At 47.7% G+C, this 68,076-nt stretch overlaps 2 protein-coding genes across 3 annotated transcripts; one reads left to right on the top strand and one right to left on the bottom strand.

Moving 5' to 3' along the window:
- Window positions 1-16,562: 16,562 nt before the first annotated feature.
- ADCY6 (adenylate cyclase 6) lies at window positions 16,563-36,811 on the top strand. 2 transcript variants are annotated; one of them, XM_082665027.1, is made up of 22 exons: window positions 16,563-16,627; window positions 20,964-21,825; window positions 25,409-25,558; window positions 25,939-26,060; window positions 26,155-26,266; window positions 26,429-26,556; window positions 27,073-27,231; window positions 27,308-27,449; window positions 27,565-27,693; window positions 27,965-27,990; window positions 28,228-28,375; window positions 28,579-28,676; window positions 28,854-28,941; window positions 29,096-29,212; window positions 29,478-29,636; window positions 29,932-30,110; window positions 30,989-31,024; window positions 31,107-31,236; window positions 31,545-31,808; window positions 32,626-32,830; window positions 33,681-33,805; window positions 34,032-36,811. In XM_082665027.1, exons 2-22 carry the CDS (start codon window positions 20,968-20,970, stop codon window positions 34,155-34,157), a joined length of 3,501 nt encoding a protein of 1,166 aa, XP_082521153.1. In that variant the 5' UTR covers window positions 16,563-16,627; window positions 20,964-20,967; the 3' UTR covers window positions 34,158-36,811. The 2 variants fall into 2 exon arrangements, with proteins under 2 accessions (XP_082521153.1, XP_082521154.1); XM_082665028.1 differs by lacking the exons at window positions 32,626-32,830; window positions 33,681-33,805; window positions 34,032-36,811 and having other exon boundaries at window positions 31,112-31,236; window positions 31,545-31,740.
- A 547-nt stretch (window positions 36,812-37,358) lies between these two features.
- On the bottom strand, window positions 37,359-62,461 carry SPMIP11 (sperm microtubule inner protein 11; the record flags this gene model as incomplete). The annotated part of the gene is made up of 4 exons (XM_082665046.1): window positions 37,359-37,407; window positions 37,837-37,981; window positions 40,054-40,176; window positions 62,383-62,461. 4 exons carry the CDS (start codon window positions 62,459-62,461, stop codon window positions 37,359-37,361), a joined length of 396 nt encoding a protein of 131 aa, XP_082521172.1.
- Window positions 62,462-68,076: the final 5,615 nt, after the last annotated feature.

Below are 68,076 nucleotides of genomic sequence, written 5' to 3'. Positions count from 1 at the left end.
GGCTGAGTGTGGCTTCAACAAGGTTCAGAGCAATGGGGATAAGGCTGACCCTGATGTATAGCTGGAGTGAGTGGGATGAGGCCCTGAGTTTGTGTCCTTCCTCTCTGCCCCTCTGGCTCGCTGCAGTTTCTAGGCTCCTTTATCTATCACGGGATCCGTGACCTCTGTTTGGATCTGGCCCCTCTCTAACAAGAAGTAGGGCAAGAGGTGCCTGTGGTGGGGCTGGAGACTGGGTACCCTTCTACTTGCTTGCCCTGGCCTTCCAGCCCTCCTGATTCCCACCACTGTCATTTTAAGGATCTGAGCTGTGGTAGCCATCTCCAGCTCAGAATGAGGGCATGGTGCCCGCAGCCTCCCTGGGAATGAATTATTGAAGGGAACGTTGTGCTAGCTGCTTGGGGCGGCTGCCCCTTGGGCTCACCATTGCCTCTTATTCTGCTTCTCACTGCTCCTTCACCAGCTGTGCGGGGGATGAGGTCTGGGCACCTGGGAAGGGAGAGGCCTTAGGAACTGGAGGTATTAAGCAGAGGCTGGAACTGGATAGGGATGGGGAAGCGCTGACTCAGGCCTTGGGGACAAGCCTCCTAGGGAAGAGGGAAGAGGACTGGTGAAGAGTTGTGGCCCCTCATCATGGATCAGGAGGGCAGAGGGGGCTGGCGGCCACCCTGGAGCCAGGTTGGGAAATGAGCCTGGAAGACCCTTGACTGGAGGAGCTGCCCAGCGTTGCAGGTGTGAACTCCTACATGCCTCTGGAGTAACACAGAGCTGAAAGGAGTCTGGATCCTCCTTTGAGTCAGCACTAGGTCATTCAGGGGAGCTCTGTGTAGAGCCCTCTGTCCCTCCCTGGGAAATAAGGGCCTGCCAAGAATGCACGAGAACCACAGAGCTGCTGGAAGCGGGTGTCAGCAGATGGGAAGGGTGAGGGGTGGGTATAGTTAAGTGTCAGGGTCCTAGGTAAGCCATTGGTGGAAAGAATGCAGGATTTGGAGTCCAAAAACCGTCAGGCAAGTCCTAATTCTATCACTCACTAGTTCAGGCAAGTCACTTAAAAACAGTTTTCTTACCTTTAAAAAGGGGAAAGGGGCTTCCCTGGTGGTGCAGTGGTTGAGAGTCCGCCTGCCGATGCAGGGGACGCGGGTCCACATGCCGCAGAGCGGCTGGGCCCGTGAGCCATGGCCGCTGAGCCTGCGCGTCCGGAGCCTGTGCTCCGCAATGGGAGAGGCCACAACAGTGAGAGGCCCGCGTACCGCAAAAAAAAAAAAAAAAGGGGGGGGGGGAAGAACAGTGCTTGCTCAAGAGGTTCTGTGAGAATTCAACAGGAATATTTGTGTTTCATAAAACGTAAATTCCTATGTAAAAGTTAGTTGTTATTATAAACAGGGAAGCAGCACACAGTGGAGAGAACCTGTCGGGAGTCCGTGCCCTGTGGCTAACCCATAGTCCTTCCACTTCTGAAGTTAAATGACTTTTCAAAGGCCACAATCAGTGGCTGCATCTGGTTTCAGACTCAGATCTTCAGATTCTCTCTCCTGGGTTCTTTCCATTCTACCGTGTGGGCCGGATACTCTGGTCCACCCTGACCTTTCACCCCGTGCTCAGCACAGGGGACTTGCCCTGAAAAGTCCTCCACACCCGGATGCCACAGCGATTAGTACTTCATTCCTCTGTCTTATGCTTGGCCACACCCCTGTCTCCTTCAGGAATAACACAGCAAGTACATTTCTTGACTTTCCCCTGAAGCAGCATAAATGATATTATTGAGTATTTGGAATGTAGTTTAAAAATAACTTTTTATTATTGCAGAAGCAGTGGTCATGTATTGGAGAAAATTAGAAAATACAGACAAGCAACAAGACAAAACAAATCAAAACATATTAGTATTCTCACCACCCAGACATTACTGCCATTACCGCTTTTGGTGTAATTCTTCTGGATATCTTTTTTCTTAAAAAAATTTTTTTAAAAATTGAGATATAACTCCATTGTATAAAGTGCACATATGTTAAATGTACAGTTCCGTAACTTGGGGGCACATATATCTATATGTCGATATCTGTGTAATCACATCCAAGTTAAGGTCTATGACAACCCTCACTCAGAAGTTTTCCTTATGCCCCTTCACGGTCAGTATCCAGCCTCTTGTAGTGATGGCTGTTGAGGCTCTTATCACTGTAGATTACATTTGCCTGTTTTTGAACCTCATATAAAAAGGATCGTACAGTGTGTACTCTCTTGTATCTGGCAGCTTTCCCACAATATTACATTTTTAAGATTCATCTTTGTGGCATTTATCAGCATTTTGCTCTTTTATTTAAAAAAAAATTGCTGTGTGGTATTCCACTGTTAGAGTATACCATAATTTATTTATCCATTCTCCTGTTGATGAACACTTAGGATATTTCCAATTTTGTCTATAATGAATAAAATTACTATGAACATTCTTGAACATGTGTCTTTTGGTAGACATATGAACACATTTCTCTTGGATATATATACCAAGAGATGGAATTGCTGAGTTATTGGGTAGTCTGTGTCTTTTTTTTAATGCACACCCACACATACACACAAATGAGTGCTCCTTTTTTTTTTTTTTTTTTTAGCGGTACACGGGCCTCTCACTGTTGTGGCCTCTCCCATTGCGGAGCACAGGCTCCAGACGCGCAGGCTCAGCGGCCATGGCTCACGGGCCCAGCCGCTCCGCGGCATGTGGGATCCTCCAGGACTGGGGCACGAACCCACGTCCCCTGTATTGGCAGGCGGACTCTCAACCACTGCGCCACCAGGGAAGCCCAATGCTCTTTTTAAAAAATATTAATTAATTAATTTTTGGCTGCATTGGGTCTTTGTTGCTGCACGCGGGCTTTCTCTAGTTGCAGTGAGGGGGGCTGCTCTTCGTTGCAGTGCGCGGGCTTCTCATTGCGGTGGTTTCTCTTGTTGTGGAGCACGGGCTCTAGGCGCGTGGGCTTCAGTAGTTGTGGCTCGTGGGCTCTAGAGCACAGGCTCAGTAGTTGTGGCGCATGGGCTTAGTTGCTCTGGGGCATGTGGGATCTTCCTGGACCAGGGCTACGAACCCGTGTCCCCTGCATTGGCAGGCGATTCTTAACCACTGCTCCACCAGGGAAGCCCCCCTCATCAACTTTCTTTTTTTCTCATCCCAGTCAATGTTCAAATCTCCCCAGCTGGACCCGAAATGTCTTCTACAGCTGATGTGGTCTAATCAGTATCCAATCAAGGATCACACATTGCATCTGGTATTGTATCCTGTAAGACCTCACCTTACGTTCTTGCTGGCTGGTGGCTGGATACATCAGTTCCTTGTCACGTGGACCTCTACATAGGGCTACACACAACATGGCAGCTTCTGAGAGAGAAAGAGAGAGAGAGAGAGAGAGAATAGAAGCCACATTTTCTTTTGTAACCTAATTTTGGGAGTGACTTTTCATCATTCTTGCTGCATTTTATTCCTTAAAAGCAAGTCACTAGATCCAGCTCACACACAAGGACTTGAATACCAGAAAGTAGGGATCATTGGGAGCCGTTTCAGTGCTGCCTACCAATATGTTATAGATGGGAAGATATATAGTAATTTAAGGGGCACTTTCACATATATATACGAAGGCAAATACTTCTACCTCCATTTTATGGATGAGAAAACAGCCTCAGAGAGAGCTTCCTTTTTCATCCTATCTAAAGTATGTCCCTCCAGTTACCTTTGATTACATGTTAATTTCCTACAACACACTTTAAAAAACAGACTATTTTTAGAGCAGTTTTAAGTTCACAGCAAAACTGAGTGGAAGGTAGATTTCCCATATACATGCTGGCCCTACGCATGCACAGCCTCCCCCAGTAACATCCCCCACCAGAGTAGTACATTTGTTACAATCAATAGAGTCTGATTTTGACACATCATTGTTCCTGGAAGTCCATAGCTTACATTAGGGTTCACTCTGAGTGTTGTACATTCTATGTACAACAATTGAACTCATTCTATGTACAACAATTCTATGGGTTTTGACAAATGTATAATGGCATATACCCACCATTACAGCATCCTGCTAGAATAGTTTCACTGCCCTTAAAACCCTCTGTGCTCTGCCTATTATTCATTCTTCTCTCCCCTGCAGCCCTTGGCAACCACTGATCTTTTTACTGTCTCCATAGTTTTTTTTCCCAGAATGTCTTATGGTATATTCATACAATATGTAGCTAGATTCTGCAGTATACTTTTCATGATATATAATTTTCTTATTCATTTGCCTGTTTGTTTATTATCTGCCTCCCTGGACTCGAATGCAAGTTGCATGAGGGCAGGAACCTTGTCTGTCTTTTTTACTTACCATTGTATCCCAGTACCTAGAATTGTGCCTGCTACCTAGTAGGCATTAATGAATATTTGCTGAATATGTTTTGAGGTTTGTCCATGTCACATTCTGATTGGAATCCAGGCCCCCCTGACTTTGCAGCTGGATCTGTTCATTACACCGTACTGGGAAGGAAAAAAGATGATGGGACAGGGAAGGGGAAGAGCAGGAGGAGGAGTGAAGGCAAGAAAGGAAGAGGGTAGGGGGCAAATAGCTTTTCTTCAAACACACTTAGTTAAGGGGGCAGCTCTGGAAGGCTATCCTTTCCCCTGAGAGCCCTGCCCCAGCAAAAATCCTTGTTCCGGTTCTTCTCGACATGGTTGACAGAGGCTCACGTTTGTTTTTTGTTTTTTGCTTGTATTTTACTTTTATTTACATTTCTAGAACTGTTTAAAATACAGAAAAACACAAAGGATAAAACAATAAATACCTATATCCCTATCATCCAGAATTAAAACTTTTTTTTGAATTTTATTTTATTTATTTTTTATACAGCAGGTTCTTATTAGTTATCTATTTTATACATATTAGTGTATACATGTCAATGCCAATCACCCAGTTCATCCCACCACCACCCCTCCCCCCTCACCACTTTCTCCCGTTGGTGTCCATACGTTTGTTCTCTACGTCTGTGTCTCTATTTCTGCCCAGCAAACCTGTTCATCTGTACCATTTTTCTAGGTTCCACATATATGCATTAATATACTATATTTGTTTTTCTCTTTCTGACTTACTTCACTCTGTATGACAGTCTCTAGATCCATCCACGTCTCTACAAATGACCCAATTTTGTTCCTTTTTATGGCTGAGTAATATTCCATTGTATAAATGTACCACATCTTCCTTATCCATTCATCTGTCGATGGGCATTTAAGTTGCTTCCATGACCTGGCTATTGTAAATAGTGCTGCAGTGAACATTGGGGTGCATGTGTCTTTTTGAATTATGGTTTTCTCTGGGTATATGCCCAGTAGTGGGATTGCTGGGTCATATGGTAATTCCAGTTTTAGTTTTTTAAGGAACCTCCATACTGTTCTCCATAATGGCTGTATCAATGTACATTCCCACCAACAGTGCAAGAGGGTTCCCTTTTCTCCACACCCTCTCCAGCATTTGTTGTTTGTAGATTTTCTGATGATGCCCATTCTAACTGGTGTGAGGTGATACCTCATTGTAGTTTTGATTTGCATTTCTCTAATAATTAGTGATGTCGAACAGCTTTTCATGTGTCACGTTTGTTTTAAGCAAACAAAAAACTTTACCTAATATTAGGGAAGAACAAAAAGAAAACAAACATTGAAAATGCATGAACTGTAAAACACTCCAGGAGAGACTGAAGTAGAAAGTTCCCATTCTCACTACAGCTGGCTTTTTCTTTGGACTCTCAGCCTTGGGCCCTTTATGGATCTTGCTCCTCAGATAACTGCTACCCAATTTCAGAGGGTTTTTTTTTTTTTTTTTTTTTTTAATGATTTTGCAATCCCCTCTTATGCCTTCCGGGTTTCCCTGCCTCCCAGCGCCCAGCCTGTTTGCATTGGTGGGAGTGAGGACACAGTAGGATGCCCTAAGCATGAAAAAGATTATGATGATCCCTGTGCAGTGAAAAACAATTCAATCCAGAAACAATTCAACTGCAAAAAAATTTAAGAAGTTTAACAAAACTCTGAACATTTCCATGACAAATTTGATGTTTAGGGGAAAAATGTCAAATGTCAAATAAATAAATATTTTTCAGCGCCCTGTTTTGCTGGCACTCAGCATGCCTGCTGAGTAAACAGTCACTGTTAACCCCCGGGGGGAAATGTGAAACTTAGGGGAATCATGGTATATTGCCACTTTCCTCATTTGGAGTATTTTCCTGAATTGGCATTTCCCTAAATGTTTATCTTGAAAAATTTTAAACCTTTCTGTAGGTTTAAAATTGCAAGAATAGAGCTTCCCTGGTGGTGCAGTGGTTGAGGGTCTGCCTGCCAATGCAGGGGACACGGGTTCAAGCCCTGGTCTGGGAAGATCCCACATGCCATGGAGCAACTAGGCCCGTGAGCCACAACTGCTGAGCCTGCGCGTCTGGAGCCTGTGCTCCGCAACAAGAGAGGCCGCGACAGTGAGAGGCCTGCGCACCGCGATGAAGAGTGGCCCCCGCTCACCGCAACTAGAGAAAGCCCACGCACAGAAACGAAGACCCAACACAGCCAAAAATAAATAAATAAATAAAAACAAAAACAGTTAAAAAAAAATTGCAAGAATAATACGACTGTATATAGCTTTCACCTAGATTCAGTGGTTGTTATAGTTTCCCCACATTTGTTATGTAGCATGTGTTTTTGCTGAACCATTTGAGTTAGTTGCAGACAGCAACTTCATTCCTAAATAATTCATCACGTATTTACCAAGAACAGAGACATTTCTACATAACCGCAAAACGTTGTCACACTCAGGAAATTTAACATTGTTACAATATTATCTAATATATAGTCTGTTGAAAATTTCCCTAATTGTCCCAACAATGTCCTCATGACTAAAACAAACAAACAAACAGACTTCCCTGGTGGCGCAGTGGTTAAGAATCGCCTGCTACTGCAGGGAACACAGGTTTGATCCCTGATCCAGGAAGATCCCACATGCTGCGGAGCAACTAAGCCCGTGCGCCACGACTACTGAGCCTGTGCTCTAGAGCCGGCGGGCCACAACTACTGAGCCCGCGTGCCACAACTACTGAAGCCAGCGTGCCTAGAGCCTCTACTCCGCAACAAGAGAAGCCACCACGATGGGAAGCCTGTGCACCGCAACGAACAGTGGCCCCCTCTCGATGCAACCAGAGAAAGCCCGCTTGCAGCAACAAAGACCCAACACAACCAAAAATAAAATAAAGAAAATTTTAAAAACAAGCAAACAAAAAACCCCAAAACCCCTGGGATCCAATCAAGCATCATGCATTACATTTAGTTATGTCTCTCTAGTTTCCTTAAAACTGTAACATTTTCTCGGCTGCACTTTTTTTTTTCTGGCATAACATTGATATTTTTGAACAGTACAGGCCAATTGTTTTAGAAATATACCTCAATTTGTCTCCTTGGGATCAGATTCAGTTTAAACATTTTTGGTAGGAATACGACAGGTGACGTAGTGTCCTTAGTGCATCGCGTGGGGGACGAGTGATGTCAGTTTGTCCCATTTTTGGTGGTCACCTGGTTAAGGTGGCGTTCATGGCATTTTTCTTAATCAAGGAGGATGTTACCTTAGAGAGGAGGAGAGGAATGAGGAGAGCTGGAGGGAAGAGTGAGGAGACCAAAGAGAAGAGGCCCAGAAAGGAAGGGCCATGATTGGTCATCATTTTTCCTGGGGCCAAGACTGGGCAGAGACTCGGTGCTTCCTGCTCTCTGCTGCGGAGCCTTGGAGCCAGCCGGAGCCAAGCCAGCAGTGACTGAAGTGACTTTCTCCCGTCCCTTCCCTTAAGCCCAAGTCCGGAACTAAGGGCTGAGATTCACCTGGGTCAAAACCAAGTTAGAAGAGAATCCCTGTCTTGAGTATCTGCCCCCGCCATGTGTATGACGGTGCTGGCAATGAGCAGAGCAATAACTGATTCCTGGGAGTTGGTTCTCCGTCCTGGGCTTTCTCTGGGATCGTTTCTTTTGATCTTGATCTGATCTGAAGGATCAAGCACAATACAGAAGGGGAAATGCCGTATGATAAACACCACCTTTTTTTTTTTTTTATTGATGACAATATCTATAAGTCAATGACAACCACCTCTACCCCACATCCTTCTGTTCAGGGTTGATAGAAGAATTTGAATGAATTTGTATATATCTATGTACATATATTTACAGCCCGAAAATGGGAGCCCCCGGAGGCTTATGAGATGAGGAAGTTTGATATTTATTAAGCATTGTTCCTTTTAGTCCGTCTTACCTCTTATACACATATATTGTATTGGCCAAAAAGTTCATTCGGAGTTTTCCATATGATGTTACGGAAAAACCCGAATGAGATTTTTGACCAACCTAATATAAAGCTGACTTCCTGGACCGTTTTTGGCAAGAGCAAAGGCAACTTTTTCCATAGTAACTACTTAGACAGGGATTTTGGGAAAAAATGGGAGAATGGCCTATGACTCTCTCCTTACTACTCTAGATTATTTTAAAGAAAAGTGTGGGCATAATGATATTCTACCACTAAAAATTTCAGTAGTATTTGTCAAAAGAACATTTTCTTATTTTATAACACCAAAATAACATTATCTTCCCAAAACAACTAAAACAATTCCATGTAATACGCAGTATATCAAGCTTCCTCATTTGTAAGAAAGGTTGATTTTGAAGAGCTTGGGTTGAGGAGGGACTTGAAAAGCCCTCAAGAAGGAAGTGGGATTCTGGGACTTCCCTGGCGGTCCAGTGGTTAGGACTCTGCACTTTCACTGCCGTGGGCCTGGGTTCAATACCTGGTCAGGGAACTAAGATCCCACAAGTCGTGTAGTGCAACCCACTGCCCCCCCACCCCCCGAAAAAAAAATAAGGAAGTGGGATTCTGAAAAAGGACTGGAATTATACCTAACAGCTGTCTCATTATGGCAGGCCAACTCCAAGCAGACCCCAAATGATCTCCGTCTTCTGGTATTCATGCCCTTGGGTAATCCACTCCTATGGCTATGGGCTGACCTAATGACTTGCTTCTAGTTCATAGAACACAGTAAAAGTAATGAGATGGCCCTTCTGTGATTAGGCTACTGGAGCCTGTGACTTGCATCTTGCTAGCAGACTCTCTTCCTCAGGCTTTGATGAAGTAAGCTGCCATGTTGGAGAGATCCATGTGGTAAGGAGCTGAGACCTTCAGTCCAACAACCTGCAGGAACTGAGTTCTGTCAATAACCACCTGAACTTGGAATTAGAGTCTTCTTCATTCAAGCCTCAGATGAGACACAGCTAAGCCACGCCCAGAGTTCTGATCTACAGAAACTATGAAATAGTAAACATGTGCTGTTTAAGATGTTAAATGTGTAGTAGTTTGTTTTGCAGCAAGAGACTAATAAACTTATGTAGTAAAACAGCCTTGCATATGAAATTCATTATCATCCCTTTTTACCAAGGAGGAAACTAAGTCTGAGAGACGCTTGATCAATTGTCCAGTGTACCTGTCATCTTCTTGGTTGCAAAAGCAGAAACAGACTCCAACTACTGTGAACAGAAGAGACATTTATTGGGAGGGTAGGGAATTACTTGCTCATAGAATTGATGGAAAGGCCAGAGGACCAGGCTTAAAAAACAGGCGGGAACAAAGGGAAATTAGGCAGTAGGAGCCATGGAAGAGTCCGGTTCGGGGGGGGGGGGGTCCTGCCACTGTCACTGGCTGCACTGTCACTGACAGAAGAATGAATTCTCGAGTGCTCTCGCTTCTTCACATCACCAGCTCCAGACTCACAGCCCTTGGTGGGAGTGCCTGATCATCTGAGCTTGGGTCAACTCTGCACATCTTGGTGGCTGGATAAGCACACAGATGTTCAAAAATAGTGTGTTCAACTCATAAACAAAAGATGAATCTGGCAATAGATGGAGGACGCCTCATGTCTCTGAGTCTCAGAAACTGACGTGGCCCTTTGCCTTAATGCAATGACATTCCCAGCCCTTCCCAGAATTTTTAAATTTCCCATACTGGCCCCTGCCCCGCCCCCAGCTTGGGTTGTAGATTGTAAAGCGACAAGCCGGGGAGATTAACTATGGGCTGCAGTATCAGGAACATGACACCAGAGGGCACAAGAGACTCAGAAATCTAAGGGAGACTGAGGGTATTGGGGCAGCAGAACCGGGTGGTAGAGAAGACTGAGAAGTCTGGCTTGATGGCGGCTCTGGTAGGTTGGGCTCTGGGAACTCTGAGAATGATGAGCAGTGGTGTGGGCACCAACAGGTTTCTCTTGTCTTCATGGCCCTGGCTGCATCCTCTCCCCACTGTTGGAGCTTTGGGCTCTCCTAGTCTTTGCTCTGAGATCTTGGGAGGACTTTGGACTCTTTTTTTATGGCATCAATTGTCCAACTGTAAACACCCCCCCCCACCATCAACTCCAGCTTAGCATTGGAGTAGAGTGCAGGGGTGGGGTGAGGGATGTGCCTATGGCCCTGAAAATGGGGCAGGGTTAGGGATGGGCAGTAGCTTCCCCAACCCAGAGCTGGCTATGGCAGTAGGACAGGAGAAGGTGGGTTTGTCTTCTCTGGATGGTAACTTCCAGGCACAGTGCCTGGCATGTAGTAGCTGCTCAATACATATTTGTCAGTTTTGGATTATTATTTGTTGCAGATAAACCATGGAGAAGGAACCGAGGCAGGTCATTAGGGTACTCCAACTCCAAAACATTTTCTGAGTCCTTCCACTTCTCAGTAGCCCACTATGACCATCCTTGTCTAAGGCACGGATCTTTTCCACCTGAACCACTATAATAGCGTCCTAAGTGGTTTCCCTTGCATCCCTTGATCCCTTGATTTATTCTCCATCCGGCAGCCAACATGATCTCTTAAAAGCATAAATCAGATCATGCCGCTTCCAAGCATAACATCTTCCAAAGGTGCTCATTACACTTTGAATGAAATCCAAACTCCTCACCCTGGCTTACGAGCTTCTGCACCAGCTAGGGCATAGCTCCCTCCCTGATGTCATCTTTAGGCTCTTCCTCCAACACACTGGGCTTCAGCCTCCCTGACTTGCTTGCTGTTTCTTGAACACAGTGAGCTTACTTTTGCCCTAGGACTTTTGCATTAGTTGTCCCCTCTGCCTGGATGCTCTTTACTCATATATTTTGCATGGCTGATTTCTTGTCATTCAGGTCTCTATGTAAACATCACTTCCTCAGAGAGGAAGTTGCTTCCTATCTGTCCCCTTTTCTAATTGCCATCATCGCACCTATCACCATCAACTATCTTCTCATGTATTCATTTGTTTTTTGTCTCCTCCCACTAGAAGGAAAGCTCCATGAGAATAGGGATCCAGTCTGCTGCGACTGTATCCCCAGCACTTACGAAGAGAACAGTACCTGGCCTTAGTAGGCACTTGCTAAATATTTGTGGAAAGAAAGAACGAATGAATGAATGATGGGGAGCTAAGGGGCTTCCCTGGTGGCGCAGTAGTTAAGAATCCACCTCCCAGTGCAGGGGACACGGGTTCGAGCCCTGGTCCGGGAAGATCCCACATGCTGCGGAGCAACTAAACCCCTGTGCCACAACTACTGAGCCTGCTCTCCTGAGCCCTTGAGCCACAACTACTGAGCCCACATGCCACAACTACTGAATCCTGCGTGCCTAGAGCCCACGCACCGCAACGAAGAGTAGCCCCCGCTCGCTGAAACTAGAGAAAGCCTATGTGCAGCAACGAAGACCCAGTGCAACCAAAAATAAAATAATATAAAAAAAATTAAAAAAAATAAAATGGTTAATTAAAAAAAAAAAGATGGGGAGCTAAGGAATGAGGAAGTTTGTATCCATCTGGAGTTTAGAGTCAATCATTTCATTCCCATGGCTGATAGTGGTTCTGGGACTCGTGGTGGCCAAGGCCTCCTCCAACCTGGGACCTAGAGGAAGCCAAGAGTCTCGGGGTAGTGGTGGTGTCAGCAGCCATGTTAGGAGTGGTGAAGTGGACAGGGGATATACAAATGTGGGTTGTCTTTACACATTTTTCTTACTTTCCAAAAATGAAATGCACAGAAATCTGATCTTTAAGACAGAAAAGTCAGGGAATGATTATTTGCACCGTAAAAGGAATCTTTACCTTGTAAAAGGGAGTAAGAAAAGGGTTGCTTAACTGTTTCCCGAACAACCCAGGGAAGGCTCAGGGGACTCAAGCCCATCCATTAGTTATGTTCCAGGATGTTTCAAGCATTGTCCAGATACACTTATGGGTATATAGAAGTTGCACTTACATATAATGCATTCTTCTCCTAGGAATTTCCTCTTTCTGAAAAATGAGAGGTTGATAATACCTGTGACCGTTACTGTGGTCTGTATGAGAAAAACCACAGTCATTGAGATCAAGCTAGACTTGGAGCAATAGAAACAGCTCATGCCAGCTGCCTCCCTCTCTCTCTTTTTTTCTTCTCTTTGTCAGGGTTAAAACCTTCCAGCTGATCCCTGACTTGCTGTTTATTGTCCAGCCTGGGATAGGAGGTCCTTTCTGAATACTTCACTTATTGTAGTGGTTCTCAAACCAGGTTCAGCAGGGCTGGTGTTCCCCCAGCTGGATCAAGGTGTTCTGCCATGAAAATTGAGTAATAGCCATCTTATTGTGGTTCAAAGAAAAATAAAATAAAATAAAAATTTCTCAATTTTAAAGTTTTCCCAATATTTTTTTCTAAAACGTTGGTGCCTGTGATTCTAGAATCTGTTAGATCTGGTATAGTACAACACTATGGTTTTTTTCTTTTCGTTATTTATTTTTTTTTTTGGCGGTACACGGGTCTCTCACTGCTGTGGCCTCTCCCGTTGTGGAGCACAGGCTCCCGACGCGCAGGCTCAGCGGCCATGGCTCACGGGCCCAGCCGCTCCGCAGCATGTGGGATCTTCCCGGACCAGGGCACGAACCCGTGTCCCCTGCATCAGCAGGCGGACTCAACCACTGCGCCACCACGGAAGCCCCCAACACTATGTATTTTAATATATTAATATTTCACCATTAATATATTAATATTTCATCATATTCTGCTAAGAGTACCATTTCTTCTAGGAGCTCAGGGGAAGTGTGAGAACCACCGTCTCCGAGATTCCATGTTTCCTACCAAGCTGCTCACCCACAAGCTCTTTTAAACAGCCTTGGTGCATTTCAGAGGGACGTGATCTGACTGAAAAATGTACCGCACATGCAATCTTCTCTCACGAAGGTGCTGGTGGAAGGCCCATACTCTAACCCATGGTCTAACCTGGAGTCCCTGGCCCTCTACAGTTGGTCACTAGAGGCAGGTCTCACTCTTTTTGGGTCAGAAGCTACAGATTAAGGGCCCACTGTCCCTATCCTTTAATGTACTCCCCACAGCCAAAGGGGAGAAGAATGTTGCCACCTGTCAGCAGAAGAATGTCTGCTTCTGAGGGAACATCAGGGAAGGACAGGCACAACTCACATCTGTGATACATACAGACAGAACCATAGTGAAGCTGAGTGGAAAGAGAAACAAATTGGGTTTCTGATCCACCTTCCATCATCAATCTGCTGTGTGATCGTGGCCAAGTCAATTCCCATCTCAGGCGCTTGGTTTTCCATAGTCAGTAGAGCACAGTGGTGACACACACAGACTCTGAAGCCAGAGAGCATGTGTTCAGAATCTGGACCTACCACTTTCTGACGCTGGAATTATTGACCCTCTCTGTGTCTCATTTTTCATGGGAAAAGTGAGGTACATCCTCACTCCAAGGTGAGGACGATAACAATAGCATCATGAAGTTATGAGGATTAAATGAATTATTTTATGTCAAGGGCTTAGATGACTACTCAGCACCGAGTAAATGATATATAAGTGCTTGCTTTTTAAAAATTAATTAATTAATTAATTAATTTCTGGCTGCGTTGTCTTTGTTGCTGTGCGTGGGCTTTCTCTAGTTGCGGCGAGTGAGTGCTACTCTTCGTTGAGGTGTGCGGGCTTCTCATTGCGGTGGCTTCTCTTGTTGCAGAGCACGGGCTCTAGGCGCGTGGGCTTCAGTAATTGTGGCCCTCGGGCTCAGTAGTTGTGGAACGCGGGCTCTAGAGCGCAGGCTCAGTTGTTGTGGCATACTGCGCGGCATGTGGGATCTTTCCGGACCAGGGCTCGAACCCGTGTGCCCCACATTGGCAGGCAGATTCTTAACCACTGCGCCACCAGGGAAGTCCCAGTGCTTGCTATTTTGATTACTAAAAGTATAGCAGCTGAATTAGATAATCTTTATGACTTCTTCCTACTCTAATATCCTATAGATTAAAATTTTAATAACTGAATATTCCCCACGTGCCTAGCAGTAGGTCATGTTTCCTATCTGTAAAATAAAGGGCTGGAATCATTTTTAAGGCCCCAATAGTGCTAGAAACAGACCCTCAGTGTAAGGTGCTGATGGTGGGGATCAAAGAAAGGTGATGATGGCAGCCCTGCCCTCCAGGAACCAGAAATGGAATTCAGGAGGCCAGACTAACACACCAGCCATACACTAGGGTAGAGGAGGCCAGTATGACTTAAAGCACCCAGAGATGGATCCCTAGCGTATTTCTTCGGCTTACTTGGTTGGTGTCCAAATTTTTTTTTTATTCCAAAATAAAATGAAGGACAAAGACTTCCATTCCAGAATATAAAATTTCATAACACACCCATTTCTTTTCCTCAATTATCTTTTGTATTTTCCCCTTACAGCCCATAAACATATTATTCTAAGAGATAAATGGTACATAATGGTTTCAGACTGGAAAGGAAATTTTGCCTGGCTACCTGAAGGGAGAAATCAGGCAAAAAGGCCCCAAAGTTAAAATTACAGGCCACGCCTGCACAACTGAGACTCATACATGGCAGAATAAACTATCCATTTTTCATTTTCATTTCCCATTTTCAAACATTTTAACCAACATTTTTCTAGCTCATCCTGAAAATCCTGTAAGAAAGACAAGACAGATAGTTTTATCCCTATTTTATAGATGAGGCTCCAAGAGAGTGAGTGATGATTTAGCCAAGGTGGATAGTTTGCAATCATATATGCCTGATAAGGGATTGAAATGGATTTTCTTAATTCTTCCCCTCACTTCCCTGCCTCCAGCTCTGGCCTGGGCTTAGGAGTCCCAGTAGGGGCTTGGCGTGGACCAGAGCTGGGCCTTGAAGGACTAGAATACCGGCAAGGCTGGGTTTGAGGGAGCAGCCTCAGCTATCTAGGCTGTGGGACCTTGGGTGGGGAAGGGGCTGCCAAAGGAAGGAGGAGCTACAGGTCTGGATGAGGCGACAGGGAGCGCGCCTCCAAGGGAAGCCAGATAAGCTGCCCTCTTCCCAGCTCTGAAGGACTGGCATCCCCTCTAAAGTCAGAATCACTTGCATCCTGGGTGAGTTTATTAACCTTCTTCTCCTTTCTGGCTACACCATCTTTCTAACCCTCAAAGGGTTAAAGCAGCTTCCACGAGATTTTCCCATCACCCAGGTAACTGGGGCCGCAGCTCCGTGCTTGAAAACGTGGGAAGTAAAAGCCCCAAACAATTTCTCAGTACCCTAGCAATGCACCCTCTCTCCACCCTCCACACTCCGCAGGGAAGCACAACCCTTTGGGTAAAAGGTGCGGGGGGTGGGGTGGGGGGGAGGAGACAGGGAGGGACTCTACACGTGGGCAGGTGCTGGAGGAGTTCCCCAGAGAGAGAGGGGCCGGTGGGCAGCGTGGAGAGTGCCCCTTCCCTCAGGCCCCCTTCTGGGCTCAGGGTGTAGGAGGTTTGCTTGGGGCCAGCGCCCCGGAGGGTTGGGGGAGGAGGGAAAAAGCGGTGTGTGGGGAAGCAGGCCGCACACACCTGGCGCCTTGTGGAATGAAATCTTAATTAATTATTAAACTGAGTTCCCTCGTGGCGGGGGGGAGCAGGGCCGTGGCAGGCGGGGCGGGAATGGCAGGGTGGGGGCTGGGGGAGGGAGATGGGGAGATGGGGGTGAGGAGTGGGTGCTGGGCACCGGTTCAGCTTAGGGGACCCCGCCAGGAAGGAAGCCGACCCTCGGTGTGCTGGGCGGGAGGGGGGTGGTAATCGCTGCTAGAGGGTGGGTTTGCCCGGCGCCTTTGGGGACCCCTGGGGTGAGGGTGGGAAGAGAATGCTGGAGAACGCAGCCCGGGGGTGGAGAGAAGGGGGAGCGGGCTGGACGGCCCGCTCCTTCCCGGGGTCTTGATCCCAGAACAGTAGCCGCTTGTTTTCCCAAGACTGGGGGAGGGAGCGGCCGGAGGAGAGGAGGGGGCGCGCGGAGGGAGGGGTTCCATTCTTCGGTCTCCCCCACCCCTACCCCGTTCCTTCGAAGGGGAGCCGGCCACCCTGCCCGGCGTCCGGGGAGGGGGAGGGGGTGTCCAGACAAAAGGAGCTTGTGCCTTTAAGGCGGGGAGTCCGGGAGCCGGCGGGGAGGGGACTTCTGGATCCGGGGTAGAGGGCGGCTGCGCTGGACAACAAGGGAGGGGGCGAGGGCCGGGCGGACTGCGGACGGCGGGAGGGGCGGCCGGGACGCGCGGGCACGGAGCAGGACCGCGGGACGGCCGGCCGGCCGGCCGGAGCCCGCGGCTGCGGCGCGGCGGAGGCCCCGGGGAGGCGCCGACCCCAGCCGGCAGGTGAGACAGCGCGGAGGAGCGTCTGGGGAGGCGGCGGCGCCCGGCGCTCGGCGCTCGGGTCTCCGTGCGGCTGGCAGACTCCCGCGCGGCTCCCAGGAGTTTTGTGGTCCGGGCGGGGAAGCCGGCGCGGGGGGAGCCCGAGGCCGTCGAGGCTGGCGGGGGGAAGTCCGGGAGGTGATGGGGGATCGAGGAGTCCTGGGTCCGGGGCTCAAGGCTCCCACCCTCACTCCCTGCCCTGTGCTTCCCTTCCTCCACCCGGGGCGAGTTCCCGGCTTGCTGGGAAGAGGGGGAGAGGCATGTACTGGGGGAGGGGCTGTCCTGAGGTTTTTGCAGCGGGGCTGTGGGTGAGCCTCCGAGTTTGAGGTAGAGTGTGATTGTGTTTCGGGGAAGGGGAGGCAGCCTGGGCGGAGGGAGGGATGCCCTCTGTCTGCAGGAGTCCCCCTCCCCTCACCCCAGACCTTGGGAATGAAAGGGCTGGTGTCCAGGCCCGCTGCAGGGTGGGCAGGGTGGGCAGACTTTATTCAGAACAGGCTCTGGGGCCTGAGTGAAAAGCTAGAGGTGGAATCAGGCTGTGGACTCTTTTCCTATACCCTCTGCTTACCGGAGTACCCCTGTGACTGGAGGGCCCTGGTGGGGTTTGTATGGTTGGGGTGGAGGTGGGACCTCAGTGCAGTCTTTAGGGAGACCAAGGGCTGGGGAAGGGAGGAGAAGGGTTGATGGACCTCCAGATACAGGCCCTGGGGAGGTTTCTCTACATCTGGACAGGCCTGGAATTGAGGCCCACGTCCCAGCCTGGTGGGCGGTGCTGGCACTGAAGTGCCCTGCCTGGGCAGTGCCTTCTTCCATGAACTTTCTGAAGTCCTTTTAAATCCCCTGGAGCCTCCTTTTGCCACCTTTTGGAAACAGGAGGTGACTAGGAAGAGGGTTTGGGCAAAGCAGCGCGCAGAGCCATCCTTGCGGCTGGGCCCTGGCCTGCTTCAGACTCTGGGTCTCAGGCTGGAGGATCCAGGTTCAGGAGGGACCTGGGGTCTGAGAGACACTGGACCTCGGTCTGCCAGGCTGAATGGACATGGTTCCATCCTTGGGAGCCGGTGGTGCCTGGAGTAGCAGATCTGTGAGAGAGAGCAAAGAAACCAGGACCCAGGGAAGGAGGGGGTCGGAGGCACAAGCTCAGGAGCCTATCTCTGGGGAGGAAGGAGGTAGTCTGTGGTTCATAGTGATGGGTTCCTGGACAGGGAGGGTTGGGGCCCCATATAGGGAAGTTTTGTGGCTTTGAACAGTGCCCTGCCCTGTTCCCTGCCGTACCAGCCTGGCGTGGGGTGCCAGGAGTAAGTTCTCCAAGATGGGCAGTGCCTGGAATGGAGCCCAGGGTGGGATGGTTGCAGTTGGTTGGACAATTACAGATCTCTGAAGCTATCCACTTGTGGGGTCAGAGTGTTCTTGGGAGGGTCATGCATTCCCCTGGACAGTGTACGCGCCTTCCTCTGCGGGTACGAGCCACGTGCTAGGCTGTGCTTCCAGGGAGCTGGGAGCATGGCCAGAAACAGGTCCTTTGGGAACAGAGGTCTGGCCAGTGGGGTGGGGGCGTGGTGAGGACAGGTCAGGGGACTGGCGAGGGGGAGGAGGCTGAAGCAAAATGTCATGGGGGGCAGTGAAGAAGCCTGCTTACTCTGGGCTCTGTCTCACGCAGCTCTCGGGACTGACAGCCGAGGACACAGGGACTGATAGGGCCAGGCGTCTGACTGGCTGGGGAGGTGTGGGTTTTTGCTCACAATTTTCCTGTCTTTTCATCTCTTGGACGCTGGCAGGGTTTTGGGTTCAAAGTGGTGTAGAGTGAGGAGAAGAGCTAGTGTTTATTGAGTGCGTACTACACGCCTGACAGGGGCTGTTACCTTCTTTCCTCGCAACTCTTATTGTTCCCATTTTACAGGTGAAGAAAGTGACATAGAGAGGTGAAGTAACTTGTCCAAGGCTGCGAGGCTAGCAAAGAATCACAGTAAGGTTTGAAACGTGGTCTCGCTCCAAAGATCTTGTTTCTAATGAAGTGTTTTGAAGAGCCAGACTTTCTCTGGTGACTTTTGCCAAATGTCAGCCTGACCAAAAGTCTTGGATTTTTGATCTGGCCCTCCAGATGGTACCGTTGGTGACGTTAAGGGGTTGAAGGGCCTGCTGCTCCGTGGGATATAGGAGAAGGGATGCCAAGAGAACTTAGTGGAGGGTGTACCAGAGATGGGGGTTTCCCATGTGCAGAGAGGTCCCCAGTCCGCCTTCTGCTTGGTGGGCCCCTGGGTGTCTGCTTGGAGCACTGCTTCTGTGGCTTGAGCGTCTGGTCCTGTGGCCACCCGGGGCAAGCTCTGGATACTCTCCCCCTTGTCCCCTAGTGAGTACAAATGTCAGTGCTGCTAGCTCTGCAGGTTTAAGTACGAGGAGCCCCTCAGGGTGCCCCGTGGGCATGGAGGAGGGTGGCCCTGGTGGGGATGCAGGCATCCATGGGTGGCAGTGCTCTCACCCTCACCTCCTCCTGAGCTGGGCTCAGCTGGGAGACACATTGAGGGTGTTGTCATGGAGTCCTCCCCTTCCCCCAGGTCAAGACACTTCCCTCCTGGAGACGTGAGATTATGGGGCTGACTTGATTACTTGTGTTCTCTAGAACTTGGGCCAGCTGTATAAAATTACCGTGGACCTCAGTTCTTCTTCTTTTTTTTTTTTTTTTTTTGCTGTCAAATCTGTCCTGTGCCCCAGATGGCCACAGGACGAGCCTCACAGGGTTCTGGTGAAGATCAGATGGACTTAGGTATGTGAAAGGACCTCGAAAAGTTTCAAGCAGAGGGAAAGTGCATGGGAGTGTTATCCATCCATCCACCCACCTACCTGCCTATCTACTCAACGAACATTTATTTAGACCCTACCAGTTGTTGCAGATGTAGCAGTGAGCAAAGCACGCCAAAATCCTTGCCCTCATGAAGTTGACATTCCAGTTAGGAGAGACAGACAATGAACAAATAAGAAAAATATATAGAATGGTAGCTGCTGATAAGAGCTGTGGAGAAAAATAAAGCATAAAGCTCGGAAGAGAGATACGGAGCTCCAGGAAAGGGGGTTGCTATTTTAATAGAGTGGTCAGGGAAAGCGCACTGATAAGGGGACATAAGAGCTGTGACCTGGAGGAGCTCTTATTCTAGGCAGAGGGAACAGCAAGCCCCGAGGTCCCAGGCTGTCCCGTGCACGGTGTGTTGGGGAGCAGCAAAGAGGTTAAGAGGACTGGAGTGCAGTGAGAAAGATGAAGAGTCATATCGTTATTATTATTTCACGTTAGCTTCTTTATACCAGTGCTCTTGAGCTTGATTTCTTTCTCTCTTTTCAACTCATAAATTGGTTGAGTTCCTACTGTGAGCCAGGCTCAGTATTGGGGGTACCTGGGGTGGGGATAAAGCGCTGAGCAAAATAGATACCATCCCTTCCCTCCTAACATTTATAGTCCGAGGGGCAGAGTCACACATTAAACAAGGGATGATTTAATGATAATGGTGGTCAGTACCATGGAGGAAATGTATGGAGAGTGAACAGGGGACCAAACTTAGTCTGGGTGGGGGAGCTGGGACACCTTCCTGAGGAAGTTTTGTTGAAGCTGTAACCGGAGGGAGGAGTTGAATTGAACTCTGTGAAGTGTGCACAGTGTGTGAGTGTGATGGGGACGGATGTGGAAAGAGATTCCCTGTGGTACAGAGGTCACCGATTGGCAGCTCACAGGCTGAATTCATTCCGTAGATGTGATTTATTTGGCTTGCAGTGTTGAAAAATGTGAATTACTTGCCAACGTTTAAAAGTTAGGAGATGTCATGTTAAAGCCTCCATTTTTTAGAATTCAGCTTCTGTTGAAAACTCAGAGGATCAGGTTCCACTGGGACACCAGTGGCAACACTCTGCCGGTGCGGGGTGGTGCTTGCCCCTGCCTGGGCTGTGCTGTCTCTCTCCTGAGCTGGGCGGCTTTTCTCATTGACAGGCACTCGAGTGGGTCTGTAGCCACCAGGAAATCAGTGCCTGTTAGGGAAGAGGTGAATGTTTAACTGAATCGCTTTGGAGTCAGACACATCTGGGTTAGAATTTTGGTTCTCACACTTGTATGGCTGCTTGATCTCGGGCAAGTGACTTCACCTCCCTCTGCCTCAGTTTCCTCACCTGGTGGCTGGGGATACCCTGGTCTTTCTCAGAGTCATTTCAGGAGGAGGATGTGTCTGAGGTGCTCAGCTTGGTAGCGGGAAGTGCTCGGTTAATGAAAGCTGTTGGTGGCGGCAGTAACGGTGGTATTGACACCACCCCATTCCTTTCCTCCCAGCAGGATGTCATGGTTTAGTGGCCTCCTGGTCCCCAAAGTGGATGAACGGAAAACAGCCTGGGGCGAGCGCAATGGGCAGAAGCGTCCACGCCGCGGGACTCGCTCCAGCGGCTTCTGCACACCCCGTTATATGAGCTGCTTTCAGGGTGCACAGCCACCCAGTCCGACCCCCGCAGCCACGCCTCGGTGCCCCTGGCAGGATGAGGCCTTCATCCGGAGGGGTGGCCCAGGCAAGGGCCTGGAGCTGGGGCTGCGGGCCGTGGCCCTGGGCTTCGAGGACGCTGAGGCGACCGTGGCGGTCGGGGCCGCTGAGGGGGCCCCCAATGCAGCCGCCAGGAGCAGGCGAGCGTGCTGGCGCCGGCTGGTGCAGGTGTTCCAGTCGAAGCAGTTCCGCTCGGCCAAGCTGGAGCGCTTGTACCAGAGGTACTTTTTCCAGATGAACCAGAGCAGCCTGACCTTGCTGATGGCGGTGCTCGTGCTGCTCACGGCCGTGCTGCTGGCCTTCCACGCCGCGCCTGCCCACCCTCAGCCTGCCTACGTGGCCCTGCTGGCCTGCGCCGCCGTCCTCTTCGTGGCGCTCATGGTGGTGTGCAATCGACACAGCTTCCGCCAGGACTCCATGTGGCTGGTGAGCTACGTGGTGCTGGGCATCCTGGCAGCCGTGCAGGTCGGCGGCGCCCTGACAGCCAGCCCCCGCAGCCCTTCCGTAGGCCTCTGGTGCCCCGTGTTCTTTGTCTACATCACCTACACGCTTCTCCCCATCCGCATGCGGGCCGCTGTCTTCAGTGGCCTGGGCCTCTCCACCCTGCACTTGATCTTGGCCTGGCAACTCAACCGTGGTGACGCCTTCCTCTGGAAGCAGGTGGGTGGTCGGGGAGGTAGGCGTGGGGGCACCAGTGCGGGCATGAGAAGGGGTCTGCTAATCGAGGGTGGGAGAGTCACGGGTGGACACGGGAGAGGGACGTCTGGCTGTATCTGCGAGGAGGGGTGGGTCTCCATTTGGGATCTGAGGCAGAAGGCACTGCTAAGGGAAGGGAAGGCTCCAGAACCTAAAGCCTGTGCTCTGTCCCCGTGGGCCACAGTCTACAGCTCTTTAGCCTGAGGCCCTTGAAATAGCATAATCTGTAGAGACCCAACGTGAGGCTGGAGGTGGGCAGGTGACGTTCAGCCCCGGGGTTGGGGCAGGGCTGAGGGGGCTGGGTAGGCTACATCCAGACTTCGGCACCTCTGGCCCCAAGTTGACACTTGAGACTCAGGGCCTGGTGCCTTCCCTGCAGGGCAGCTCTAGGTGGCGATCTGGAGGGATCGAGTAGGTTTTGGATGCAGTTAGCAAGGGAGGAGTTGCCTCTCTCCTGGACTGAGGCCAGCTCCGGGAGGACAGGGAAGGCGATGAGTGGGTCAGTTCTGTCCTGGGCCGGGAGTAGTTTGGGGCTGGACTGTTGACGAGAGGGGCTTTAGGCTCCGACCGCATCCCGCCCTCTTCCCACTGGGCACCAGGGCTCTGGCAGCCTGCCTTGAGGCTCTCTGCCCCTGTGGGCTTCCACCTCTGGCTTCAGAGTGGTGTGTGAGGTGAGGCTGTCGCAGAGACTTGGCTGCAGGCAGCCCTGGTTGTCCAGTGGGCTGCATTCTTCTCTGTGAGATCCTAGACAGCTAACCTTGCCTCTCCCAGCCTTCGTTTTCCAGTCTGTAAAACTGGGATAAAAATAGTAGCTACCTCATGATGCTGCTCTCAGGGCCCCACCCTCTCTGAGTGGAGTAAAACCCGATAGGGTACCGCTCTCACCTGGAGGCAGGGAGCTGCGGGGATGCTGTGGGGATGGTTCCCAGTGAAGGGACTTCCGGATGTCCCTTGCAGAGAGATGTGAGCTGGCGGTGTTGGCTGTCTTGTGTCATCCCCCTGACCAGGGACAGGGGCTCTTGCCCAGCTGATCCTTTAGGGGCGGCTGTAGGCACAGCCGCCCGGCCAGCACACCTCGAGATCCCTCCATTGGCACCCTGGTTGAGATGGTGCTGTCCTCTGTCCCGTTCCAGGTTTGAGGGAGCCAGCCTCTGCCTTGCCCAGGCCTTATGGCCTATAGCCCACCCCAGCCCCACCTACAAAGAGGAAGTTGCCTGGGGCTCCCAGGGTTCGAAGCTGGGTGCTCTGGCGTGATGCCCTTCCCTGCCCAGCCTGTGGAACAGAATGTACCTTTTTAAGAGTAACCTTATAGCCAGTTTGTTTGTGGAGCACATACCCGCAGGGCACTGTCAGATCTCTTAAAGGGCCAGGGTCCTTCTGCCACTGCTAGCCCCCAATTTCTCTCCAGGGTAGCTGTCACACTGGGCTTTGGAGCTGGACTGCCCTCTTGGGGAAGGAGGAGCTTGGAGGTGGTGCCTCCCTTCCCCTATCCTCTCTGGCTGGCTGGGGTAGGTGGGTGTCTCTTCCCCGGTCTCAGCTGGCATGGTGCCCAGAGCCAAGCCCAGGGCCTGACTGGGGACGCGCAGTCCCATGGAGGCCAGGACGATACCAGTCTCCTGCCTCTCCGGGGCACCCTGCTGCAGCCTCACTCAGTGGGCGAGTGGAGAAAGCGGCCCCTGCCCTGTGCCAGTCCTTGGGGCCGGGGAGGCCCCGTACCACTTCTCTGAGCTGAGAACATGCCTCGATTCTACATCCAGTTGGCGTACAGGCTCTCTGCACCCAGCTGGCTTACAGGTTTCTGGGTAGGGTGGGGCTGTGGCCTCCTTTCTAGGCTCCTTGGTCAGCCCCTTCCCGGATCCAGCCCCTTCATCCTCCTATGACCTGCTCACTCAGACACACTGAGCAGTTTCACCCAGTGCCCCAGCCCAGCCTGGAGTCTCCTACAGTGCCCTGACATCCATTTTTTCTCACAGTCGGATAGGGGTCTGTGTACAGATCTATTTCAGTCTCTTGTCCCCCTTCCCCTTCCCTCCACCATGACTCACATTTTCCTCTTGGGCTCCTGGGGCCAGGAAGGGAAGTTGCCTGGTTTGCCCCCCTTTCCTTCTCCCCCACTGGGGGCTATTCTTAGAAACCCCCGGGGGAGATAGTGTGCCCCCCTCTTCACCCCTGCTGCTGGGAGGGGGGCCCCTTGTGAGCTGGACTGAGAAGGGAAGCTGGGAGGCCAATCCTAGAGGACGGGAGCTGGAGTTGGCTGGGGGTTCGCCGGACCCCTCCATCTTACCCAAGGAAAATGAAACCAAGGTCCCAGAGATTGAGTGACATGCCCAAGTTTGCAGGACTAGTTCTGGTTCCGGGAAGAGCCCAGAACTCCTGGCTTCCAGTTGGTGCTCTTGCCCTCCCTTCTCCCCAAACCAGAGCCCTGCCCCAGCCAACTCTGGGGTGGAGCCACAAGTTCCAGGTTAACCCCTGAATTTCCAGAAACACTGAGGTCGGCTTCCCTTAGACTTGCTCTCCAGCCAGTGCTGCTGCTGACGACTGAGGGCGGAACATCCTAGGATCGGGGTCCTAGGGCTTGGGGCCTGGCTGGGCCGAGTGTCGGGGCTGGCCAGGCACGGTGGCACCCCATCCCAGTTCCGAAGCGTTCTTTGTGTCAGTAGAATTGATGATTCCCGAGCCTGGGTTCTGAGGCTGGGCCTCAAGAGCTTAGGTGAGTGGAGTGAGTAGGAATCCTGGGAACCTGGAATGTAGTTTACCGTAGGGTTAGGACACAGCTTGGGAGTCGACTCTCCTGGACTCAAGCCCCACACTGGCTACTACCAGCTGTGTGATCTTGGGCAAGTTACATAGCTTCTCTGTGCCTGAGTCCCTCACCTTTCAAATGAGATAGTGCTACTGATTTCATAGAGTTGTAAGAAGTACATTCGTTAACATACGGAGGACACCTATAGAATCTAGGCACATTTGTAGGCAGCCAACAAATTAGCTCCAGTAATGATAATAATAACATTATTATTATATTAATTTATGTGAGGGCAGGGAGGGACCTTGGAGATCTTATTCTCCCTCTCCAGGTTCTAGATGAGCAAACAGGCCCCTAGAGACGAGGTGACGTGTCCTGGGCACTCACAGGAAGATGTAGAGCTCAGATCTCCTGGGTGTCGTCCTGTAAGGAGAACCACGTATGCAGAAGGAGCATCATTTGTCTTTTTTTATTTTTTCTCATCATTTGTCTTTTGTTTGGGGTGTTTGTGGGGCAGGGAATCATAGTGTGCTGGGCCCAGGCCCTGTGACCTACCTGGCCCTGGTGGGTGCTTCTGCTCCCAGGAGCTGTGAGAAGATCACATTTCTAGCCATAGAGTGATCCAGGCAGGGAGCTGGAGTCCTGTGGGGATGGGGAGGTATTGCAGGGGTGGGGACAGCTTGGGAAAGACAGGGCACAGGATCCTGGCTTCCTCCCCAAAGCAGTGCATCTGCAGAGAGCCTAGCTAGTTGCACCTGTGTGTGTTGGGGGTGGTCACCGTTTGCCTCTGCCACCCCTCTGCAGCTCGGTGCCAACATGCTGCTGTTCCTCTGCACCAATGTCATTGGCATCTGCACACACTACCCGGCTGAGGTGTCTCAGCGCCAGGCCTTTCAGGAGACCCGTGGTTACATCCAGGCCCGGCTGCACCTGCAGCATGAGAATCGGCAGCAGGTGGGGCTGCCCCCCCCCCGATCACGGCCTTCCCCCATCTCACCTGCGCATAGCTTGCAGATTGGATCTGCCCCCTCATGCAACTCCATGGAATAGCGTGAATGGTTCCCCCTGATTGTGTATCACAGAGGCCCTTTGACACTGGGGTTCCTGTCCTGTCTGAGGGTGGGAGGGAGTAGATGGAGTGCATCTGAGGGGTTGAGTGGGGTGTAGTCAGAGAAGGCTGAGGACTCTAATGGGGGAGAGTCAGGCCACGGTCCAGAAGGGAAGCTCAGGTCTTCAGAGAGGTCTGGGAGGGTTTGGGGGATGTGGAGGGACCAGGAGGGATTAAAATGTGAGGCCAAGAAGATAGGGGTCCTCTGTTGAAACCACTGGTCTAGGAGCGGCTGCTGCTGTCCGTGTTGCCCCAGCATGTTGCCATGGAGATGAAAGAAGACATCAACGCAAAGAAAGAAGACATGATGTTTCACAGGATCTACATCCAGAAGCATGACAATGTCAGGTAGGGTGGGGGTGGGGAGGATGCCGGGAGAGGTGCGGGATCTGGGAGTCTTTGAGGGCCACATCGCCCTTCCATCTTCTGCCGTCGTCCTCAGCATCCTGTTTGCGGACATTGAAGGCTTCACCAGCCTGGCATCCCAGTGCACGGCGCAGGAGCTGGTCATGACCCTGAACGAGCTCTTTGCCCGGTTTGACAAGCTGGCTGCGGTGAGGGTGCTAGGGCTTGGGGGTGGGGCCGACGGGGTCAGGGCAAGCCTCATTGGCAGCGGCCTTGGGGGATGGGGGCCGATGGAATCTGCAGTGAGGGTAGTGGGCCAGGCAGGCTGGGCCGGAGTAAAGGTGGCTCTCCCCCGACTCTTTCTCCTTTAGGAAAATCACTGCCTGAGGATCAAGATCTTAGGGGACTGTTACTATTGTGTGTCAGGGCTGCCGGAGGCCCGGGCAGACCATGCCCACTGCTGCGTGGAGATGGGGGTGGACATGATCGAGGCCATCTCGTGAGCACCGTCCCCTCCCAGGCTTCCTGGAACTGAGGGTGCCCCAACCTGCTCCTGCCCTTTGATGTGTCCTCGGGACTTTTTCTCAGTCTTGGCTGTCTCCCTGTCTTGGAGATCCATCACTGGGGAGGGGAAAGGGTCTTTCTTCAGCCTGTGTGAAGACCCATGTGCACCTTAGACTACAGCCAGCTGGGATGGGGTAGGGGGAGCCAGGATGAGGGGGATTTGGGCTGGAGAAGATGCCAGCTGAGTAGGCCCAAAGGGAGGGTAGTGATTCCTCCTCTCCTGGCTCAGTCCCATGAGATGCTGCTGGGCCCCTGCTGGTGAACAGGGCTCCCAAACATTTGTCCTTGGGCCCCAGGCAGCCTCTTGCCCGTGTCCTGCTGAGGGGGTGCCGTGTGCCCTGCGACTGGGTCTGTCCTTGCCCACTTGGCTCCAAGGCGAGCACAGGGCCGGGCTCTGGGCTGGGAGTGGGGAGGACCGTGCCGGGAGCTAAGCCAGGCCGCCTCCTCCCAGGCTGGTGCGCGAGGTGACAGGTGTGAACGTGAACATGCGCGTGGGCATCCACAGCGGGCGCGTGCACTGCGGCGTCCTTGGCCTGCGGAAATGGCAGTTCGACGTGTGGTCCAACGACGTGACTCTGGCCAATCACATGGAGGCCGGGGGCCGGGCCGGGTGAGCGTGCGTCCAGGGGGCGAGGGACGGGAGCGCCCCCGGCAGAGCAGGGGTCTCACCCTCCTGTCCCGCGCAGCCGCATCCACATCACTCGGGCCACGCTGCAGTACCTGAACGGGGACTACGAGGTGGAGCCGGGCCGTGGCGGGGAGCGCAACGCCTACCTCAAGGAGCAGCACATCGAGACCTTCCTCATCCTGGGAGCCAGCCAGAAGCGGGTCAGGGCCGGGGCGGGGCGGGGGTGGGCAGACGGGGGGAGGGGCCGATGGGGGGAGCTGGCAGAGGCCTTCTCCGGGCCACTCTTCCCAGCCTGTGCCCATGCTGCCCACACAGAAAGAGGAGAAGGCCATGCTGGCCAAGCTGCAGCGGGCGCGGGCCAACTCCGTGGAGGGGCTGATGCCACGCTGGGTGCCCGACCGCACCTTCTCCCGGACCAAGGACTCCAAGGCTTTCCGGCAGATGGTGAGGGGCCCACGGCGCTGGGACCTGGGGCCTCGCTTTCCTGTCTCCCTCAGCACTCTGTGTCCTCCTTGCCTCTTCTGCCTTCCTCGTCGTGGCTGCCGTCTCCGTAGTTTCTGGAATTGGGGATAGAGGGATGATTTCACCCCAGAGGTCCCAATCCCCCCAGAGTCTATGGGGAGAGCCGTCAGCGCAGTGCTGGGTGGGGAAGGGATTGTAGAGGTGAAGGTCGCCTGCCCTTCACCTCACTCGCACACTCTGTCCCTTTCTCCAGGGCATTGATGATTCCAGCAAAGACAAGTAAGTCAGGTTGTTGAGTAGGGAAGAAGGGCTGGGTGAAGGCATTTGCACCCTGGGGCGGGGTTGCGGGGAGCCAAGATCCCCCTCTTCCCTGGACCTTAGATGTGTCTTACGGGAGCGGGTGCCACCCACCCCGCTCACACTCCTTCTTTGAGTGCTTCCTGTGCCCCTCCCTTCTCATCGCCTGTCACATGGCAGTGCTCAGGCACCTGGTGAAGCCATGTCCCCTGCCCTCAGCCGGGGTGCCCAGGACGCCCTGAACCCTGAGGATGAGGTAGACGAGTTCCTGGGCCGTGCCATCGATGCCCGCAGCATCGATCAGCTGCGCAAGGACCACGTGCGCCGGTTCCTGCTCACCTTCCAGAGAGAGGATCTTGAAAAGAAGGTTTGGGGGATGCAAGGGCAGAAGGAGGAGGGCTGGGGGAGGAGGGGAGGCCCTGGCAGGGAAGTCTGAGCACAGGTGAGGTTTCTGGGGAGTGGGGAGGTGACCACAGGGCACAGCGGGGATTCATATCAACTGGGCCAACTGGTAGTGCCCTGCCTTCCCCAGGGCGGAGCCAGCGCCCAGCTCAATCTCCTCTCCCCCAGTACTCGCGAAAGGTGGACCCCCGCTTCGGAGCCTACGTGGCCTGTGCCCTGTTGGTCTTCTGCTTCATCTGCTTCATCCAGCTCCTCGTCTTCCCACCGTGAGAGCCCTGTCCCTCCTTGCTTGGCTTCTCTTCCCGCTACCACTTCCCACAACCTTCCTAAACGTCCTCGCAAGCACACAGTCCCTGGGGCCCACGTCCTGCCTGCCCAGGGGATGGGATGAGGATGTCCAGATCTCCCGGAGTAACATTTTCCCTGGCCCTCTTCCGCCCCAGCTCAGCCCTGATGCTTGGGATCTATGCCAGTATCTTCCTGCTGTTGCTGGTCACCGTGCTGACCTGTGCCGTGTACTCCTGTGGCTCTGTACGTGGGGGGCCTTCCAGGGCTGGTGGGGGAGGCCAGGCCAAGGGCGGGGAGGGAGGAGAAGGCCGCACCTCTGCCATTGGGCCCCATCCCTGGGGGACCTTACCCGTTGGCTGACGTGGCCTCCGTCTCTCTGTCTCCCGCCTCCCGGCAGCTGTTCCCTCAGGCCCTGCGACGTCTGTCTCGCAGCATCGTCCGCTCGCGGGCACATAGCACTGCGGTTGGCATCTTTTCCGTCCTGCTTGTGTTCGTCTCTGCCATTGCCAACATGGTAAAGTTCCAGTGGGAATTTTTCTGCCCCTCCTCTGTTCCAAGCACTCTGGGTGCTGGGGGTACAGAGAGGAATGAGATGCATTTCCTGCCCAAAGCAAGGGTGAGGTTAACCCCTGTCCTCTCTCCTTGCTCCCCCCTACCTCTTGTCATCCCTCAGTGAGAAGTTGGGCCCCTGGGGTATAGGGCCCCTGGGTTATAAGGCACGGCCCTTGTAACCCCTCCGCTCCCCGGTTACCCTGATATACCTCCCCTGACTTTTGCAGTTCACCTGTAACCACACCCCCATACGGACTTGCGCAGCCCGGATGCTGAATTTAACACCCGCTGACATCACCGCCTGCCACCTGCAGCAGCTCAACTACTCACTGGGCCTGGATGCTCCCCTGTGTGAGGGCACCGCACCCACTTGCAGCTTCCCTGAGGTGTCCAAGTGGCGCTCGGAAGGGGTGGGGGGGGTCCTGATCAGTTCCGGTTATCGACTCTTCTGTGCCAGGCCTGGTGATGGGCACTGGGGACCCAGGATCTCACCAGAGTCTCCAACTCCAGGAGCAGCCCGGGGCCCTGGTGTGCTTTAGGGGTGTGTGGAGGGTGAAGGAGGTTTGGGTTTGAGGTTGTGGAGGGGAGCTTGGGTCAGGCGGGGGCATGCAGTGTTCTCCCTGCACAGGAGCGCCACGGCCTCTGCCTTCACCCAACACTGCCTCTGCCGTTGCTCCCCAGTACTTCGTCGGGAGCGTGTTGCTGAGTCTCTTGGCCAGCTCTGTCTTCCTGCACATCAGCAGCATCGGGAAACTGGCCATGATCTTTGTCCTGGGGCTCATCTATTTGGTGCTGCTTCTGCTGGGTCCCCCGGCCACCATCTTTGACAACTATGACCTACTGCTTGGCGTCCATGGCTTGTGAGTTTATCCGCAGCCCCTTAATCCCCCAGGAGCCTCTTGACCCTGCTGGGTCACCGTGAGCCCCCTGTGCCCTTGGAATGCTACCACTCACCCATCACATGTGGGGGGAAAGGAGGCAGCAGATGACCCCCAACAGTCACCTCAGGGAAACCCCAGTCCTGGGAAGTCCCTTGGTCTTTAGGCTAGACATTAAAAAAAAATTCCCTCTTGCATTTGCATGTTGCTTTCATATCCACTCTTAACTACCTGTAGGTCACACAGCTGCTTGGTGGTAGAGCCCTGGCTAGGAAAGGAACCAAAACTCTGACTCCCGCTTGAGGGCTTTGCCTGGGACAACACACTGGCTTTTCCTCTGCAAAACCTCACCCCTCGGGGTATGTGGTAGAAATATATGGTGCGGTAGAAAAAGCCTCTGGAGTCTGCTGTTTGAATTCCTACTCTGCCACTTATTAGCTGTGTGTCTTTGGATCGTTGAATTAACTTCTCTGAGCCTCAGCTTCCTCATCTGTAAAACGGCAATGCTATCTATATCACAAGGTAGTTGTAAAGATTATTATAAGTAACGTTTATCGAAGGCTTGCTGATGCCAAGCGCTCTGCTAAGCCTTTTGCATGCATTATTTAGATCTGATCACTCATCAATTGATGAGGAAGCCGAAGCTTAGAGAGTTAAGCAACTTGTTCCAGGTCACATAGCTGGTGAGTAGAGGAGCCAGGAGTGGAACCTCTGCTCTTAATGAGTTAATAGAAGCAAAAGCCTTGGCCTAATGCCTGATTTATGGTGCTCAGTAAATGCAGTTTCTGTCTCCCCTTCCATGCCCCGACCCGGCAACCCAGGAAGAACCGATGACTCTGTCTCTTGTGTCTTCCTGCCAGGGCTTCTTCCAACGAGACCTTCAGCGCGCTGGACTGGTGAGTGAGGGCTCTAGGGCAGCAAAGGGTGGGGCTGCCAGATGCCTCCTTCAGACACTGAGCTTGCCTCTGCTTCCCTCAGCTCAGCCGCAGGGAGGGTGGCACTCAAATATATGACCCCTGTGATTCTGCTGGTGTTCGCACTGGCGCTCTATCTGCATGCCCAGCAGGTGGAATCAACTGCCCGCCTGGACTTCCTCTGGAAACTGCAGGTGACTGGGTGGGCCTCGGGGGTGGGGGAAGATCCTAGGGGCAGAGCCTGGGCCACGCCAGGCATCTCTTAGGCTGGCCAGGGCTCAGGCTGCCCCGAGCCCACCCTGGCTCCATGCCTTCTCTGTGCCCGTCCCCTATCCCCCGCCTCATCCTGTCCCTGCCCCCTCTACTTCTTTGCCTGTTCTTTAGGCCTGTCCATGCCTTTCTTCTTCCACGTGGTTCCCTCTGATGCCCGTCTCCAGGTGTTGGCCGCTGCACCCACGCCTTGTGAATGTTGGGCAGTGGGTGATGGGTGTGGTGTCCACAGGCAACAGGGGAGAAGGAGGAGATGGAGGAGCTCCAGGCATACAACCGGCGGCTGCTACATAACATTCTGCCCAAGGACGTGGCTGCCCACTTCCTTGCCCGGGAGCGCCGGAATGATGAGCTCTACTATCAGTCCTGTGAGTGCGTGGCCGTCATGTTCGCCTCCATTGCCAACTTCTCTGAGTTCTACGTGGAGCTGGAGGCCAACAACGAGGGTGTCGAGTGCCTGCGGCTGCTCAACGAGATCATCGCCGACTTCGATGAGGTGCTTGTCCAGCCGGCTGGTTGGTGCTGGCGGAGGGTGGGGAGACTTGGGCACCAGAGGAGTGGGGAGAACTATGGATAAGAAGGCCAGGCTTGCAGGGGATGGTTGGTACTGGGAGGAGGAAGGGAGATCTGATGGGACCCAGAGATGTCAGGGGTAGGAGTAAAGGTAGGTACAGTGGAGTCAGGGACAGGTGCTCACGAAGGTGTCACAGGCAGCAGGCTCAGCCCCAGTGGGGCAGGGTCGTCACTGTTGGGGAGCAGAGGGGGACGTGAGGATCTGTGGAGGGGCCAGGATAGGTGGCAGGTGGGGGTCATTGAAGAAGCCGGTAATCTGTAGACTATGGCCCCATGAGGCCAAGTAAGCAAGGTGATCCCCTGAATAGAGAAAATGGAAGCAAAATATGAAGAAGTGACCTGAACATCCAGGTCAGGAATGCGTTGTTCCCTGTTCTGGAGGGAAGGCACTTTCTCAGCCTGGGACTCAGTTTCCCCAAAGGTGAGAGTTGGAATCACTGATGCCTGATAGCCCTCCTGTGGTTCTGGGTTCTGCAGCAAGCTGTCGAAGTTGACCTGGAGCTGTGCGCTCCAGTCCTGGCTTGGGTTTTGACGGCTGCCCGGTGAGGGAGGCCGTTTTCCCGGCTCCTTAGTCCTGCACTGAGAGCAGCGGCTGGAAGCGGGGCTCACTTACCCAAAGGAGGGGAGTGTTGAGCCAGGGAAGTGGAGAAGGGGGCCAGGGCATGGCAAGGATTGAGGCTTGAGGCAGGGCTGGGTTTGGCCTGTCTGCCTTGACAGCCAGGTCCCCCTGTGCTGTCCAGATCATCAGCGAGGAGCGGTTCCGGCAGCTGGAGAAGATCAAGACGATTGGTAGCACCTACATGGCTGCCTCTGGGCTGAATGCCAGCACCTATGATCAGGTGGGCCGCTCCCACATCACTGCCCTTGCCGACTACGCCATGCGGCTCATGGAGCAGATGAAGTACATCAATGAGCACTCCTTCAACAATTTCCAGATGAAGATCGGTGAGAGGGCCCGGGTGATGGCAGGTTCTCCCAGGGCCGTTTCTGGGTGAAGCTGAGGCAGCAGGCTGGGGATGGCGTCTCATATTCCCCGTCGGGAGTCCTGTGGGGCTTTCCTTTTCTCCCACCTCCTATATTGTCCGATAGTAAGAACAGAGATCATTTATTGAAGGCCTGCTCTGTGCTAAGCACTGTCCCAGGCTTTTTTTTTTTTTTAAAACACATATAAATCCTCACGTTATTATTCTCCTTTACAGATAAAGAGATGGACTCTCAGAGAGAGTAAATAACTCAGCCAAGGTCATACAACTAGTAAATGGCTGAACTGGGATTCAAGACCGGGTTTAGCTACGCTCCAGTACCCGTGTCCTTTTCTGTGGCCAGTCTGATAAGAGGCGCTTCCTCTCAGATGAACTGGTGGATGGGAATGGTTAATAGCATGGGTTCTGGAGTCAGACTGTCTGCTTTGAATTCTGGCTGTTCCACTTAACTGGCTTATTTAGCAAGTTGTCTAACTTCTCTAAACTTCAGGTATCTTTTCTGTGAGGTGGGAATGATGGTACCTACCTTTTGGGGCCGTTGAGAGGATGAGATAGTGTAAAACGCTTACAGGGTGGTTGGCACAGAGCACGCATTGGTAGATTAGATGCTGTGCTAGCATAGCCGCCTTGCCTCAGGGGAGCTCCTCAGCTGATATGCCCGCATCTTCCATTCTTTATGACTAGGAGGCTTGTCCCTTTTCCAGTTTCTTCCCTGGGTCCTTCTGAAGGTGCCAGGAGGGGGGTGCCTCCCTGGGCCGACTGCGGAATAGCCACTGCTCTCGATTTCTTACTGCTGTCCCCACCTACCCCAGGGCTGAACATGGGCCCAGTTGTGGCAGGCGTCATTGGGGCTCGGAAGCCGCAGTATGACATCTGGGGGAACACAGTGAACGTCTCTAGCCGCATGGACAGCACGGGGGTCCCCGACCGAATCCAGGTGAGGGGGATGTGAGCAGAGGCTGGGAGGGGTATGGTCCAGAGGGCTTCCGCAGGGCCCTCTCTGCAGTCAGCTAGGACAGGGGAAGGGTGGCGCTGTTCTCTAGTTGGTGGAGTCGGGGTTGGGGGAGGGGAGCTGGCATGAGCAGAACACCCCTGGACTCCTGCAAATGTAGCAGGAAGGATCCTGGGCTAAGCAGGTTCCCCTCCCCCCCCCACCCCCCCAGGTGACCACGGACCTGTACCAGGTTCTAGCGGCCAAGGGCTACCAGCTGGAGTGTCGAGGGGTGGTCAAGGTGAAGGGCAAGGGGGAGATGACCACCTACTTCCTCAATGGGGGCCCCAGCAGTTAGCAGGGCCCAGCTACAAATTCGGCTGAAAGGACCAAGGTGGGCATTTGAGTGGACTCTGTGCTCGCTGGGGGAGGCTGAGCCTGCAGACCCTGCTGACCGCAAGAGGGAACACCCCAGCAGGCTGTACTTGGACCGCGCTCGTCTGCCCTCAGGCTGGTGAATGAGGGGATACCAAGAGGATTATGCAAGTGGCTTTCTTTCTTAACTGGGGTAGGGCTGTTTTCTCTCCTTTTCCCCAGCTTTTGGGAGCAGGGGAGGGGGCAGCAGCAGAGGCAGGGAGACGTCTCCTGCCTCAGAGATTGAAATGGAAGCTTGCCACGCCCGCCCTTTCCCTGTCTGTCTGGGCACTTGGCTCAGGGCTGGGCCCTTCCTTTCCCTCTTTTTCCTGGGAACATTTTTATAAAGACTGGGGCAGGCTTGAAGAGTGCCTATTCCATCCTTGCCTTCCTTTGCTATGCCTGCATCCCCAGCATGGGTCCTGGGCACTCCCTACCCCAGCCAGGTCTCCCTCACAGACACAGGGCACGGGAGGGAGATGTTCTGGGGACCTAGCTCTGTCCAAATTTCAGGGGAATGTTTCCATTTGCCAAATCCTAGTCCCATGATCTGTCCCCAAAGGGGAACAAAGGGACTTCTGCCAGCTCAGATTAGCCCCGTTTCCTGCACAGCTCCAGGGAAAGGGGCATCTGGTCTCACTGGTACTGTGAAAATGCCCAGCCGGACAGCAAGCGTGTGCGTGGGGATGTCAGAAGATCAGGAGCTGGATGTTCGCCTGCAGGTGCCAGAGAGCGCAGGCCGGCCAGGGACGGGGGTGGTGCCAGACCGATCCGAAGGTCAGGATCAGGCCACTCTGCCCCAGTGCTCTCTTGCTGTCTGATGCAAGGGGGCACGGAGCATCTCTACCCTTTCTGTTGGCAAATAGGAAAGGGCCAGGGCATGGAGGAAGGTGGCCCTGATCCCAAACCTGTCCTCCCACGCCTCTGGCACTGGGGAGGGCCTGCGTGTGTGTGTAACCGTGTGTGCGCGGTGGTCTGCACGTGTGTGTAACCGTGCGTGCGCGGTGGTCTGCACGTGTGTGTAACCGTGCGTGCGCGGTGGTCTGCACGTGTGTGTAACCGTGCGTGTGCGGTGGTCTGCGTGTGTGTGTAACCGTGCGTGCGCGGTGGTCTGCACGTGTGTGTAACCGTGCGTGCGCGGTGGTCTGCGTGTGTGTGTAACCGTGCGTGCGTGGTGGTCTGCGTGTGTGTGTAACCGTGCGTGCGTGGTGGTCTGCGTGTGTGTGTAACCGTGGGTGCGTGGTGGTCTGCGTGTCTGTGTAAGCGTGCGTGCGTGGTGGTCTGTGTGTCTCTGTGGTCCTGCTCCTTGGCTCTCCACCCTGGGTTGCCTCTTTCCTGTGGGCCTCTGTCTTCTGGGAATAAGGCAGGATTTCTGATTTCAAGGGATGGAGAGAGATGCCCCTGTTGCACAGGAGTGGGATGGGGTGTGGTAGCAAGAGGGTGGCCCTGGGGAGAGGAGTCCTTTTTGTGCCAAATCCCTAAGTGCCGTTTGGGGGCCACGTGTGCAGCACGACTGTCTCCCTGCCTGGGGCAGGGACCCAAGCGCCTGCTTGAGGCCCACAGTGCTCCTTGCACTTGAACTGTCTGGGCTTTGGTGGGCAGAGGCTCAGGAGTTTCCTGGGCTCCCCAGCTGGTGTCCTGGGATGTGGTATGCTTTGGGGCTGGGGTAGCATGGGATCCCTCTGAGGACCCAGATTCTGGTACTAAGGGCTAAGGGAGGGGAACCTGGACCTCAGCCTTCCCCAGCCTTCAGCTTGAGCCTAGCGTGCTCCGGGCTCCCCAGTCCACACGAAGCCTGCAAAAGCTGGCAGGAGGGTTAGGAGGGCTGGACCCTAGATTCCCTTCCTGTCCCTGCCTGCCTTTTACCCACTTCCCTGCAACCTCCTTGCCTCTGGACTGAATTAGTTGGTGCCTTGGTTTCTCTGTCTGTACCTATTTAAGCCAGAGGCATTAGCCAGGATTTTGCTTGAAGATCGCTTTGTCTTTGAGGCGTTAGAGAGGCAGAGGAGAGAGGGTCCCAGAGTTGCTGGGTTTGGGGTTGGAAGGGGCAGGTCTTGCCCTTTCTCGTGTCCTTTCTGACTCTAGCTCCTCGCAGAAGCCTGGTTTCTGGCTCGTACTGCCTGCTTTGGGGGATCTTCATGCATCACCCAAATGGGCCATCGGTCACTTCCTTAGCCAAGGCAGGAGAAGGGGAAAAGACTAGTTGGTCCAGGCAGAAAGTCAACTCCCCTTCCCTCAGCCACATCCCTGGACAGGAAGGTTCTGCGTGGGGTCCTGGGGTGGGGATGAGGCTGTAAGGAGACCAGAGTGGGAAGACTGCAGTCTTGGGTGACTTGTCTCTGCTTCTTGCCAGGTGGGAGGGACCTGTCCACACCCTGGCTCCCTGTACCGCAGTGCCAGCCGTGTGCTTCCCCCGGGCTGACGTTGCCCCCTTCCTCGCCAGTTGGGGTGGGGGAGTCAGTGGATGGGAGGCCCATGGACTTTGGTTTTATAATGTAACCAGTGTGTGTTTGTAGGGGGGGAGGGTGTGTATACCATGTATTTCAGTGAAATATTTAATATATTTAAATATCAATAAAAGTCAAACTCTTTGTAAAATTCCCTGTTCTCTGCAGCTGTTCTGGGCTGTGGGTTGGGTCAGAAGTGGCAGAGCCTGGCGTAGGAGGCAGGCCCCAGTCTGGGGGCTCTGTGGACCTCTCTTGTCTGTGGTCAGAGGGCTTCCTCTGGTTTTCTTCTTGCCAAGGTGAAATGGCAGCGTCTTCACAGAGCATGACTACTCCAAGACCTGCCAGCATCACGAGGGGCAGGGTGTCTTCCGAGATTTGTCACTCCGACCCCTGCCATGCATGAGCTCAGGAACCCCTGTGGTGGTCTTTCCAGTGCCCTGGCCCCTCCCAAGCCAAACACCAAGTTCTGGCTCCTTCAGGAATCTCTCACAATCCTGATCTCCCAGGAATTTGGGTATTGGAATAATTTCCCTCCCCCTCACTTGCAGTGCACACGAGTGACTTCTAGTCCAATCTGTTTATTCCGTGTTCTCAATCCCCTCCTCCCATTAGGCAGCCATTGGAACCAGCACACCTCCCTCTTTCCCTCTTTGCCCTCCATCCAGAGTTTATCTTGTCCTTCTGCAAACACATCCTGCTCAATATAGACTGAAGTTTCTGTCATTGAGAATAGAGTGATCTATAAACCTGGAAAAGAGAGGTAGGGTCTCAGATTCAGCCAGGTTAGGCTGGATGGGGGCGGGGGTGCTCAAACCTAGAATGGGCAGAGGTGGTGATGAAGAAGTGGGGCTACTGCCAATGGATGGTGGTTAGAGGGGTGCGAGGTGGCAATGAAGGGAGCTGAAACACCCCGGGCCTCCCACAGGAGTGCTGTAGATCCTTGTGTCTATTCAGAAGTCATATCCGTAAGGCAAAACGCAAAGACACAGACCAATCTTCAGTTCCTTTGAATGCCAGCACTGCCCAGATTCTGGGGCCAGTTGTCCCTGGTAAGACCAAAACTTCCTATTCCATTTCCCAACTCTGACTAGAAATGCAAGAGTCTCCCAAGGATTTCAGTGAGGGGAAGGAGTAATACTTCCCTTGATCTCCCCACCCTCACCCTTCCAGCCTAACCTGGTCATTGGGCTTCTGATGAGGCAGTGGCGGGGGCTCCGGATCCATGGCATGGTGTCCTCTGGGCGCACTCCTGGACTGTGGGACCGCCAGAAGCTGAAGTTCTGAGCATCAGTCAGGGGGACTCTGAAGACCTGATTGGGGACTGAATGGTTGGGGGAAGGGCAGGTTATCCAATTTCTTAGAGTTGTTTGCTCCCTTTTGCCCCTCAGGGCATCACAAGCCCAGCCTAGCAACTGGGCCTGACCAGGTGCTGAGAAGTCCTGGAAATGTGGTCACCACACTGAGTTCCACTTCTGGATTCCAGCATCTCTCCAGCATCTCGCACCCTTCATGGTCAGTGGAATCAGTCTTGGTTCTTCCTGCTTCTGCTATAAGCCCATCTCCAAGAGAGCTTTCCCCAAGTGCTAAGGTGGTGGAAAAACAAGTGGTCAACCCACTTGGTTTGTTTTCTTTCTTTCTTTGACCGTGCTACACGGCTTGTGGGATCTTAGTTCCCCGACCAGGGATTGAACCCGGGCCCTCGGCAGTGAGAGCACAGAGTTCTAACCACCCAACACACTTGGAAAATGTGCAAGGTGAGTCTACTGGTTCTTTTTTTTTCCCTCTTTGCTCATTTCAGGTAATTCTCTGAAATTTAGCAGTGATACTACCTCATGTTTGGATATTACTAATAGATATCATTTATCAAGCACCTGTTATGTTCTAAATGTTGTATTAGGTATTAAGCGTTTTTAAAATTTTGAAATAATACCAGACTTACCTAGATTTTCTTTTTTTTTGGATTTTCACTTTTTATTTATTTGAATAAATCTATACCAGTGTATAAAAATTATATATATATATATATATATTTTATTCTTTTTTGCTGTACGTGGGCCTCTCACTGTTGTGGCCTCTCCCGTTGTGGAGCACAGGCTCCGGACGCGCAGGCTCAGTGGCCATGGCTCACGGGCCCAGCCGCTCCGCGGCATGTGGGATCTTCCCGGACCGGGGCACGAACCTGTGTCCCCTGCATCGGCAGGCCGACTCTCAACCACTGCACCACCAGGGAAGCCCATAAAATTTGTATATTTTTAAAACAAAAAATTATAGCCTAATATTCTAGCTGTATGGTCTTTATAATCATTATTATTTTTTAAATCCCTAATATGCTATTGAGTAGATGTTATATTTTTCACTTAGTTGTTTTCCTATTAATCGATAAAAAGCTTTTAAGAAGTTTTGCTCGTAGAAATAACAGATATTCCTCTTCATGCGTATCTTTTTTAGTTTCTGAAAGTATTTGTTTTTTTAAATTAAACTTTAATTTTGAGATAATGATAGATTCACATACAGTTGTAAGAAGTGAAAGACAGAGATCTTGTGTACCCTTTAGCCATGTCCTCCCAGCCCCCACCGAGGTAACATCTTGTAAAATTATAGCACTTTATTACAACCAGGGTATTAACATATTGATACAGAACGGTTCTACCACCACAGAATCCTGGAGTTGCCCTTTTATAACCACATCCTCCTCCCTCCACTCCTTGGTAATCAATAATGTGCTCTTCAGTTCTATAATTTTGTCATTTTAAGAATGTTATGTAAATGGCATCATACAGTATGGGATCTTTTTTGGGATTGGCTTTCTTTACATAGTAGAATTCCCTGGAGATTCCTCAGTATTTGCATGTTTCAGTAGGTTGTCCTAGGTGCTTTTTTAAATGTACATTTTCTCTAACTTTCACAAAAAATGCGGCAATATAATTCCGATTTTCAGATGATCCAGAGAGATTAAGTGGTTGAAGGAATTTCCCCAAGGTCACACGGCTTATTTGGAGTTTAAACTCAGTTCAAATTCCAAAGCTTTGATCCTCACAACAATTCTGTAAGATTGGTAGAGTAGGCATTTTCTGGTTTTTTGTTTTGTTTTTTTAAATAAACGAGGAAGCAGGTTACAAAAGGATAAGTGATTGCCCAAGGTGAGACACTTAAAAGAGACAGAAATAGTACTCACACCTGGATCTTCTGCTTCCAAGTCTGATTCAGTTTTTATTTTATCTTTCTTACCCCACCATTCAAGTCTACTTTCTCCTTCTTCTTCTCAGTCTCTTCTTGGCTCTTTTTGCCCCCATCCCCTGCTCTATAACAATGCCCCACCACATCCCAGCCATTCTTTACGAACTCAGACACATCTTTTCTGCCCCTAGCAGGTGACAAATCCCAGATACTTACATGTCTTTAACAACACCTTCCGTACAGCTTCCTGGTACCTTGTGTGGCTATTCTGGTGCACGGAATGATTCCCATCTTCTGAGATAATAGGGGGAAGCCTAGTGGGCTCTGGTTCTTTCTGGTCTGAAACGAGAGCAGACTTGCTCTGAGTACTTAGCAAATGGGGTTATTTGACTTTCTGAGTCTCTGGTCTCCATGCCAACCAGGCACAGGGCAGGGATCTCTCCAAGCCACTCACATCCGATTCTCAGGATCTCAGGAGTCAAATCAAAATGCCTGTGACAGAGGGGAGGGAGGGAGAACAGTGATCAGACCTTCCTCACTACTCTCTTGCTCCTCCCTGACTCCTGGTTTTGAGTGGCCTCCTGCTAGAATCAGGATATTGACAAATACTTAGGGTTAGTGTAGGTGAAAAAGGCCCCTTGTCTGGATGGATATTCCTTTCCTGAGACTGGCATATTTGCAGAGCTTCAGTTGGTCTAACTGGAAATTATGTTTAAGCTAAGTATTGGAGGATAAGAAGGGATTCATGGGACATAGTAGTATCAGGAAGAGCATTTCGGGCAGCAAGATATCAAGTGCGTTAGAAGCGCTAGAGAGGTCTCAGCTTGCTGTTGACTTAGAGCTGGACTAGTGCTGGGTAAAGTGGAGCGGGACGGGGCCGGCAGCTGGAAAGGCAGTGTAAAGTAGGGTAGTGTAGACTTAGCATTCTTATGGGAGTTTAGGAATCTCCTCTGAGGCAAAATCTGTATCTTACAGTGACTGAAAAAACCAGACCTTCCTTCCTCAGTGCTATGGTCTGAATGTTCCCATCCCCCCCAAATTCACTTGAAAACTTAATGCCCAAGGTAATCGTATTTGGAGGTGGGGCCTTTGGGATGTGATTCATGAAGGCAGAGCCCTCATGAATGGAATTAGTGCCCTTGTAAAAGAGACCTGAGAGAGCTTCCTTGCCCCTTCTGCCATGTGAGGAAACAATAAGAAGTGTGCAACCTGGAAGAGGGCCCTCACCTGGCATCCTGATCCTGGACTTCCAGCCTCCAGAAATGTGAGAAATAAATTGCTGTTGTTTATCAGCCACCCAGTCTATGGTATTTTGTTACAGCAGCCTGAATGGACCAAGACACCCAGCCTCTTGTGTAGCGAGGCCATGGGCAAAGAGTTTTGGTAGGCCAATCAACACATCTTCTCCAGATTTTGAATCAAAGATTGGGGTTGCAAAGAAGCTGGGACCATGTAAAGTCTTTTTCTGTTGATGGAAGTTGGGGCAGTGAAGCTGCATCTTGTTTCGAGCAGCAGTATCCGGGGCCCAGTGTCCTTGGTGTCAGCAGTGCCCACCACAGCATCGAATGCAGTGGCGTCTGTGCCCAGCCAGGTCTGCAGCATGATTCTGAACATTGTTTCTGGTTACCCTCTGCCAAGCTTTGTTCCCTGTTCCTTCTACAATTTTTATATGTTTCCCAATATTCCTTTTTTTATAAACTACTTCATTGTATAACAGAAAAAGTTGTATATATTTAATATATACAGCTTAATGAGTTGGGAGATAAGTATACACCTGTGAAACCATCACCACAATCTATGCCACAGACATATACATCACCTCCAAAAATCTCCTCCCACCTTCTTTGTTTATTGTTGTTATTATTTTTTTGACAAGAACATCTAACATAAGCTCTAACCTCTTAGCGAAGTTTTAAGTATATAACACAGCATTAACTATAGGCTCTGTGCTGTATAGTAGATCTCTAGGACTTATTCATCTTGCATAACTGAAATTTTATACCCTTTGATTACTACCTCCCTGTTTCTTCCTCCCCCCAGCCTCCGGCAACCACCATTTTATTCTCTGCTTCTATGAGTTTGATTATTTTAGATTCCTCATACAAGTGGTATCATGTAGTATTTGTCCTGTGTCTGGCTTATTTCACTTAGCATAATGTCTTCCAGATTCATCCATGTTGTTGCAAATGGCAGGATTTCCTTTTTTTAAGGCTGAATAATATTCCATTGTATGCATATACCACATTTTAAAAATTCAGGGACTTCTCTGATGGTCCAGTGGTTAAGACTCCGCCCTCCCAATGCAGGGGGCCAGGGTTCAATTACCTGGTCAGGGAACTAGATCCCTCACGCCGCAACTAAGAGCCTGCATGCCACAACTAAAAAAGATCCCGCATGCCGCAACGAAGATCTCGCGTATAGCAACGAAGACCCCGCGTGCTGCAACTAAGACCTGGCGCAGCCAAATAAACAAACCAACATTTTAAAAAATAATAAAATTAAAAAAAATAAAAAACCCATTCATGCGTTGATGGACATTTATGTTGCTTCCATATCTTGGCTGTTGTGAATAATGCTGCAACGAATATGACAGTGCAGATATCTCTTTGAGGTCGTGATATCAGTTCCTTTCAGGATATCTATTAGAAGTGGGATTGCTGGATTATATGGTAGTTCTATTAATTTCTTGAGAAATCACCTTACTGTTTTCTATACTGGCTGCACCCATTTGCTTTCCCACCACAGTGCACAGGGGTTCCCTTTTTTCCTCACCAATGCTGGTTATCTCTTGTGGGTTTTTTTGATTATAGCCACTTTAACAGGTGTGGGGTGACATTGCGGTTTTAATTTGCATTTCCCTCATGATTAGATGTTGAGCATCTTTTCATATACCTGTTGGCCATTTGTGTGTCTTCTTTGGAGAAATGTCTTTTCAGATCCTCTGCCCATTTTTTGTTGGATTTTCTTTTTTTTTTTTTTTGCTGTTGAGTTACAGGAATTCCGTATATATTTTGGATATTAACCCTTTATCAAATACATGGTTTGCAAGTATTTTCCCCCGTACTATAGGCTGCCTTTTCATTTTGCTGATTGTTTCCTTTGCTGTGCAGAAGCTTTTTAGTTTGATGTAATCCCACCAATATTCTTTTAATAAATTCATGTTCTGCTTAAGTAGGCTAGATTTGGCTTGCATCTCAGAATCCTGGGCTTGTCAGGAACTGGGTCAAAATTTGCCATTCTCTCTTGAAATTGTTAAGATAGCTGACTCACCTCTGGTGGATGGTGGGGATGCCCCCTCTGTTTTAATTAATTAATTAATTAATTTTTGGCTGTGTTGGGTCTTCGTTGCAGTGCGCGGGCTTCTCATTGCAGTGGCTTCTCTTGTTGCGGAGCAGAGGCTGTAGGCTCGCGGGCTTCAGTAGTTGTGGCTCACGGGCTCAGTAGTTGTGGCTCGCGGGCTCAGTAGTTGTGGCTCGTGGGCTCTAGAGCGCAGGCTCAGTAGGTGTGGTGCACGGGCTTAGTTGCCCCGCGGCATGCGGGATGTTCCTGGACCAGGGCTCGAACTCGTGTCCCCTGCATTGGCAGGCAGATTCTTAACCGCTGTGCCACCAGGGAAGCCCCCCCACCTCTGTTTTATAGTCCTTCCCCAGCTCCTGCCTTTCCCCCTTCATCCTGCTTGGCCCCACGCATTCGTCATCATCTGTCCCTCCACACTCCCTTTTGCACTCTAGTGGAAATCTCCTTTAACATTCTCTGAGACAATGACATTACCAGAGTGGGACACTGTTTGAATCCCCTCCCTTGACAGTTGAGGGCTTGGGCAGGTGGAAGCCTGGACTGAACCAGGGGCTGAACTTACTTCATCACAGTTTATAGCAATGAGGGGCCATTTCCTAGAAGCAGTGTCATTTGAGTTTGGTCGTTTGACTTTGGGCTAAGTGAAGGTGTCACAATGTCTATGACCAAGTAAGTGTAGACTGAGGAGAAAGAGCAAGAGCATATTCCTAGTAGGCAGTGGGACCTGGACTACAAGTAATTATTGGTCTGGGTGCAGGTGACAGTGGGAGCTCTTTATCGGGTCCCGAGGCCTCAGACTGTTCTTTAGGGTACAGCCAGATGATGCTCTCTATTATCTCAGTTTCCAAGTAGTAGTCTTCCAGCTTCCTGTATGGGTTACTGTGTGCTTGGAGGTGTATTGGACAGCATCACCCACTTGGATGCCTTCCTCTTGACTCAAGCACCAGTTGGCATATTCCTCGGATCAGTATTTGGCGAGCTGGAAGATATTTTTGGTAACCCGTAGCTTCTGCAAGCTGCCAAGTTTTGGAAGCCACCTGAGGTGAAGGGTGGTGAGGGGTAGGTGAGAATCATGCCACAGCTACTTGTGAAAGGGCATGTTCTGGGTAGAGGGATGCAATGAACTCTTTATAACTCCACCATGGCAAGGTAGATGAAACCATCATTGTGCTGGTAGATGGTATAACAGGTTCTTCGCTCACCCAGTTAATACTATACTCCATATGTTTCTTTGTGATAAATAGATACGAAGGAAGGGCCCTGACAGTTTCTTCTAGAGCCAGGCCATAAATTAGGAGTTGCCATAAGACCAGATTTAATGCTTTGAATGGACCATGAAGGACATACGGGGTAGTGCAGAAGTACTTGGGTGGACCTTCTACTTTTCCAAATTTATGTTGCAGATTTCTCAATAGTATAAGCTTCCCAGAGCCACTGGGATGGTCACAAAATCTTAGTTTTCCACTGCTTAGCCCATTGCCTCTGTTCGCTGGAACTGGGGCTGATTGGCCGCAATGTTTTCAGGCTGAAGAATTTTTAGAATGGGTCTACCTCAGTGGCTCCCAGGATTCTGACTTTCAGGTTAGGGTGTTTGCCTGTCTGTTCCAGATTCTGAGTACATGGTGGTGAGAATATCTAACAGACATTACTTGCAGTTGTCTTGAAGTTGGTGTCGCTGCAAGCAGAGTAATACCACCCTGACTAGAAATTTATACAAGATCAGTTTGAGAGAAAATGTTGTGGTACTGTACATAAAATATGACTCCTGTCTAAGAGGTCGTATCAGCTGTGGGGCATTAATCCCTCAAAGTTGAGTGGCGCGTTAACATGGATTGAAATTGGCTAAAGTATGTTTTGAAGGCTATCTTGCACTTATTGTCTTTCCTGAGATAAGGAAATAGTCAGTGCTTTGGGAGGAAGTGGACAAGAGCATAAACCCAGAGAGCCAGACCAATTCCCAGGGCACATTTTACACATGGGGACAGTTCCTTTGCCTCCAAAAATATCTTCCTCAAAGTGGTGCACTTGTTACACAGGGGAGGTGGAGGGGGCATGAGATAACAGAGAGGCTTACTGCTGGTTGCAGACTGCTGATGTAAAATGGACTACACGGATATTCTAGAGATAACAACAATAAAAAGGGCTAATAATTAGTGAATGTGCTCAGCACAACTATAAAAGGTAGGTACTGTTACTATCTTATTTTGTAAATGGAGAAACAGAGGCCCAGAGAAGTTCAGTGATTTGCCCAAGGTCACATAACCAGCGTATGGCAGAGACATGAGTTTAACCCAAGCAGTTTGGCTCCAGAGCCCATGCTCTTAACCACCGCATTAAACTGGCTCTTGAAATCATCTCATCAGGCCTTCCAGGAAAGACCAAGGACTAAGGAAAAACATGAACTGATAGAACTAGCCTCTTAATGGGCTCCCCTGTGTACAGCTCAATGGCGGCCCTGTCAAGGGTGTCTGCTCAACTTGGAGAAGCCTTGAGTTGGGAGAGAGACGTGATGATATCACCTTGTTCTAGAGGCAGATCCCTGCCTCCCTGAGATTCACTGAATTGTGGAATATCGTTTCCTATGGCCAGCATCGAGGGAGCAGAGAGGACTGGAACCTGGGGCGCCAGTCTTCAGTGGATTAGATCAGTCCCAGTGAGGACAACCAGTGGGGAAATGCCAAGCCCCTGTGGAAAATGTGGTCTATCTGCTGCAATACAGACACAGTCATCCACCTTGGAGGTGCCCACTCCCTAGGCTTTGACAGATTGTAGCTGTGAGTAGCTTGAGTACCTTCTCCCTTCTGGTTTCAGGTGGATGGGGATGATGGTCTATAGCAGCTATGAGACATATGAGTGTTTCCAAAATACATTTCTGTAACTTCAGTATGTTTATCCATTTAGAAAGGCAGAGGGGCTCCGAGGTTTTGGCCAGTTCACTCGTGGCTGAATTGTGCCATTCATGCTCCTGTTTGAAAAGCCAGAACTACAGTGCCCTCTGCTGGAGTCTAAGTGGCATCTCCAGCTGTCTCCTAATAGCGGGTCACCAAACAGGCAGCCAGGAGAGGTCAGGAGAACTAGGAGACTGAGCAGAGGACATTCCAATCAGGGTGGGAAAAACCACCTATGGGACCCCTTTGACACGATCCAGAAAATGAGAGTACAAGTGATATATGCTCGGCTTTTACCAAAAATGTGAGATTTACTTTTTCTTTGAAGAGATTCATTTGGAAGTAAGAGCAACTTGGAGGACTCCTTAGTGAATTCCTCTGGGAGAAGGAATGATAAAGGCAGCAGTGGAGGAAGATGGAGTGAGGCCCTTTGGATGTGCGGAGCTTGGAGGTCATCGTGTCTGTGGCTGGAGGGCAGTCACTAGAGAGTCTGGCAGGGAGAGGTCATTCGTTTCAAGCCAAGAATAAGCATAAGCACTCTTAACCACCCACCCCCATCGATTTGCCTCTGAGACACCTGTCAGTGGGCAACGCCCTGAGTGTAGATTTGTGTTAGGATGATGCCTAGCTTGACCACGGGTTTTCATATAACGAGGCAAGGGAGTTAGTTGTCTCAGCAAAGGGCCAGAAAAAAGGGAATTTTTCTGAAATTCTGACACTCCTGGACCAAGAGGAGTGTCCAGGTATGACGCTAAGAGTAGGTGGGAGGACAGGGTTCAAAGCAGGTGGTGAGACAGATTCAGCAAAGAAAAAGACAGATATATGGCCATGCTCCCCTGGGCAGGACAGAGAAGGGAAAGCTTAGGCACTCAAGGTGAATGAACACAGGAAGCTGGGCTGAACCTGCAGAGGCAACTAGTAGTATTATCAGGAAGGGTGAGTCTGGGAGGAGCAGGAATCTACGGATTAGTAGACAAGAGAGTTCTGGTCACTGGTCAGGGATGCTCTTCTGTGGGTGGCTGCAATTGACCAGGCTCTTTCAGGGCCTGGATGAGCTATCCTTTGAAGCCAGCTAGCATTTGTTGCTTCTCAAGGAATCTTATGGTTAAAAATATTGCTTTCCATGGGAATTCCCTGGCGATCCAGTGGTTAGGATCATCACTTTCACTGCCAAGGGCCCAGGTTCAATTCCAGGTTGGGGAACTAAGATCCCACAAGCTGTGCGACCAAAAAAAAAAAATGTACGTATATATGTGTGTGTGTATATGTGTGTGTGTGTGTGTATTGCTTTTCAGGTACCCTGTCCTGGCAAGTATGTTTTGAGTAGCAGGACAAAGATATTCCAGTCAGAGGAAAGGTATATATTCCATATGTAAATAATAACTTCCTTATTATGATTTATCACTTTTCTTCCAATCATCTGTTGTACAGTTTTATGTGCTAGGTCTTAGCTGTATTACATACATTATATAATTTAATCTCCACAACAAATCTATAAGGAAGGCATTATTATCTCCATTTACAAGTGAGGAAACAGGCACTCTGAATTTGCTTAGCGAGTTAGCTCCATGAATCTGAATAACTTTGAGTACCTGATAAAAATGAGTTTCTGAAGTCAAGGATAGACCAAGGTATGCTCTCCACACTCAGTTTTCCTCCTTGGTTTTTCTATTTTGGTTCTTTATCAGGAGGAAAAGAAAGGAAGGAGGCAGAGACTGGCAGAATAGTTACCTGTGTTGACTCATGTCTATGAGTTTTCATTATGACTATAATAAGGAAAGCTTGAGTGGACCCTCACATCTACTAGAAGGGAAAAAAAACTTTCTTCAAAGAAAAATTGTGAATGACTTAAAAATATTATAGTATGTGTTAAGAATGAGAAGTGTTCATAAGTTCATTTTAATGGTTGCTGTTCCCTCATTGAAGGGCCAATTAAGAGTGCGGTTGATTTGAGCATGGAGAACAGGTTGAAGTGCTAGTACAGGGGGACAGAAAAAGGTCAAGCCACTTGAGTGAATGTATTAACAAGGTGAAATCAGCCAGAAAGAGAGCAGGGCCAGAGAATCATTCTGAAGACAAGTGTGAATGACAAATTAGAGTCCTGCAAGATCACATGGAACTAAGGGTGAGCACAGTCAGGAACTGTGTGTTCCTTGAATTAATGAATGTAGAAATAGGGATTAGAAAGACTTGGGTAAGCAAGGTGGATGGATGTTGTTTTCTAAGAGTCAAACAGAATGCTGTATTTTCTCCATACGTACTTTCCCAAACCAGTTCTGAAGTAATAGGAAGGTATGAGCCAAGTTCCCCGTTACGGTGGTCCACATTCCCAAATCTCTGCCAGCTGACATATTTCAAGCAACCTCAGCAGCACCAGGATTCAGAACCAGGTGAGCTCTGTTGCACTTTCCTGTTGATATGTTAAATAAGATGAGAGCTAAGAGCTTACCGTTTAATTTAGCAACATCACCATGGATGTGAGCATTGGTGACTAGACACATAAGAAGTTTCAGTGGAGTGGTAGGGGCAAGAGCCTGATTAGAATGGGTTCAAGAGAGACTGGCAGGGCTTCCCTGGTGGCGCAGTGGTTGAGAGTCCGCCTGCCAATGCAGGGGACACGGGTTCGTGCCCCGGTCTGGGAAGATCCCACATGCCGCGGAGCAGCTGGGCCCATGAGCCATGGCCGCTGAGCCTGTGCATCCGGAGCCTGTGCTCTGCAATGCGAGAGGCCACAACAGTGAGAGGCCCGCGTACCGCAAAAAAAAAACAAAAAACAAAAACAGAGACTGGCAGGATATTTAGAGACAGAAAGACCAGACAACTCTTTTGAAGAATTTTTCTGTATGGGGGGTGGGCAGGGAAATAGGATGTAGGGCTTTAAGATGGAAGAAATTATAGCATGAATGTAGGTAGATAGGAATGGCCAGAGATAGAAAAACTGATGCAATAGGGTGTGAAGAATATTGGAGTAGTGTCCTTGAATAGTCAACAATATGAGATCTGATGCACAAGTGGAGGGGCTGGTCTTAACGTGTGTAGACCATTCACTTATTATAATAAGACATATTTCAAGCAACCTCAGCAGCACAGATGCAGGTAGATGGATAGACATGATTTTGTGAGAGGTTATAGAAATTATCTTCCAGTTGCTTCTGTTTTCACTGTGAAATAGAAGGAAAGTCATTATGTGAGAGTGAGGATAGGAGATGAGGTGTTAGAGGTTTGAGGAAAGAGAAGGTATGAAGTGGCCTTCAGGAGAGTGAGAGAATGCATAGAACAAGGAAATGTAGTCTGACTTCTGGGCAGCCATAGAGGCCCACTTGAGTTTAGTGAACAGGAATTTAAGGTGAGGCCAATCAGCATGGTTGTTTTTCTCTTGTCGATGAGTATCAACTACTTTTCCCAGGAGTTTTGGTATAATCAGGAGTGGGAAAGGGGAGAAGGTGGCGGAGAAAGAAATGGGGACAATAGCTTGAGGGGACCATTTGGTCAAGAGAGGATTCTTTTTTTTCCCCAGATGGAATGATTACAGCACATTTGTATACTTATGGAAATGATCTGGGAAGAGGGAAAAAACTGAGGGAGAGGGGGATAATTACAGGAGCAAAATCTTTGAGGAAAGTGTGGATGAGATCCAGTACGCAAATGGAGTCAGTTCATTCACTGTACCAGAGGGAAGGTATAAATGCAGTGGAAGGTTAGATGTGATGATGGAAAGTCTCTTTTGATTGCTTCTATTTTTAGTTAAATAAGGAGCAAGGAAGTTAGCTCAGTGAGGATCGAGAGGGGATTTTAGAGATTTGAGGAGAGAGGGGGAGTTGCCTTGAGGAGTGGGAGAGTGGCTAGGGAAATATAATAGGATTTTCAGGAAGTCCCAAGTGCTCACTTGAGATTTGTGGTTATGGTACTAATCATTCTAGGAAGACTAGATGTCCTAGGAGGAGGGCCAAATACACATACCTTTGTCTTCATAGGTTTCCCTGGGGCTCCACACTCCAACTCCCTGGAGTTTCATAGCCTTATCCTGAGCTTCTAGAGTCAGCCTATGTGCCCCGGAGCTTGGCCATGTGGTCCCAGACTTCAGCTCCTGGGCAGCTCAAGTGGCTTCAAGGAAATACTATGAATAGCACATAATTACTATTGAGTGGAATTTTCAGGTGGAAGTGTGAATAACATGGTTGAAGCCAAAGTTGGCAGAGGGTAGCCAAGTTCCCTGAATGTCTTTGTGCACAGATATTTCAGGATGTGCACAATTAAAATGACTTGTCAAGAACCTACAATATGCTGCCACTTGAGGGCAAAAGACACACATAGATTGAAAGTGATGGGATGGAAAAAGATATTTCATGCAAATGGAAATGACAAGAAAGCAGCTGTAGCAATACTCACACCAGACAAAATAGACTTTAAAACAAAGTCCATAGAGAAAGACAAAGAAGAATACTATATAATGATAAAGGAATCATTATATTATGAGAAGAGGATATTACACTTGTTAACATATATGCACCCAATATAGGAGCACCTAAATATAAAACAAATACTAACAGACAATAAAGGGAGAAATTGACAGGAATACAACAATAGTAGGAGACTTTAATACCTCACTGACATCAATGGACAGATCTTCTAGACAGAAAATCAATAATGCAACAGAGATCCTAAATGACACAATAAAACAGTTGGACTTAATTTATATCTACAAGACACTACATCCAAAACAAAACAAAAACAAACAAACAAAACAAACCCAGAATACACATTCTTTTCAAGTCACATGGAACATTCTCTAGGATAGACTATATAAAGGACACAAAACAAGACTCAACAAATTTAAGAGGAGAGAAACTATTTCAAGCATCTCTTCTGACCATAACAGTATGAAACTAGAAATCAACCACAGAAGGAAAAATGAGAAAAAATGGCTTGTCAGAAATGGGAGATGAGTTACAGGGTTCTGGCCGGGATGCAGTGAAAGCAGTCTGTGATCAAAGTGGGAGTTGGAAGTGCTTTGTTACGGTTTTAGCCTTGAATTCCTTCTAGATTTTGAAATTTGCTCTTATGAGGATGAAGCTCTTGCCTCAGCTCTACACATGGCTGGCTCATTCTCATTCTTCACGGTGTGGCTCAAACATTACCTCCTTGATTACTGTCTAAAGTGGGCCTCTCAGGCTTCCCTGGTGGCACAGTGGTTAAGGATCTGCCTGCCAATGCAGGGGACATGGGTTTGAGTCCTGGTCCGGGAAGATCCCACATGCCCCGGAGCAACTAAGCCCATGCACCACAACTGCTGAGCCTGCACTCTAGAGCCTGCGAGCCGCAACTACTGAGCCTGCATGCCACAACTACTGAAACCTGCGTGCCTAAGAGCCCATGCTCTGCAACAACAGAAGCCACCACAGTGAGAAGCCTGTGCACTGCAATGAAGAGTAGCCCCCGCTCGCCTCAACTAGAGAAAGTCTGCGTGCAGCAGTGAAGACCCAACGCAGCCACAAAAAAAAAAAAATAATAAATAAATAAATAAAGTGGGCCTCTCCAAGTTACTCTCCATCATGGGATCTGCAAACTCAGTTGCCTATAAGAGTCAGGCAGATAATGTTTATGAGTAAAACAACTAAGAAACCTGTCCCATCTAAAGGGGCAGCTGCTACTTTGCTCTGGTCAGCTGTGGTCATGTGGGAATTTAGGGCCAGTGTGGCCAGTTCTAATTTTTAAGAGAAGTCAGAAATGTGGATTTTACATAAAACCTCCTGATTTTTAGATGTGCGTCCAAATTTTTTAAGAAATCACTCTGCAGGCTGAGTCCGGCCCTCTGGCCAGCAGTTTATAACTTCTGATCCATTGCATCAACTCTCCCACCCTATATCCTTCCCAGTACTTGTTATATTCTGTGAATATCTTGTTTGTTTATTTACCTGTTTATTGTCTGTGTTAGTCACTGTTGTATTCCTAGTGCCTGACACAGTGCCTGGCACAATCAGTTCCCAATAAATAATTATCTGATGTTGGATGAGAAGGGGAGTCTGGATTGGTGCCTTACTTGGGAGGTTTCTATGTATTCTGAAATTATATATATAAATTATAAATATGAATATATGTATATATGTGTGTGTTTATATAGAGGTGTGTGTATATATGTATATACGTAAATATATGTGTATACACACACACACACACACACACACAAACACCTGTATATGGCAAATCTTTTCTCTTAGTCTCTCTTTTATTTATCTATTTATTTTGGCAGTGCCGCACGGCTTGTGGGATCTTAGTTCCCAGACCAGGGATCAAACCCAGGTCTTTGGCAATGATAGCACAGAGTCCTAACCCCTGGACTGCCAGGGAATTCACCTCTTAAGTCTCTTTCTTGCCTTTTAACTTTATGATGTCTTTCGATACAGAATTATAACTTTTATTTAGGAAAAATTGTCAATCTTTTCTCTTAGGCTTCTGGGGCTATGTCCTATGGGAAAGTTTTCCAAATTAACTTACAAAGTGTTTTCTTTTTTTTTTTAATTTTTAATTTTATTTTTGGTTGCATTGGGTCTTCATTGCTGTGTGCGGGCTTTCTCTAGCTGTGGCGAGCGGGTGCTATTGTTTGTTGAGGTGCGTGGGCTTCTCATTGTGTTGGCTTCTCTTGTTGCGGAGCACGGGCTCTAGGGTGCACGGGCTTCAGCAGTAGTGGCACACGGGCTCAGCAGTTGTGGCATATGGGCTTAGTTGCTCCGCAGCATGTGGGATCTTCCCGGACCAGGAATTGAACCCGTGTCCCCTGCATTGGCAGGAGGATTCTTAACACCTGTGCCACAAGGGAAGTCCCTATACTTATTTATTTTAAATCTGCCTTGTAATCCAAACATTTACCAAAAAATCCTCTTTTCACTTACTTGATAGTGACCTTTTTTTTTTTTTTTTTTTTTTTTTTTTTTTGCGGTATGCGGTCTTCTCACTGTTGTGGCCTCTCCCATTGCGGAGCACAGGCTCCGGACGCGCAGGCTCAGCAGCCATGGCTCACGGGCCCAGCCGCTCCACGGCATGTAGGATCTTCCCGGACCGGGGCACGAACCTGTGTCCCCTGCATCGGCAGGCGGACTCTCAACCACTGCGCCACCAGGGAAGCCTGATAGTGAACTTTGAAGCACAAAAGTTTTAAATTTTGATGGAATCCAATTTATCTGTCTTTCCTTCTGTCACTTACGCTTTTGTTGTCTTTTCTTAGAAACCACTGCCTAATCCCAAGGTCATGAAGATTTTTCTCCTAAGAGTTTTAAAGTTTTAGCTCTTACATTTATGTCTATGGTCCATTTTGAGTAAATTTTTGTATATGGTGTGAGGTGGGGTCCAATTTCATTCTTTTGCATGTGATTATCCAGTTTTTGCTACACAATTTGTTGAAACGACTATTCTCTCCCATTGAATTGTCTTGGCATTCTTGTTGAAAATCAATTGACCATAAATTAAGGGTTTATTTCTGGACTCTCAATTCTGTTTCACTGATCTATATGGCAATTCTTATGCCAATATAACACGGTCTTGATTATAGCAGCTTTGTAGAAGATATGAAATTGGGAAGTATGTCCTCCAACATTGTTATTCTTCAAGATTGCTTTGGTTATTCTGGGTCCCATATATTTCCATATGAATTTTACGATATCTTGTCAATTTCTACCAGATATCATTATCTTTGGGAGATATTTCTTTTTCAAAAAAAATTGATATATAGTTTACATAAAATATTATGTTAGTTTCATTTGGGTGATATTTCACTACAAGGAATTCTAAGCATCTAAAATGTGTCTGGAAAGGGATCTCACATTTATTCCCCCCCTGCATCCTAACTCACATACTGAATTTGGCAAATATTCAGGAATCTCCAACTTGGTCCGGGACACTTATCTATGTTTTTATCAGTAATCCTTTAAGGTACCCTAGTTTCTTTTTGTTTTTTTGGCCGTACTGTGCAGCATGCGGGATCCTAGTTCCCCCACCAGGGATCGAACCCATGCCCCCTGCGTTGGGAACGCGGAGTCTTAACCACTGGACCACCAGGGAAGTCCAAGGTGCCCTAGTTTCTTGATGTATTTTAGACTATTAAGTGTGAATAGCTCAATATTATATATATAGTAGAAGCTCTTCTAAGGAAGCTCCATTGAGGGTACTTCCCTGGTGGTCCAGTGGGTAAGACTCTGGGCTCCCAATGCAGGGGGCCCAGGTTCAATCCCTGGTTGGGGAACTAGATCCCACATGCATGCTGCAACTAAGAGCTCGCATGCCGCAATGAAGATCCCTCATGCCACAGTGAAGATCCTGCATGTTGCAACTAAAGATCCCGCATGCCGCAAATAACATCCAGCGCAGCCTAAATAAGTAATAAATAAATAAATAATAAATATTAAATAAAAGAAACTCCGTTGAATAGACTTGCTAGATTAATTAATGTTCTCCATTTCCTCTGAAAAACATATTAAAAAATGCCTGCAACACTCCAGTTGCAGCCAAGAGCTACTCTAGAGTACACCTGCACACTTACGCTCCCACTGGAGTTGTGTGCACACCAAGAGCCAGCTGTGGTTCTCCTCCCCATACAATTCATGCCAGGTTTATTCTGTAATTGCAATATTGCAATTTAATGATATATTATTTCAACTAATAGAATATGTATTTTTCAAAAAAGAGCAGTGAGTGCCTCCATGAGATTTACCAGGGGCACCCAACGCAAACAGTCCCAACCTTTCTACATAAAATGTAACAAGCAAGCATGAAATAAATTTATGAGATATTAAAAAAAAAGAGCAGTGGTTTGTATAAAAATGAAATTGAATGCTTTGGAAAAACTCAAACTTCAAAAAATTACACTTTAAATTCAAATGGATGTGATTGAGAAAAGTACCATTTTGCAACTATCATAGAAATAATTGAACCATCACTATATACTAAAACTAGTAAGCGAGAGTTTGATGAAGAATAGGGTATTTACATTTTTTCAAAGTATCTTCCTGGTAATTATTACTAATTACAAAACAAAGATAGTAACTTGACAGTGGAGAAAACTGGAAAACACCACCTTAATCAAATGGTCAAAGTTAACATCACCAATAATGGGACAAAATGACATCACAAGCCTCCTGATGTGATGTATTGAAGACATGATATTGCTTAGTCCTGCCAAAAATATTTAAACCTAATCTAATCTTGAGAAACATCAGACAAACCCAAATTAAGAAAAATTCTATAAAATATCTTGCCTGTACTCTTAAAATTGTCAATGTCATGAAACAAAGCATCAGAGGAATTGTTCCAGATTAAAGGAGACTAAAGAGACCTGCCAACTAAATGCAATCCTTATTGGATTGATTTATCAATAATTAATTAATTTAATTGGTTAATTAACCAATCAAATAATTGATTAACCAATTATTTCTATTTCTATGATCAGTCTTATCCTTAATTTTATCCTAGAAGGAAAAATTTTGTTCTAAAGGACATTAATGGGACAATTGGCAAAATTGGAATATAGACTATAGATAATTAAATAGTATTGTATTGGTGTTAAAATTGCTGAGTTTGATACCTATACTGTGGGTTGTTATCTAAGAAAATGTTCTTATTCTTAGGAAATACAAACTGAAATATTTGAGAGTAAAGGGTATAATATGAGCAGCTTATTCTCAACTAGCTGAGAAAAAAATAGATGTTTATATATAGATATGTAAATATATAAATTATATATATATGGAGAGAGAGAGAGCAAGCAAATGTGGCCAAATATTAACAATTGACTAATTTGGGTTAAGGGTATAGGGAATTTCTTTTGTACCAGTCTTACAACTTTTCTATAATTAAAAAAAATTTATTTATTTATTTTTGGCTGCATTGGGTCTTTCTCTAGTTGCCGTGGCTTCTCCTGTTGCAAAGCATGGGCTATAGGTGCATGGGCTTCAATAGTTGTGGCGGGCAAGCTCTAGAGCACAGGCTCAGTAGTTGTGGTGCACAGGCTTTGTTGCTCCGTGGCATGTGGGATCTTCCCAGACCAGGGCTCGAACCTGTGTCCCCTGCATTGGCAGGCGGATTCTCAACCACTGCACCCCCAGGGAAGCCCTCTATAATTTTGAAATTATATCATGAAAATACATTATTTATTTATTTATTTTCAGCTGCGTTGGCTCTTCGTTGCTGCACGCGGGTTTTGTCTAGTTGCGTTGAGCAGGGGCTACTCTTCATTGGGGTGTGCAGGCTTCTCATTGCAGTGGCTTCTCTTGTTGCGGATCACGGGCTTCAGGCGCATGGGCTTCAGTAGTTGTGGCTCGTGGGCTCTAGAGTGCAGACTCAGCAGTTGTGGCACACAGGCTTAGTTGCTCCACAGCATGTGAGATCTTCCTGGACCAGGGCCCAAACCCCTGTCCCCCGCATTGAAAGGCGGATTCTCAACCACTGCGCCATCAGGGAAGCACTCTATAATTTTGAAATTATGTCATGAAAATACATTTTAAAGATGGTTAATTAACCATAAAGTTTATTTCCTTTCCCTCCTAAATTTGCTAAAATCACATCAAAATAACAACAACAATAATGGCATTAACCTTCAAGGTCAAAGAGAGAGCAAGGATACAATAGCAAGATGATATATTTCAGTGGAAATATCTTTTGAAAAATGGAAAGTAGAGAGAGGGGTAGTAACAAATTTATCAGAATAGGAAAAGTTTTAACTTAAGTTTCTGCAGTGAAGGATACATGCAGAATTGAGCTAATTCATTTGGGAGGCTCAAACCTTAGAACGTAGCAGGTACCACAGAAGGTACAGGTAAAGACTAGGTCCGAAAACAGGAAGGTGGTCACTGAAACTCTGTCTACAGGGCATGTGGCACAACCAGGCAAACCACCATGCCCCAACAAGGAGATAAAAGATTTCTCTGTCCAGCAATCCCACTTCTGGCTATATATCCAAAGGAAGTGAAAACAGGGTCTTGAAGAGGTATCTTCACTCTCATGTTCATTGCAGCATTATTCACAATAGCCAAGATATGGAAACCTAAGTGTCTGTCAATGGATGAATGGATAAAGAAGATGTGATGTATATATATATATATATATATATATATATATATATATATATATATATATATATATATGCCATGAAATATTATTCAGTCATGAGAAAGAAGGAAACCCTGTCATTTGCAACAACATGGATGAAACTTGAGGGCATTATGCTAAGTAAGATATGTCAGACAGAAGAAGACAAATACTGTATGATCTCACTTAGACGTGCAATCTAAAAAAGCGGAACTCAGAAACAGAGTAGAATGGTGGTTGGGGGGTGAGGGGATGAGATGTTGGCCAAAGGGTATAAACTTCCAGTTATAAGATGAATAAGTTCTGGGGATCTAATGTACAGCATGGTGATTATAGGTAATTATACTGCATTATATACTTGAAAGGTACTGAGAGAGTAGATCTTGAATGTTCTTACCACAAAAAAGAAATGGCAATTACGTGACGTGATGGAGGTATTAGAGCTAATACTTGGGTAGTTATCATCTTGCAATATATTTTAAACGTATCAAATCAACATATTGTACACCTTAAACTTACACAATGTTATACGGCAATTATATCTCAATAAAACTGGGGAAAAAGAGAAAGATTTCTCTGGAGGAACTGAATCTTGGGGGCACTGCACTCCTGCACAAGATTTACTGTGAGGGACGGCATATGGTGCAAGACTAAAAATACGATGAATAAGTGAAAATCGAGATCCTCAAAGGTGAGACTCAGTGCCCCCTTCACCTGTCTTGATCCCAGTATGCTAGCAGACAAACATGTAACCAATCCCCAGAGAAGCAATTATAGTGTTCTTCCCTGGAGAAAATGTAGAGATCCAGAGGAAAGCTCCCAGTGAAGCCCACAGTGGCTAACTACCCCTGCCCTCCAGGCTTCTAGTCAGCTTTTCAGTTCCTCACTCTTAACTTACAATGGAGAGCCAAGGATCACCAGTTATTTGACAATAGTTATCAATGAGGAAAATAGAGATCAAAATAAACTCATAGGAAAAAGGGTGCAGAGGAAACAGAGCTAATGCAGAGAACAGAAGAGAATTTCAAATAAAGTATAATATCCCTAAAGAAAAAAGAAGACATGGAAAAGGAAAACCAGAGGACCAAAAACAGCCCTTGGAAATTAAAACTATAGTAACCAAAATAAAATGTTATGATACAAAGGTATGGTGATTTTCCTGTAGGTCCACAACTTCTTTATTACCCCTCCCCTTGAGTGTGGGCTAGATTTAGTAATTCTCTTCTAACAAACAGAATAAGGTGGAAGTCACAGTCACTTCTGGGACTGTCATAAAAAGGCATTGCGGCTTCCTTCCTCCTCCCACTCTCTCTCACTCTCTGATCACCTGCTCTGAGGAAAGTTAGCTGCCAAGTGAGAACACTCAGGCAGCTTATTGGAAGGCCCACGTGGTGAGAAACTGAGGTGTCTTGTCAATAGCCAGAGAGGAACTGAGGCCTCCAGCTATGAGATGACTGCAGCCCCTGCTGACATCCTGTCTGCAACCACAAGAGAAACCCTGAGCCAGAACCAACCAGCTAAACTGCTCCTGGATGCCTGATTCACAGAAACTATAAGGTAATAAATGTTCGTTGTTTTAAGCCTCTATGTTTTAGGGTAATTTGTTACACAGAAATAGATAATTAACACAGAAGGTTGGAAGATAAAAGTGAGGAACGTCCCAAAGAGTAAATGTTTTAAAACCCAAGGGAAGCATAGAGAAAGTTTAATTAAGTTACAGGACCAGTTCAGAAGGTTTTAGAGCTGACAAATGGAAGTTCCAAAAAGAGAGGAGAGAAAATAGAGAATAAATTAATAAAGAAATAATAAAGGAAAATTTGTCAGAAATAGAGTGCACAAATTTCCAGATTGAAAAAGCTCAGGGAATGCCTATCACAGTGAAGGAAAAAAGATCTACAGCAAATTCCAACATTATGCAATTTCAGAACACTAGGGAACAAAAAGAAAATCAAAAGCTTCTGGAGAGAAATACATCATACACAAAAGAATCCAACTGGAAGTTAGAGGACAATAAAGGTATAACTTCAAAATTCTCAGAAAATGATTTTCGACCTAGAATTTCATATCTGGAAAAACTGACAATCAAGTGTGAGGGTAGGGCTTCCCTGGTGGCACGGTGCTTAAGAATCCTCCTGCCAATGCAGGGGACACGGGTTTGAGCCCTGGTCCAGGAAGATCCCACATGCCGCGGAGCAACTAAGCCCGTGGCCACAACTACTGAGCCTGTGCTCTAGAGCCCGCATGCCACAACTACTGAAGCCTGTGCGCCTGAAGCCCGTGATCCGCAACAAGAGAAGCCACTGCAATAAGAAGCCCGCACACCGCAACTAGGGAAAGCCCACGCACAGCAACGGAGACCTAACGCAGCCAAAAATAAATAAATAAATAAATTCATTAAAAAAAATGTGTGAGGGTAGAATAAAATCATTCTTCACTCAAAAATATACCTCTTACACATTCCTAGAAAACTATTCAAGGATATATTCCAGGAAAGGGAGAGAGTAAACCAAGAAAGAAAACATGGGATCCAGGAAATAGGGAATAAAACTTTGGAGAGAGGCAAAAGCAAGTTTCAGGACAAGAGCTATGTGCCAGGAGTAGGAGAAGGCAGAGTATAGGAGTAGGAGAGAGAAAGTTTGGGAAAAAAGGAATTGGTAGGTTATTTGTTGTGTTTTGGTAGATTGTTTGTTGTGTTTTGAGTGATTGGAAAAAATATCATTGGGCATTTAATAGAGCTGTTGAAGTAATTTGTGGAAAAAAGTAACAGTAGTTACCTGGAGAGCTAAGCAAGTGAAAAAATGGTGGCAATCCTTAACTCTAGGGATGAACAAAAAAGTTATTATAGTGACATTATTTGGCTTAGCAGTGAACAATTTTTACATATTTGTAAGACTACAAGACTATAGATTTAAACTTGTATGTTCTATTGTTACATCCCAAATCATCAAATTTAGTGGCTTAAAACAACATCCACAGGCTTCCCTGGTGGTGCAGTGGTTAAGAATCTGCCTGCCAATGCAGGGGATGTGGGTTCGAGCCCTGGTCCAGGAAGATCCCATATGCCATGAAGCAGCTAAGCCTGTGCACCACAACTACTGAGCCACAACTACTGAGCCCGCGAGCCACAACTACTGAAGCCCGCATGCCTAGAGTCCATGCTCTGCAACAAGAGAAGCCACTGCAATGAGAAGCCTGCGCACCGCAACAAAGAGTAGCCCCCGCTCGCCACAACTAGAGAAAGGCCGCGCGCAGCAATGAAGACCCAACGCAGCCAAAAATAGTAAAAAAAAAAAACCCCAAAACAAAAAAACAACATCCACTTACTATCTCACAGTTCTGTAAGTCTGGTAGTCTCTGCTTAGTCTCACAAGGCTGAAATCAAGGTGTTGGCTGGGCTGGGGTCTTATGTGGAGACTCTAGGGAAGAATCCATTTTCAGGTTCATTCAGGTTATTGGCAGAATTCAGGTTTTTCTGGTTATAGGACTGATGCCTTGCTGACTGTCAGCTGGGACACTCTCAGCTCCTAACTGCCACCCACATTGGCATGGAGGCCCCCTGCATCTTCAAAACTGCACATGCTTCCAATCTCTGAATTCCTCTTTTGCTGTTAACTGGAAAAAACCACTCTGCTTTTAAAAGGCTTGTGTGATTAGATTAGGCCCACTCACATAATCTCCTTTTTTCCATGTAAAGTAACAATCACCAGAGTGTTATCCATCATATTCTGAGGTTCTGCCCACATTCAAAGGGGAGGGGATTATATAAGGGCAAAGTTCATTGAGGGTCATTCTTAGAATTTTGCTTACCACAAACCTAAAACTGTGACATAACTATACTGGAAAAACTAGGATGAGAGAGGGGAAGCACACAGTATAGTATAAGAAAGCTAAATTTTCAACTCTCGTAACAGGAGGGCAGTATGTAATAACCCAAAATGGAAGAAGGGAAATTTGTGGGTTAGGCCAAGTGTGTTTCTCTGAGAGAGGGTGAAGAACTCCTAATTTGGAGACAATAGCATCCCTGTGGCATAATGCCAGGACCCAGCTGGGTGGGGGCAAGCAGGGGAGGGCTGGTGTAGGCCTATTAAGGGATTCCTAGTGTCCATTAGTGGGAATGTGTGAAACAGAGCTGAATACGTGAAACAGAGCTTCTCTGAAGGAATTAGAAAGAGAACAGAGTGTGCCCAATGGAGGCCTGTACAAGATCAGTCCTTCTCAATCTTAACGTTACTTTATTTTTTCCCAGTTATCTCCTCCCTTTACCCCAACGCAACTTTTGCTTTAGTACCTGCCCACGCTTAGTTTCCTTCACATGGGTTCTCCATTCTGCCTAGAATACCCTTTCTCCTTCATTTCTGTGCTTTCAAGCAATTCATCTTTTAAGACCTTAATCTTGTCACATTTCCTGTAAACCCTCCCTTTAGAATTAGTTTAGTCACTCAGTATCACTTATTCATTCACTCACCCTACAAATATATTTGTCAAACCTCTATTATGTGAGGTACTGCTAGGTATTGTGGATATAATACAGGTCTGATACATACTCACTGCCTACTAAAACTCCTTCAATGGTTCCCTATAAAGTTAAAAGGTTTAGCATGGCTAACAGTATACTCAGTTATCTGGCCCCTGCCTAGCTTTCAAGGCCTGCTTCTCACCTCCTGTCTATGCTTTATCTGTACCCAAGGACTTGGAGTTCACTTAATAAGGTTCTCTCGATTCTCTGTTCCTTTGTCTGTGCTGTATTCCCTTGTCATCTACTTGGTGAACTCCAATCATCCTTTAATGCTCAGTCCTGGAAGCATTTCCTGTGTGAGGTCTTCTCTAAAGGATCCCCCTATTCTCATTTCAAATCCAGTAGCATCAGGTACTTCCTCTTTTGTGGTTCCATAGCATTCCATATTTAATTGACTCATACACCATATTGCAAATTTTTTTGTTTGCATGCTTATCTTCATCTGATGGTCAGCTACTTTATGGCAGAGAGAGGTCTAATCCTATCCATCTTTGTAACGCTAGTCACCAACATAAAGCCTGACACATAGTTGGTGCTTAATAAATGTTGACTAAATGAGCAAATGAATAAGAATACACTTACTCGGTTGAACAAATTGGGTGTCTTAATAAGGATATTAAATGACAGGAAAGGGAATGGATATCTTCCGTATGCCATAATTTTAACTAGTATAATTGTTAATCTTGGGGGATAAAACTCTAACCCAAAGTAGGAAAAGAAATGGCTAAGAAGTGGCCCTTCTAACCCTCTATTCTATGTTCCCCTTACATGTTTCTTCAGTTGTGTCCCTTTTCTTGTTCCGAAAGGCATTTTGATATCCTAATAGATATAAGTTGAAGAAGGCCATCTTGGGTCCTCCCTGTCCTCTTCTGGAATGTTCAGGCGGGAGCTCTGGAGTCTGTTTGGTAACCATGGTAATGTCCTGAAGAATCACTATGACTGACACTCCCTTTGTCTAAGGAGGCACAGGATTTATGAGTTCACAGTGGGGCTGGAGTGGGCTGGAGTGGCACAGGAAACAAGAGCCAGTCACCCTTTTGCTTGCCCTAGTCTTTTTTTATTTTTTTTATTTTTTAAAAATGTATCTATTTATTTATTTATGGCTGTGTTGGGTCTTCGTTTCTGTGCAAGGGCTTTCTCTAGTTGTGGCAAGCGGGGGCCACTCTTCATCGCGGTGCACGGGCCTCTCACTATTGCGGCCTCTCCTGTTGCGGAGCACAGGCTTCAGACGCGCAGGCTCGGCAGTTGTGGCTCACGGGCCCAGTTGCTCCGCGGCATGTGGGATCCTCCCAGACCAGGGCTCGAACCCGTGTCCCCTACATTGGCAGGCAGATCCTCAACCACTGCGCCACCAGGGAAGCCCTGCCCTAGTCTTATTTGCAGAAAGCAGTGAGTAGAAAGAGCAATGACCTGGGCTTAAATCTTAGTTTTGCCATACTCTAGGTGTCTGACTTTGAATTGATTAAGCTTCAGTTTCTTAATTAAAAAAAAAGGGCGGATATCTAGTTCATAGAGTTATGAGAATTAAATGAGATAATGTGTGCAAATTTCCTCAGCATAGTGTTCTGCATATAATGGAACCTTATATATGTATATAATGCATATAATAAATCTGAATATGGTACTTTCAAAGTTATTTCAAGCAGCAGTGTGCTGAGCCAGTTCATACTGACTTTTGAGAGCTACTTGCTAAATTTTCAGGCATTTTGCAAGCTGGTTGTTAAGCCATTATTATTATTATTACAGATAATTTGTCTAAACTTACAATTGAATAAAATATATTTATTAAAAATAAAGGTAGTGAATACTAAAAACTCATCTTTTCCTAATTATTTTATTACATTTTACTATTATCTATGTTCACGAGGTTATTTACATCTTTGTATCTAGATATTCTGTTCTGCTGTTTTCATTATTTTTCCTCTTTGCTTTTCAGTTTGGGAAGTTTCTATTGACATATCTTCAACCTCACTTATTCTTTCCTTCATCATGTCCAGGGTACTGATAAGCCCCTCAGAGGCATTTTTCATTTCTGTTACAGTGTTTTTGATTTCTAGCATTTCCTTTTGCTTCTTATCGAGTTTTCATCTCTCTGCTTCCATCACTCATTTATTCTTGCATGTTATCCACTTTTTCCATTTGAGTCCTTAGCATATTAATCATAGTTTAATTCCTAGTTTTATAATCCCAAAGTGTTTGCCATATATGAGTCTGGTTCTAATGCTTGCTTTGTCTCTTTAGACTGTGATTTTTGCCTTTTAGCATGCCTTGTAATTTTTTTATAGAAAGTGAGACATGATATATTGGGTAAAAGGAACTGAGGTTCTATGTTTATCTGGCTGGGAGTTAGGCTGTGTTTCCTGTTTGTTATAGCTGTAGGTGTCAGAGGCTAAAATTTCCTCTGATGTCCTTGTCTTTGTCTTCCCTGTTGTCTTTGGGTTTCCCAAGAAACTCCTTCTTTAAAAAAAAAAATTAATTAATTAATTAATTATATTTTTGGCTGCATTGGGTCTTCGTCACTGCACGTGGGCTCTCTCTAGTTGCATCATGTGGAGGCCACTCCCACGTTGGTTAGGCTCTGTTAAACAGTTTCCCTTGAGGGAAGGTCTTTGTTAAGGAGAATGGAATGCTGTGGTATATTTCAAAATGGCTACTTTTTCCCTCTCCCTGCTGGAAGGATGAAGGGATTTTTCTCCAATCTTCATAGTAAGACCTGTGGGGCTCCTAGAGGTAAAACTCATGAAAATGTGGGCAACCCCTTAGGCTGGGCCTCCAGGAGTTTTTAAAAAAATCTTTCAATCTAGTTCTGTCTCCACCAATTAGTCAATTGCCCTTTAAGTATTCCTGTCAGTTGCTGGTTCCAGTAGTAGTTTTTGCTCCTAGTAAGCCATGATTCTGTGTTCTGCCTGTTCTGATATTGCCTGTCTCTCTAGTTTTTGTGGTGGAGATTTGCCCTGTCACTTCAATTCTCTGATGGATCTAAGAAGGGTTATTGATTTTCAGTTTGTTCAGTTTTTTTGTTGTTGTGAGAACAGGAGTGATAATTTCCAAGCTCTTTACATGTCAGATGGGAAACCAGAAGTCCCTGTCTATTGCACCTGTATGGAGGAAATACTATGTGATGGTATGTTCATCTCTTCCCAATTTCATGATCACTGATGTCATATTGGTAGTTTGAAATTTACCATGGTGGGAGAGTTTACACTATAGAAATTGGCAAATACTACAAACAAGGTCTTAATTTGTTTTGTTGATTGTCAAGAAAGTGATCAAGAAAATGTTAATAATGTAGATTAAGTTTAAAAGTGTATCATATCTGTAGCCATTACATTGTCAAAAGCACAAAAAATTGAAATATTTTTGCAGTATTCAAAAACTGTTATCCAATTCAGCAAAGATGTTGCTCAAGTCACTAACAAATAAGTGAAGTTCCAACATAAGTCTCATTGTTTCACTTTCATCTTATTAATGCAAATGAAAATGTCAACCAGAAATCAAAGCTATACAGGCATCCCTCATTTTACTGCACTTTGCCTTACTGCACTTTGCAGATACTGTTTTTTACAAATTGAAGGTTTGTGACAACACTGCATTGAGCAAGTCTACTGGCTCAGACTTTTTTCCAACAGCATCTGCTCACTTTGTGTTTCTGTGTCACATTTTGGTAATTCTCGCAATATTTCTTTTTCATTATTATTATATTTGTTATAGTGATCTGTGGTCAGTGATGCTACTATTGCAAAAAGATTACAACTCACTGAAGGCTCAGATGGTGGTTAGCATTTTTTAGCAACAAAATATATATATATATATATTTTAATGAAATCCTTTAGTTTATTTATTTATTTTTGCTGTGTTGGGTCTCCGTTTCTGTGCGAGGGCTTTCTCTAGCTGCGGCAAGCGCCACTCTTCATCGCGGTGCACGGGCCTCTCACTATCACGGCCTCTCTCGTTGCAGAGCACAGGCTCCAGACGCGCAGGCTCAGTAGCTGTGGCTCACGGGCCCAGTTGCTCCGCAGCATGTGGGATCCTCCCAGACCAGGGCTTGAACCCGTGTCCCCTGCACTAGCAGGCAGACCCTCAACCACTGCGCCACCAGGGAAGCCCCCCAAATATTTTTTAATTAAGATGGTAGTTTGCATTTTTTTAGCAACAAACTATTTTTTAATTAAGGTATGTATATTGTTTTCTAGACATAATGCTATTGCACACTTAATAGACTACAGTACACATAACTTCTTATGACTGGGAAACCAAAATATTCGTGTGACTCACTTTATTGCAATATTCGCTTTATTGTGGTGGTCTGGAACTGAACCCACAATATCTTCAAGGTATGCCTGTATTCATTTGTCAAATGGCATCATAGGTTGGTTCTTGATTCAAGAGTTTGGCAAAAGTCAATGAAAGCATTCTGTGAGAATCAGTTGGCTATGAGAAATTTACGATAAAGAATATTGTATATTTTAATTTTTGTAAATTGCATGCTATACATCCTTTCTATCAGTAAATTTTACAATAAACTTATGTAAATATACACATCACTGAACATGGAGTTGGGGATAGTTATGAATAGCACACCATCCTTTCATATTTTAGTTTGGAGACTATATGAATGTTGGGGAGAAACTGTTTTAAAAGTAGTAAATGGTAATGTGTGACATGACTGAAATATGACATTCACAAGCACAAAACAAAAAAGATCAAACCATGGAATATCATCCTGTACCCAGAATAAGTAGCCTTACAAGTGTGAGTTACAGGGAATGGAGTCCTATTTAAAATTTTAAAAAAGGACAGGAAAGTTCCTCTGGTCTAAGATTTTGTCAATTGTTCTTTAAGGGCAATGTATCTGAAAGCTAACATCTTTTACAATAAGCATGTATTGAACATCCACCATATGTCAGATGGTGTTCTGTTCGGGATGACCCTTATGATCACACAGCTAGTTAATACAGTAACTGGGAAATTTTAGGACATTATACTAAGTGAAATAATCCAGTCACAGAAAGACAAATACTGTATGATTCCACTTATACGAAATATCTAAAGTAGTCAAACTCAAAGAAACAGAAAGCAGAATGGGAGTTGTCAGGGCTGGGGGTAGGCGGAAATGGGGAGTTCAATGGGTATAGAGTTTCAGTTTTGCAAAAAGAAAAAGTTGTAGATACCTGTTGCCTAACAATGTGAATATAGTTGACACTACTGAACCATACACTTAAAAGTGGTTGAGATAGTTTAAAAAAAAAAAAAAGAATAGCTGGGCTTTGAAACCAGACCTGAATCAAAAACTCATGTTTAGCAATTATGTAATCACAGCTGCCTACTTTCAAATAATTTCATCTTCAGTCAAAGAATATTTCCTTTCTCTGATTTACACAGGTCCCCCTTTTCTGTATGGCAGGGTAGCAAGCCATTGGCTAGCAGCTGCATTGCCTGAAGCCTGTCAGATACCAGAACGTTTTCTTGGAAGATTGGTACACAGCCACCATCGCAAATTCAAAATGGGGTCATCAATCCAAGAGATTTAGTGGAGAAACAAACACAGGTCAGAGAAATAGGCAAGAGGAGTCTGGGAGAAATAATTTTGGCTGTTTAAAAGACAAAATTCATGATGACATAACTGAGAACGTGCTTTTCTATTAAAAGAAAAAAGTCTGTCATGGAAGAGGTTTGAAATCATAATATTTTTAATGTTATAACTTGAAGTATTTTTTCCTGAATTCTTACAGAGTAAAACAGAGCTAAAGCTAATTATAGGCAGTATATGGCAGAGGAGGGCCTGGAGTGGAAGAAAATACTTCTGAGAATGAATTAGAATCAAACTGAGTGGGAACAGCCATGTCTAGAAGTGACAAAACTCAAAATATTTATTATAAAAGACAAAAGATTCTAATATTACCCAAATTTAATCAAGGTGAATAGACTGTTCCAGAAAAGCAAGAGTACAGCTTGCTAGAATGGAAAGAACAATGGAATCAGACTTGATTTTAAAATCTACACTGATAAGTGGTGTAGTGTAGGACAAACTACTTAATCTTCCCAAGGCTGTTTCTCTACTGTAGGTTGTTGTGAGCAGTTGTTTGACAAACACTTATTGACTACTAGGGCCAGGACTGACTGCGTAGGTGCTAGGGATACAAAAATGAAGATAGTATTGTACTTGCCGTCAACTTCAATATAATATAATAAATATTATGAGAAAATCTACTGAATGTTTTCTACGTGCCCAGTACTAATATAAATGCTTTAAACTCATTAAATCTTCATTTAAACCTTTTCAGAAACTAAACCACATGTACTACACCATTTACAAGAGGCACAGAGAAGTTAAGTATCTTGCCTAGGATCAAACAGCCCTCAAAACAGCTGGGATTCATCTTGACAGGTGGCAGGAATTTACAAATCTGTGCATGCGCAGGGTGGGAGTGGAAGCTTTCCACCCGGAAGGAGTTCACCCGT

The sequence above is a fragment of the Grampus griseus genome, assembly GCF_964374135.1.
Source record: "Grampus griseus genome assembly, chromosome: 11".
In the NCBI taxonomy this organism is placed as follows: Eukaryota; Metazoa; Chordata; class Mammalia; order Artiodactyla; family Delphinidae; genus Grampus; species Grampus griseus.
Note: the sequence above shows the minus strand (reverse complement) of the source record. Positions and strands in the feature narration are given on the sequence as shown.

Bases quoted from the DNA above. Each gene is read 5' to 3' on its own strand.
- ADCY6 (XM_082665027.1), top strand. From the start codon at position 20,968: ATGTCATGGTTTAGTGGCCTCCTGGTCCCCAAAGTGGATGAACGGAAA. The intron at 21,826-25,408 runs GTGGGTGGTCGG...ACCCCTCTGCAG, and splicing joins ACGCCTTCCTCTGGAAGCAG to CTCGGTGCCAACATGCTGCT. The intron at 30,111-30,988 runs GTGAGTTTATCC...TCTTCCTGCCAG, and splicing joins CTGCTTGGCGTCCATGGCTT to GGCTTCTTCCAACGAGACCT.